Below are 72,089 nucleotides of genomic sequence, written 5' to 3'. Positions count from 1 at the left end.
ATTTCGTTAGTCCTATGAGTACTACCCGAAACTCTCAAAAGACTCTAATGGTAAAAATGTTGACTCAAAACTTTATCGAGTATGATTGGTAGTTTGTTATATTTAATCGCTAGTAGACCGATATTTCTCTAAGTGTTGGTATTTGCGCAAGATATCAATTTGATCCAAAAGAATCTTACTTGATTGTCCAGCGAATTATTAGATATGTCGCAATTGTAAATCTTGATCTCTGGTATCCTCATGAGACCGGTGTCCAATTAGCTGCTCGGATGCTGATTGGGTTGGTAATCTAGATGATAGAAAATCAACCAGGTGGTGGTTGTTTTTACATTGGAAATTATCTAGTTTCTGGTTTAGTAAGAAAAAAATTTCTAAATCACTGTCAACAGCTGAAGCTCAGTATATCGCAGCTGGTAATGCTGTACACAGCTTGTTTGGATGCAACGAATGCTAAGTGATTATGGAATTAAACAGATTCTATGTTATTACATTGTGATAATTCCGGTCGATAAATATTTCAAAAATCCTATTCAGCCATTCTCGTACTAAGCACATTGACATTAGATTTCATTATATAAGGGAATTAGTAGAAGAAAAAGTTATATCTCTAGAATATATTCCTACTGAAGATCAACGTGCTGACATTTTCACAAAACCTCTCGATAAAAGCTGGTTCAAAAAGATGAAATTTGATCTTGGCATGTGCATTTTAAAATGATTATTTATGCCTTCTTGTATTATAGTGTATATATTTGCTAGATTGAATTCTAATTTTTGTATAATTTGCAAGAAATATGAATTTTTGGTCATTCTTTGACCTGTCGTGAGTATACTCGACCAGTCGACCTACGACCAGTCGTAGATATCCACGACCAGTCGTAGAACTCGGGATTCACTTAAATTTGGGGATTTTTGCTTTCTTCCTCATTTCGATTTTCTTCTCTAAGAAGCCGTGCTTCGACTTGTCGAACCCATCTTTCATGTTCTTCAAGGTTAGTGTTCCAAATCACTTTTTTCTTGCAAATTTGTGTCTAGATTGTTTTCTTTTCAAGCTTTAAGTCTATTTTGAATTTCATTGAGATTTGGGGTTTGGATCTTGAAAAATCTATTTTGTGTAAACCCACTTCTCAATCTTTTGCAACTTCTTAATTCCTTGATATCCTTGTTGCAAATGGCTTCTAGAGGTAGAAAAACTACTTCCCGTGGTCCTTCTTCTTCCTCCAGATCGACCGCTATCTCTAAATGTCATCTTCTTGCTCCCAATGATGATCCATCATATGTTAGGGACATTAGATTACGTAATGTTATTGTTGAACATCCTGTTGATGTTAATCATATTGTACCTTTTGACATCCTTCCTATGCTTGAAGCTGTAGGTTGGGTTAACTTATTACATTGGGGTGGGCCTGCATACCGGTCCATTGCCCAATCCATGTTTACATGTATTAGTGCTTTCTCACAGGATAATTTAACTTTTAAAATATCTACTAGAGAAGGGCCTTTTGACATTGATCGTCATTTAATTTCAGCCCTTATGGACATTCCTGTGAATGATGAGGGTATTCCTATCCATACTTTATATAAATCCTCAATGTCCGAAAAACGCATGCTCACTAGAGACTTGTGCAACATGGATATTCAATGGACACAAAAGGAATGCGCTTCCCGCAAGGTATTTGTTACCCAAATACGAATTCTCCACAAAATCTTTGTGTCTAATCGTATCCTCGTTCGGGTAATAAACCGACTTGACTTATTTTATGGATCGTGTTATCCATGCTATTTCCAATTGTACTGATTTGTTTACCATCTTTAATCTGTCATTTCATTCTTCAGTTTAGACTCCATCCTGGTCATAGTGACATTCCTTTTGCCTATTTTATGACTGTATTGGCTACACATATGTTAGTCGATATGCCGGTTGATGAGGCACCAATCCATCATCTGATCTTCAACAATACTAATATCAATAAGATGAAGTTGGATCTACTTCCTGAATAAGGTGGTGGTGGCGGTGGTCATGAAGAAGCTGGTGATGACATTAATATGGATGACATTTTTGAGGAACTGGATTCTGACTTAATAAATGATCCAGATTTTGAACCATCTGATGTTGATGCTCGTCTGAGTGCATTAGAGGATAAAGTTGAGAATATAAATGTAAAGATGGAAAACATGTCTGTTGCTCATGATTTACAATTCAAGTACATGCGCAAATATCTTAGGCGATTGAACAAAGGCATGCACCAACTTGATCCCTCTATTCCTACTCCGTCATCTGGTTCTGGTTCTGACTAGTTTATATGAGACTTCTGGTCTGTAATAACTTTATAACTTAGCACTTGGTTGACTGATTTTGAGTTGGATACTATCTATGTTTTATGCTGGATATTTATTCTATGTGAAGTTATGCTGACTGTTTTGCTATACTCTCATAACTCCTCATGTTTACTCTCATATATCCCTTTATTTAGTTCTCCTTTATTGTTGTTTCCTTTGTCATATTGTGACAAAAAGGGGGAGAATGGTTTGTTCTTAACGATGTGATTGTGAGAGGAGTAGCATTGGTTATGTTACTCAGGGGGAGTATGTTTGAACTAGTTGAATGAAATTGGTTGAATGTTGAATATTGAATATTGAATATTGAATATTGATTTGCAGTAAGCCAATTTATATGACCTGTTCATAACTCTTTAACCGTTGTTTTACTTTATGTTTATCTTGGTTATGTGTTTTGTCACTAATTTGATAAAGGGGGAGATTGTAAGTGCTATAGTTTATATCCCTATCTGTTGTCAAATTTGTGGTGCCAAAATCACTGTTATATATAACTTGCATAAGTGAAGCTCTCTCAAGGATCAACATTCATAAACAAGCTAAGCTCACAACAAGCACAGCTCACAAGTACAAGGATCAATCTTGTCCTAATTCGTACTGTTCCGTTAGTTTCCGCGGTCCTTCCGGTCAAATTCCGGCAACCTTCGCACCGTATTCGGTGTTTGCGCACGATCCTAAGCCAGGTCCCGCGCACCGACGTCGGCTTGGTCTGAAAGTTATATCATAGCGACCGCGTCGTCGCCGCGGTTCCAACGCCGTGACTTGCGCACCGAACCGATACCTAGGTAAGAAGATGCCGATCAGCGTTTATTCCGAAGAAACACCGCGCGTTGCGGATTTCGAGGGAATCTCTACTATTAGTCCCATCAATCAACCATTAAAGCATCCCATACCTCAAGTACATCAACCCATCCCCACCTTTTTCAAAAGTCCACCATTCTTTCCACCTCACCACTCCTCTTTTCCAAATTTCAACAACAACCATACACCTTTTCACAATTTTCAACCCAAACCATCCCCCATCACTCCATCACCCATCTCTTTCTCTCTCTCTCCCTCCCTTTACAACTATCTCTCTTATTCTTTTTTTCAAAAAAAAATCCAAATCCAAGAGAGAGCACCATGAGTCCCCCATGGTGAGAAAACTTCATATGTGAGGTCCACCTTTCCCACCCCTTCATCTCTCATCTCAACCATCCATTTCCCATCTTCCTCCATCAAAGAGTAGCACAAGGAGCTAAGGAAGCCAAGGGAGCAAGAAGATCAAGTGGTGGGTGTTTGGATAGGATAGTTTTTGATGTTTTTAAGATGGGCCAAGTGAGGCCAACCGATCAATGGTTTGGATCTCGCTTTGGACCCTAAGGTGTGGCCGATGGCCCACTTGGATCATCATGATCATTCCATGACGGGGCCATCCTCCATGGACCCCATCATGATGTTTATCTTCTTGAATATTTAGGGTCATCTAGACCGTTTAATTTGGTGGAGAAGGGATCTCCACCGTTGGATTTAATTTTAATGGGCCACATAAAATGGGACCCACTTGATGTATGATTTAGTGCAAGGGAGGGCCCATAGTGCCGGGGTCCCTCCATCACACGGTCTCACTCTTTATCTCTCTCCCTTTTTATTTTTTTAATTGTTTTATTTTTATTTTTATTTTTATTTTTATGTTAATGAGGTTATGTGGCCCACTTGAATGGACCCCACCATAGGGTATGTATTCCATCCAACTCACCTACGAGTGGGGCCCACCTTGTGTGTAGTATACACACCATCCTCCATGAGGTGGCCCACATAAGCAAGGCCCACCTCTAGTATATTTGCAGAGTCCAGCGTCCAGGGACGCTGGACGTTTCATGGAAAATGTAAAAAAAAAAAAATATTTGCTTGGTTTGGGGATGGCCCACTTGTGTAGGCTCCACCTTGATGTATGTATTAAATCCATGCCGTCCATTCCTTTCCCAAATCTGTTTTAGGCGTTGAGCCAAAAGATGGGGTTAATCAGACCTTCGGGCGGGCCGTACCATACCAAACGGTGGTTTTCACCGTTGAAACCTTCCCTGATTTCTTATCCGCCAAAATACATCCAATATTGGACTCGTTTTGCTCGCGCTGAGCCATGGAGAGCCATTGGACGGAGTGGATTTACAAGATGTGGACCCCACCTGCAAAATCCTTAAGAAACCCCAAAAATCAAAAAAAAAATTAAAACAGCAGCCGCAGCTGCTGCTGCTGTGTCAGTAGCGCAGCAGCGCTGCCTGCGCATTTCAGCGGGCGGACCGCCTGGCGCCCCACGTTGATGTTTATATGTCATCTAATCCGTTCAACAGGTGGCCCACTCTCTGAAGTGGGCCCATCTCAAAAATCAGCCTGCTCCAAGACTCAGGTGGCCCACACCGCGTGAAACAGTGGAATTGAACATTTACCTTTGAAACCCTTTTTGGGGTCCACAGAAGTTTTGGATCAGGGTGAAAAATTTTGTCCCCCTTCATCTAAGTCTGCTTGACCTTATCAGTGGTTTGGATGAAATATAAACATTATGGTGGACCCCACATAGAGACCACAATGATGTATGTGCTTCACCGTCCGCTGGACAGTGGATGTGGAGCCCACTGGACGGTGGAGCCCAATGTGACAGTGGACGTGGAGCCCACTGTGATAATTGTGTGGGCCCACTGTGATAATTGTGTGGGCCCACTGTGCTGCGTGCGTGTGTGTATGTGTATATATATATATAGATATATGTATATATATATATAGGTATATATAATATTATAGTTCATGTAATATTATATGTATATTATATACTATATTATATATATACATATATATATATATGTATATAAATATTGTACTTATTTATGTTGAGGCCCATGATTGAGGCCCACTTTGACATATAGGTGAGGCCCATTTCAATTACTTATGGCCCATGACTGAGGCCCACTTTGATGTATTATGGGCCCATGGGTCAAGGCCCATTTGAGGTATTAAGGGCCCATGGTTTAAGGCCCATTAAGACATATTGGGGCCTATGGGTTGAGGCCCATTTGATGTGCATTTGGGGCCCATTGGTGTGGCCCATTTGATACACATAAGGCCCATAAGATTAGGCCCATTTGATACGTTCTAAAGCCCACAATTTATAGTCCATTGCAATGCACATAAGGCCCATTGGTGCGGTCCAATGATGTGGCCCACTTGATGAATACAAGGCCCATATGATATGGCCCATTTGACGTATTTAAGGCCCAATGGGACGTGCCTAAGGTCCATTGCAATGTACGATCCCAGCATGATTTATGTAATGATGTTTACGTCGCTATGCCTTGGGAGCAATGGTGGTTCGACGTCCACATTGCAAGTATAGTGTTGGTTAAATGTCCGCATTATGACTTCTCCTAGGGCCCATTGTTAGGCTCGTACGTGTAATGTGTAGGCCGTCTAGGCCCATCTTCGTTATGAACATCATCCATCCTATATAACATGTTTAGTTCCATGATTCATGATCATATGCATCATACGTTATGAGAAATGACTGATCATAGTATATGCCTTCGGGCAGATTGTTTAAGGGCTCCCGTACAGGGGGTTTTGCTCTAAATGAGCGCAAGGTACGCGCAAGATTGCTGTATGACTAGATAGTGTGATTCATGCATTCGCATTGTGTGATATGGTTACTATACGCCCTAGCGACATCAGGGTCGTAGCCTCCACAGACGTATCGTGGTTGGCAGGATTGGATACCGAAAATATTGTTGTACATGGGGTGCTATAGATATCCCTGAGTGAAAGTCCCTAAACCCTTATGGTACCAAGAGGTTGCTCCAACGTCTAGACCGAGTGGGTGCATGAGCGCCGACTGCCGATTACCAGACGGTTGCGCTTTCCACTGTGTCGTGGTCGGTTAGAAGGGGGTGCGGCCTTACCCGCCCGAGAGTAGGGGCAATGCTAGGCTGAGTCAGCTCGAGGAATGGGTCCGCTATTGACGAGCCGAGCCCGATATTGGCGGGCGGATAGTGAGGTCTTTTCCACTCACCTTATTGCGCGCGATGGGGCGGCAATCGGCTTGGAGTGTACTAGACCCCAGTGATATTCCCGATTTGAGCCGTATTGACATGTGGACTTAGATGAGGATTTGTATGCTTGACTTGCATTTTGCATGGCCTTGGTATGGCCGACATCGTCTTTGCACCGCATGGCCTTGTACGGCTAATGGGATTCTTAGCATTCATCAACATGTTCTGCTACTCTGATACCGCATAACTACATTATCACCTTGAGCATACACTTTCACCACCCTCCAAGCTTTATAAGCTTATGCACGACCGTTGCGTGCGGTGACGTTGGATCAGCAGGTCCGAGGCTTGACGCGTGGCGATCTTCTTTTGGAGTTTTGGTTTATCATCATTGTATTTTCCCTTTATGCTCATTGTACTTGTAAAGTTTTTTATCATAGTGGAAATGTGATGGAGTTTTTGGTTGTTGTTTGTGGGTTATGCCTTTGGTTATGCTTATTACGAATCAAACTGATGTACAAAATCCTCCTTGTAGCATCCCAGGATCGACTTGGCGAATGGGCGCTGGGAGCCGAGAATGGGGTTCTACGGAGGCTGTCGGCGTCGATTCGGCGATCGGGAATTTTGTGAACCCGGTTTCTGAGTTTGGGGCGTAACATATACAAGGATCAATCTTGAATACAAGAACCGCTCACAAGACAAGACTCAAGCCGCAAGACTTCAAAAAGAGTACAAGGCACTTTGTAAAGAACTCAAGACTCTTTCAAGAATCGAGCTACATCAAGATTTCAACTACATCAAGACTTCAAGGCTCATACTTCAAGGTCACTAGTTCCTAATATTTCAATGTCCTTACTTCATGGTTGAGGTTTGATGACCTTAGGTTGACCTTAAAAGTAGGTCATTTTGGATACATAAATCGAATGTTTATTTTACATAAGTTTGGTCTGTTTCTTCGACTAGTCCTAGGCCTTCTTCGACTAGTCCTAGAGTTGCTTCGACCCGTCTAAGAAACCTCGATCAATCGTGAGTTTGTTACAAATTTCGGATAAAATCATTAGGCTTCGACTAGTCCAGAACTGCTTCGACCATCGAAGGAACAGTGTCAATCGCATCTTCGATCGATCAAAAATCTTCGACTCAAAATCCAGTTATGCTTTTCAGGTTCTTCGACCCGAAGGGGACCTTCGACCAGTCGTAGAACGGCCAAAGCTTATCGCGCCGGATTTTTCAAATATTTGTTATTGCTTCGACTAGTCGAAGAGCTCCCTGGACAGTCGAAGACGCGATCCGCTCACCTATAAATAGTGCACTAATCTCAAGAAATTATCGAATTAATTAATCCATTCAAGCCAATCTTCGTCAAACTTGAGAGATAATTTCGTGCTCCATCTAAGCTTAGTGTGCTTATTTAATATTTTCTTTCCTTAGCTTTATTTAATTGATTTTGTTTCTGCTATTCCAATCTAATTTGATAAGAGGAATTGTTATTTCCTTTCTTTGGAATCAAAATCAATTAAGGCAAGCCCAATTTGGTTTAATTTAAAATCTATTAGAATTAGAACCATTGTAATTGAGTACTGGACATTGAACTTGGACATTCAATCATCTACTCTGATTTGGTTCTACCGGGCTACTACAACGAAGGAGATAATCAGGTATTTTACATTTAATTGAAAATTCCTTTCTATTTTGGTTTCTTTCAAGATTTGCTAGAAAAATCTTGTTGTATTGGTTATCTGAGGAGAGCCAGGAAAACTCAGAAGTGGAGTTTTTTAATTGTGTAAGCCCACAGACAAAGACACAATTGTAAAGGTTTTGGGTGAACACAGGAAAACCTATTTTGTTAGTGAATGCTAATATCCCGTGTGAGGATATTAGGAGTGGAGTAAAATTCTGTGTGGCCATTGTTTAACAGTTGGTGAACACACAAACGCGAACCACTATAATCCCTTATATTGTGGTTGAATGATTTATACTTGATCTTTAATTATTCTTTTGTGGGATGTATGTATGGTGGTGAATGTTGTAATCATTTAATTCAAGCATTGTGAGAATTTTGTAATAGTTTAGAATTTATTTTTTACTATTCCTTTATCAGCTTGATATTCAATTTCCTTTAAAAGTTGTTCCAGCAAGGTTACCCTTCCATTTTTATGGTGTATGGCTTTCCCTAGAATAATACATTTGTGATTACAATCTATTTCAATTCAGTTTGTATTTATTTCTGTATTCCTTTTCGATTTGAGATTTGATACAAAGATCTTTCTAGAAATAAGGTTGTCCTACCATAAACTCTGGTTTTTGGTGTAAGGTTGTCTTTAGAACAACATCTGTATCAACCTCTCAAGATCTGAATTTTGAGGTTATTTTACTTTTTACATTGTGATTTATTTTCGCTATCATATTCTTTTTAATTCATTGTTATAAGTTTTATTTGGCATTGTCCTATTCACCCCCTCTAGGACATATAGCTAGGCCTTTTCAAGTGGTATCACATGGGGCCCAAATCTAGCCAACCTATCATTAACCAATCGAGATAATTATAACAAAATAAAGACCTACCTAAAGCTGAGATAACTATGGGTCGGATCTTGATTAATAAACCAAATTAACCCGGTCAATCATTTAGCCTAAGAACCAACGATTTAGAGTGATCATGATTGAATCATCATTTTTCCTAATTTCAAATAGGTCACATTGTGAACTTAATTAATTCAGATATTAAACATTACGCACAAAAAATCTTCTTACCCAATTTATTCTAGAAATGCCCTATTATCTGAACAAGCTCTAAGTTGGTCGTTAGGGGGTCACTAGTTTCAAAACTATAGAATAATATTCATCTCATTGGGCTTGATGTCCATCACGGATGGCGAATCAAGATATTACCCAGAACTGCACAACTTGGGTTAGAGGCCGAGTGCTTGAGATGCGCAAATACTCAAGGCTGAAACCTGAAACTTAAGTGAAATGAATCTCTCACTATTTCGCGAAGTTGTGGCTTTCCAACCATTACATCGCGATCGAACTCGAGGTATGAGTTAAGGATATTTCCCTGCTCATATCTGTATAACTATGGCTCAATCGATCACTGACGACCGTCATCGCAAGTAAGGCCCCCTTGGCCGATCGGGTCATTCGTTTACCGTCAAATTCGAATCAACCACTCATTCGACAATGAGGCACCTGCCCCATAGCACAGATGGGTTAGGGGGCCCTATAGGCCAAGATCCAACACATCAGGGGCATGCATATTAGAAAAAGAACTCACAGGGCCATAAAAACACAAATTTCAGACTATATAAGCCTGGAATTTATACTCCCTCACTCTCATACGAATTTTTCTATTGCAAGGGAGAGAGGGAGTGGAGAGAGTAGATGAAGGGACCCCCAAGGAGCTGGATTTAGAGAAAATTTTCCTCCTATCATAGCCCGCATCGGAGCCCACGACTCCACCGTAAAAGCGACTCACTGGCATAGAGAGGTAATCAATCCAGCCCCTTTCCAGATTTTGCTAATTTAGGCCCCTTGCATGCACTCTAACATGCAAATTTTATCGGCGTAGGGCTCTGATACGCCAACTCGTGGAACCAAAACCTTAGGAGCGGCTCCACGAACTCTCAGATTATTCCTAAGTGAGGACATTACCTCTAGGTTGCTAATTATCGAACCTATGTCACAAATAATGATTGTGTAGTGAAAATTATGAATTGCATGCTAACTATTTTTAATACTTAGGCCTTTTATCCTCTATGAAGTGAAATTTTGGTTTATGGTTGCTGATTATTGATTGCATACTAGAATAGACCAGACACACTAAAATTTCATGTCCACATGGTCCATATTTTTCCTTGATACATTCGCCTAAGTAGTTGATTGTGGTAAATTGTGCGAAGATTGAATAATGCATTTGAATGCTAATTAGTTTGTCCATATTAGCTAGAATATCCTAAAATATTGTTTAGCTGGTTGCCTATTCCTGAATAGAATTGATTGTGGCATACTGTAAAATATTAGTCTAGTGGTAATTGAGTTGGCCAGCAAATCGAAAAAATTCATAATGGCAACCCTACTGGATCGACTGCCCTAGGCCAATCCAACCGATTTAAGCCGAAAACGGACAACCAACAGTAGTTGGATTACATGGGATGCTTACACCCAGTGTCGGTTGCACCGTAGTTCACTTAAGTCGGCCGAATTAGTCTACTAGTTAGCCAACCATATATGTTCACCATGTATGGTCACACCTGCCTGAATTTGAAGCATTCGATACCTTTAAGAGTCCTACTGATAACCGTTAGTGATACGATCTCACTAAAACTCATTAGTCAGGTATGGTGGAATAAGATATTGTGTCCGAGCTATTAGCCTACGCTGGGGTGACGAGCTTCCTCGTAGTGACCAATGAGCAACCAAGTCTCGGGAGCTGAGCATGGTGGAATGAGAAACTATATTCGTGCTGTCAGCCTATGCTGGGGTGACGAGCCTCCCTATAATGACTAGCGAGCATAAGAGGTGACAGGTCCTTGGTCCAATGGACCCCATCAAATTACCTGGCCGATGGTTCCGTGCTAGAGTACCGTTCGAACGACCTTGGCATGAATGGAATTGGGTGACAAGCCCTTCCCTATTATGATTTGGTTATGTGACAAGTCCGCACCTCAGAATTGAGTGATCATACTCGGTGTTTGGGTGACGACCCATACCGAGTTGATCCTCATACCTTTGGGTATCACGCTTTACCTTTGGAATTATCAATTTGTCAAACAGATGGATGATACCTAAATTTAGATCATGGATCACAGGCTCAGATCCGCTATGGCTGCTCTGAGCCAAGTGATCTGGATGAAGTCATTGATTAAATGGAGGTGTTTCCGATTCCCTAATCTTCCTGGATGAACGGTCTTAATTAAATAATCGGCTCATATGAATATTCATGGCATTGCATTAGCATAGGTTGGCGACTCGGCAGTCGAGGTCGCATTGAGGGAGTGTTGGTCATATGTAAACCTATAGATAGTGTCGCTTGAAGGAGTGTTGGATGGCGAGAGCATGCATCATATCATAATACCATGCATGTGCATTAACAAGAATGTCTAAGAACTGTATGCTTACTTTTCTTTTCATTAATTATATGTGTGGATTTAATAACCTGTGTAACTTAATGTTAATTGAACCACTGAGTTGATCACTCACTCCTACTCTGGGACGGTGTTCTAAAACACCAACCAAACTCTATCTTAAATACAGGTATCATGAAGCTTGACGCGCTGGATGAGGCCACCATTGCATAGTCTATTTTAATTTCAGGAATTGTTCAATGTCAGATAAAATGAACTATAGAATCCCTCTTTCGCAAAGCATAAGTAGCACCTAGGATATCAGGAGTCGAATATCTACTCGGCCCACAAAATCTGGGGTATTACACAAGCCTAACCCATTTACTTAAATGGGTCACATTTCTATCCAGGGCCCAACTCTTTAGCTTGGTCCGAACCCACCTTGAAATCCGGTCGGGCTAGTTGAACTGCAGGTCAACCCAACCCATTGCCACATCTAACAGCACGTATGGCTTGTGGAATGTGGATGGTTGCTCCAACCCTTCATTTTTCAGGCCACTGACCAGACGGCTAACACACTCTAAACTCTTGCACTTGCAATATGGCCTACAATGCCATGGCCCACCAGATTATTCACCACATGTAAGCTGGGCCCCTAAACTTGTCCTGAGAGAAGGAATTGGGTTTGATATCTAGGCCTGATGACCAGGCAGGGCTGGACCAGGTCGAAATATTGATACTCTGGCCCAGTGCGAGTAGAAGGCCTGACTTTTGGACTTGGCCACTTTACACATGTGTCCCATGATCTGGACGGCTTAAAACAAGTTATATGTATTGCAATAGAACAATTTCTAAGCAACCATAGACAATTAATTCCTCTTGAGTTATGAGTTACCCTGGGCCCACTAATGTGTGAGTGCCATCGGATCCGTCCGGCCCCGGCCATGTAAGTCTAGATACCGAGTTTCAGCCTGATATATAAGTGGTCCCCACCAAATGGATCAATGAGGACATTGGTGAGGATGTGACTCACACCATAGAAACTTTAAGATAGACCATGAGATCCACCATGTTATTCTGTTGCTATGTAATTCCATCATCTAGCGCCCTGATCAGCCTGACCTTATAGGACCTGGGCTAAGGCCGAGGGCTTTTTAGCCTGTTAGGGCACATTTATGGCTTGCATATGTAAATAGATTCCCATATAATGGTAAAGCCTTTAAGTAGAAAGGCTGGGTCAGGTCACAGTAGAGTAGGGCCGTGAGATGGCCCTGGCCCAGCCCATAGTCATCCATAACTACTTCCCTCAGTTTGGATGAATCACAGAGGAAAAATTACAACTATAGATTATTCGAATATGGGACTTGTGGTTAAAAATGGAAAATATCCAAAAGTCCTATTTTAACAAATGTCCACACCAATCAGAGGTTATGATTGTTGGGGTCTTTACTCATGTCTCAGCCGGTAAACTACATGAGTTTCAACACTGAGGTTTTGGGTTTGATTGCCCATTGTAGGTGTGTGTGTGTAGAGAGAGGGAGAGAGAGAGAGAGAGGTTATGATTGTTCATGTTTTCTTAATTTGCCTCTATGACTTAGTGACATAGGTTTGGGTTTAGGGCTTCTTCTTTTTTTTTTTTTACCAATTATCCCATTAATATTTTTTTTTAAGTGTAATTATTACATATTACTTTAAGGGGGTGTTTGGATCATAACTTATTTATAAGCTACTTATTCCTCAAGTAACTCATATTAGTTTCAACTTATTAAGAAATAAATGTCTCGTCTTTCCTAATGCATCTCTTCAGTAAGTAATGAAAAGTAGAAAAGTTATAAAAATTAACCAAACTAATTACTCCTTGATCCGGAGCTCAAGTGGTAGACTGAGTGAAAGATACCCCGTTTCAACACTGAGGTCTTGGCATCATCCCTAGTGGGGGTGGCTAACAGTCAAGTGTGAATTGACAGTGAGTGTACTCACATAAACCAAATTTACCTGAATTAAGTTACTTCTCTACTGTTGTAAGTAGAAAAGTCAACTTATTTGGTGTTATCCATGCAGGCCCTACATGTCTCCTCACAACATCTACATTTGACTACTTTGAATGCCATTTTTTATATTTGGTTCAATGGTAGTAAAATCATCATAATAATATCTTTACATTACTATTAAATTATCACTAAAATATACTAATTTTGTTATTTGGATTTGAGCTTTTTATGACAATGCCATAAAAATTGTAATAATTACAAATTTTTTAACTCATCTTTTCAATATATTTAAATTTGACTAACAATTCTCATGTTTGGTTTGACAATAATAAAATCATAATAATTACATATTTCCATTACATCACCATGAAACAAAGAAACCTAAATTGAGATAATGTATGCCAGACATACAGTATCTAAGTACCTACGTATCAAGATCATATGATAACCTGCTTATCAAGTAACAACTCAATTGATGTAACTTAATATCCTTGCCCATTCTGCCCAATTTTCAGATAATCTAGACCACTTATTTGAGAATATTTTGCACTAGATGGGTATAAGGGGAAAATGACAATCATTACACAATTTCCACTATCATATGTTGTTGTCTGCAACTCCGAAATCCCCCCTTCATATCTGATTTGTTCATCTAGATCTGTTACCTAGAAACCCACTAAATCATTTCTATAACATCCAGAGACCAGATTTGCTCTCTCAAGACAACTCCAAAATGAAATCCCAACCACCAAAAGTATATTTTTATCATCAAAGTAAAGGTCAAAATTATAATTATGAAAAGTATATATCATTAAAGCATTCTTCAGTCATTGAAAGTGTCAATGATTCACAACCCAAAAGTCATCTAAAGTTTCTACCTAGCTTAAATCATCGCTATGTCGGCAGTGATTTTTTCTTCTATTTTTGAATTAGTGCGCCACTTTGAGTTTGAAGGGGTATAAGAGTAGAGAATATTTAAGCACAACTATATGTATTATAAATAGCTATGCGGATGAATAAAGATGTATTTATAAAAATCTCCCTTTCTAATCTTTTATATATTGTCGTTACTCTCATCAATGAAAATACATAATAATATCTTACAAACTATAGTACTTGAGATAATGGGTTGAGCCGTTAATAGGCAAAAATCCACCACCAGGATCATAAACGGATTGGCTCCTCCCCTGCCACTAGCCCGGTGGCTACTGGTTGGTACTCTGCGGGCCCCACTATCAAGTATGTCTTTTATCCATGCCGTTCATCCGTTTTTACAGATTATTTTAGGGCTTGATCCCAAAAATGAGAGGGATATAAATCTCATGTGGACCACACCACAGGAAAACAATATTGATTGGATATCCACCATTAAAATCCTCCTAAGGCCCACTGTATTGTTTATTTGACCTCCAATCTGTTGATTAGGTCATACAGACCTAGATGAAGGTTAAAAAAAAAAAAAAAAAAAAAAAAAAAAAAAAAAAAAAAAGATCAGCTTGATCCAAAACTTTTATGGCCCCCAAAAAGTTTTTAATGGTCGAGGTTCAATCAACACTGTTTCCTGTAATGTGGTCAACTTGAGATTGGGATATACAACATTTTTGGGCTTTAACATAAAATGATCTATAAAATTAGATGGACGGCATGGATGAACCACATACATCATGGTGGGGCCCACAGAGCACCGACCACTAGGCATTGGCTATTGGCAGGGGAGTAGCTAATGCGTTTCCCTAGGATCATCTACCCGTCATGATTTTTTCCCAGTTCAATTCATACCTTTAACTGTAATTTTCTTCTTTAACCGTCTAACTATAGGACATAAATTAAAAGGTTAAGATTATCCCACAACATGATTTCTGAGGCACGGTCAATCCACATTTGAAGACAGGAGATCAATGGTCTGGATTACCGAAGCATTGGCCACACTTTTCAAAATCGAAAATCGGTTTGTAACGTACAAAGTTGCGAGCATGTATCATGTTAGCCTTTTCAGTTGAGTATTGTCGTGCAACATACAAACGACGGGCGCTCACACGGTATCGGTACAGTGGCTGTTAATGGTGGTGGCGAGCTGTTGTAGGGCCTACCGTGATGTATGTGTTTTATCCACACTGTCCATCCCTTTTGCCAGATCATTTTAGGGCATGGTGCTAAAATGAGGTAGATCCAAAGCTCAAGTGGACCATAACCCAGGAAGCAGTGAAGATAATGACACACACCGTTGAAACTTTCATAAGGCCCACCTTGATGTTTATTGCCATCCAACGTGTTCATAAGGTAAAATAAACCAGGATGAAATGAAAACACACACATCAGCTTGATCCAAAACTTATGTGTCCCCCAAGAAGTTGTCAACGGTAAGCGTTTAATCCTCACTGTTTCCTGTGGTGTGGTCCACTTGAGCTTAGAATAGTTTGGGTTCATAAATTAAAATGATCTTACAAAATAGATGGATGGCATGGATAAAACATATAGATCACAGTGGACCCCACAGAATCTGCTCACAAGGGATATTCTCCCGGCAATCTACGTCCCTCTATCAGGTGCGCCCTTCAATGTGAGGCCATGGCCAAAAAATCAGTTTGATTGAAAACTCAAGTGGGCATACTACATGCAATATTTGTGGGAGGTGATGTTTAACTTATTAAAATCTTCCATATTTATTGTGGGGCCCACCTATGGGTATATATGCATATATACCATCGGATTCATGCATCAAAGAATGGGTGCGGATCATTACTAGAGCTGTGCAAAAATGATCTGATCCGGTGGATCCGATCCAATTAGACCCGATTTGACCTGATCCTAACCGAATCGACGGTCTGGATCGATGTGGATCGAATCAGGTGTTTCGAATCCATTTGATTTTCGGATCGGGGTCGGGTTGTCATTAATCCGGACCGATCTGGTCCGAAAACCCAATCTGAATGGATCCAATCCGATCAGATCCGACCCGATCCGGGGCTTTAGGAGGATTTTAACAGAGGATATCCCATCATTATTGTTTTCCTGTGGTGTGGTTCACTTGAGATTTTTATCCCTCTAATATTTTGTATCAAGCATTAAAATGATTTATAAAAATGAATGAAGGGCATCGATGAAATACATACATCATGGTGGGGCCCATAGATCACCGAACAAAGGAACTGGAGGAGTAGTCAATTTGTTTCCATTAGAGGGAAAATTATTGATACTCGGTCCTAGGGCGGTGTATAATAAGTAGGCCATATAAATTATTTAAGAATTGTCGGCTACTGCTATAGCATAGGCTAGCTTTAGCTGGACGCGGATTGCGTCCTACCCACGCCCGGATGGATTACTATCCGGGCAGGGCTCTGTGGGGCCCACTGTGATGTAAATGTATTATCCACACCATTAATCATTTTTATCAGATCATTTTAAAGTATAAAAGAAAAAATGAAATAGGTACAGAGCTTAAGTGGACCACAAAGTGGGGATTGGACGTCCACCATTAAAAACTTCTTAGGAGCTGGAGAAGTTTCGGATCAAGATTATATTTGTTATTTCACTTCATCCACGTCTACATGACCATATTCATCCGTTGGATGGTAAAAAATTAAAAAAAAAAAAAATCACAATGGCCCTTGGAAAGGCTTCAAGGGTCGGTGTCATTATCACTGCAACTTCCTTTGGTGTGGTCCATTTAAGCCCTGTACCAGCTTCATTTTTATCATCTTACTTTAAAATGATCTTTGAAAAGCGATTAACAGCGTGGATAAAGCACTTAAATCACGTGGGCCCGACAGAGCCCTGCTCGAACGGTAATCCGTCTGGGCAGGGTTAGGACACAATCCGCATCCGCTGTAGCTGGCTTAGGCGTGGTAACGTGTCGTGCGAAGGCGAGATTGACGCTCCTCGAGCTCCGAGTTGTATGAACGGTTCAAAGGAGATGAAAGTTATATGGGCCCCACAGTGATGTATTTATTATATCGACACCGTTCATATATTTTTAGAGATAATTGGAGAGAATTATCCAAAAAATAAATAATATTCAAAGATCACCTGGACCACACCACAAATAGCAGCAGAAAATGATTTTTGCCGTTAAAAATTTCGTGTGGTCCACTTGCTAGTTATATCTGTCTTATTTTTTGTCTCAAGCCTTATGACGAGCTCGCCAAAAGGATGGACGGTTTGGATATAACACATACCCCATGATCACACCTACAGAATTGCTAATGTCGCTACAGCAAGTACGTGGTAACGTGGCGTGCGAAGACGAGACTGACGCTCAAGCTCCAAGTTGTACGAACGGTTCAAAGGAGATCAAAGTTATATGGGCCCCACAGTGATGTATTTATTATATCTACACCGTTCATATATTTTTAGAGATCATTGGAGAGCATTATCCAAAAAACGAATAATATCCAAAGATCATCTGGACTACACCACAAATAGCAGCAGAGAATGATTTTCACCGTTAAACATTTCATGTGGTCCACTTGATAGTTAGATCTATCATATTTTTCATCTCAAGCCTTATGACGAGCTCGCCAAAAAGATGGACGGTTTGGATATAACACGTACCCCATGATCTGACCCACAGAACTTGCTAACGTGGTTACAACAAGTATACTGTTGTAAAACGTATTCACTGGACTTTCGTGCTGTGCACGTAAATACATATCCTGTAAAAATATGTATACCATAATGGAGAATTCTTTCAGAGCCATGTGGGGCCCACCTTGATGTATATGTTTTATCTAAGCCGTTCATCCATTTTGACATATCATTTTAGGCCCTGAACACAAAAAAGAAGCATATTAAAGGTTGAAGTAGACCACACCACATGAAATAGTTGGATTAAATTCAAGCAATCCAAAACCTACCGAACCCGATCCGACTCGATTTCACTGACTGAGTCGGACTTGGTTTGGGTCAGGTCAACCACGCATCGGATCCGTCCGAGTCAGGTGACCTGGACTCGGTCCTGGATCGGATCGAGTTCAGATCAGGCCATTGAAACTTCAGATTGGGTCGAGTTGGACTCAATTCGATCCAATCTGGACCGATGCCCAGCTCTAATCATTACGTACTACCCAGTAGGACCTAACTAGAGATGGCAGGTACTGTCAAGGGAGTTGTGGGGCCACCATAATTTATATATTTTATCCACATGTTCCATCCATTTGGACATATCTATTTAGGCCATGAGCCCAAAATACAGGCAGATAGGGCTCAAGTAAACCACACCATAGGAAGCTGGGGATTGAAAGCTTAATGTGGAAAAGTCCTGGGTGAGTGGAAGTTTTGGATCAAGCTGATATTTATGTTTTCCCTTCATACATATCTATGCGACCTCACAATGATGGGCCTTAGGAAAGTTTTAACTATAGGAATTCAATCCTTACTATTCGTGTGTGTAGATACCCCACCCCAAGTCATCAAGCTCATCAAGTTAAATGGAAACCCTAATGCAAACCCTAACCCTAATCCAAGCTCCAAACTCTAACCCTGGCCTAAATCTGAAACCTAATGCAAACCATGAATCTCATCTAAACCCAAAACCTAGTTAAACCCAATTAACTCACCAATTCAACTTGTCAAGCCAACCCACCGAGTTGACTCACCCAATTAGCTCACATAGTCAACCTACCCAACTAACTCACCTTACTAGAAAACCCCAAAATCAACACCAAATCAAGCTCATATGTCTAAGCCCATCTAAAAATCCTACAGATATAACAGTTGGTGCCAGCTAGGGAAGAGCCTCCACACATTTGAGAGAGCTCATCAGTGAGCCCAATACATGTGCCTATTCCCCCTTTCCAACCTCATCCATGTGCCTGGGTAAAGGGACTCTTATGCCCCTCTATTACACCCCAAATTACAGGCTTACAGCCCATGCCACCAATCCAACCATTGAGATCTAGCTATGTAGCAATCTCAAATTCTAACCATCCAACTCCTCTTTAACCCTGTACTTTAAAAGAATTACAAGAAAATTGGGTTGAAACCCCCAATTCACATTTCAACCATCCAATAATCTTTAACATCCTCAATCTATCCCAGAAACATCAACACCCTCTTCAAATCCCGAGCCAAGATCGAATCCAATCAGACAAGAGTCTAAGAAGCCCCTTAAGCCTAGCCATTTCATCCCTCCACCAATGAAAGCAAAGAGCCGTAAGAAAGAGTCCAACTCAATCTATAGACTCCTAAGCCATCAAGACCTCGATCATGGCCTTTTACCCAGTCCTTGTGACACGACTGTCCATCCAGCCATCCAATTCGCTATCAGCTTCATTTAGTCTCAGTATTAGTACTGTGTAACATTTATTCCCTTCTCAACCTCCTTGCTCATCAAGTTCATCATTATATTGCATCTCACACCTAGTCAGTATAAACGTATGCTCAGTGGCTTACAAACATAGTCGGATCCTGCCATCAAAAACTTGTGTTGATTGACTAATCACTTTGGAAAATTGAAGAGTTAGGGCAGATTTATCTAGCCAAAACCAAAGCTATCATAGGCGTTGCATCTAACACATCATCACACGCTGCATCCTAGACATTGCATCACATACGTAACACTCGGCACCTGACCAATTCAAACGTATGCTCTGTGACTCGCCAAGTTAATCGGATCTTGTCTATTAAAAACTTGGAGTGGTAGGTTTACTGCTTCAGCAAGTGAGTAGTCCAAGCGGATTCATCCAGCCAAAACTACAGTTCGTTGTAGGCATTGCATCTAACATAATATTACACACACTTCTACACATCATCAGTATGAAAGAACTAATCCAATCATCAAAAGTTGAAGAGATTTCGTGAAGTAGAGATTGTACGTTTGTATACGGGCAGAGTGGGTGTTTAATACATTCCCTCTTTATAACTGTAGCTCCTTACTTAGAGTCTCAATCGAAGATCATGGAGTCATCTTGTAGTGAGAAATCCTTGGATTCTCTATCATAATGTTTCTACATGGTCTAACTAACTATGAAATCCGATCCTAAAGGATCCGACTCGAATAGACCTGACCCGACCCGTATATATTAGTATATATATAAAATTTTAACTTTTTTTATCCGACTGTTTTTTTACCCTACCCCAACCGCATCTCCCCTCTCGCCGCCCAAACCCTAAAAATCCCCAAATCATCTTCTCTACCCTACCTGCACCCGAAGATCTCTACAACCCTACCCGACTGACGACTGTCTTCTCTACCCTACCTACTTGTCTTCTCTACCCTACCTACTTGTCTTCTCTGCGACTCTACCCTACCCGCACCTGAAAATTCGATGAATCCCCAAATCATCCCGTCCCAATCCCCAAATCAATAAATCTCGCCGGAAAGAGAAGAATGTTGGAGAGGTTTTCGTCTCTGCGAGGAAGCTCGCTGCAGCTCTCTGCCATTTGCAGCTTCGGGAAGGTTCCACTGGAGGCGACAGTGGTCGAGTGGTGTTGAAGAGGGCAGACGATCAGTTAGGGTTGGAGGTAGCTTTTCTTTTCCCAATATTTATGATTTCTGGGGTTTTTTTCTTTCAAAAATTCAATCTCAATGTTCTATCTTTTAAGCTTTTTTAGTTGCTTGGTTGCTTTAGTGTTTGGAAATTAGTACAGATTTGATTTTTTATTTTTATTTCCTCCTCTCGATAGTATGGGATCTTTGATTTTAAAGGTTTGTTGAGAAATTTGATGAATGCATGGCTCTATACTACCGGGAAAGTGGGATTTGATTTTTCAGCTTCTGTATATTATGTGTTTTAGGGTTAGCATGGTGGAATTCGTTGTTAATGTTTGATCTTGAGGTAGTATAGGGTCAGCCTCAGTAGATGTCGTGGCTACTGAGATGAGGAGTCCGTAAATGCATATATGCACTGCGACTCTACCCTAACCGACTGTTTTCATTTTTGTTAGGCATAAGAAAACATCTTGATCTTGTTTTTTCTTTTCTTCTCTGTGGGAAAAAACCCGATCCGAACTTGGGCCAATCCGATCCGACTCGGTTTTCCTAACCGAGTCGGACTCAGATCGGTCCAGGTCAGCAGGGTTTAGGATCGGATTGGGTCAGAGGACCCAGAGTCGGTCCCGGTTCTGACCGAGTTCGGGCGTACGTTTGTATACGGGCAGAGTGGGTGTTTAATACCTTCCCTCTGTATAACTGTAACTCCCTACTCAGAGTCTCAATCGAAGATCATAGAATCATCTTATAGTGAGAAATCCTTGGATTCTCTGTCATAATGTTTCCACATGGTCTAACCAACTATGAAATAAGATGAATTAACTAGTGGGTACCTCTAGTCAAATAGAGTATATTTATAATCACACCCACAAGCGCCTCCAAATATCATCACTAGCATGAGCATGCTTTGCCCAGGGTCCAGTGTCCACATTGTGGTGTGGTCCATTTAAACCTTCGATATGTCTCCTTTTTAGGCTCATAGCCTAAAATGATCTATAAAAATAGACGGACTGTGGATAAAAACATATAGGTTACAATGGGCCCCATAGATCCCCTGATAGGACCATGCCGCCAAACAACCACAGAGAGAAAAGGAGACAGATTGAAAAACACACCATTGCAAGATTGAAGTGGGCTGCATGACACGATGGCAGGGGTTTCATGCAAGAGCGAGAGCGGATTGCATGTGCCCGGCATAGAGATATATAGCTGTGCCTGGGCTGTGTGGGGACTACAGATATGTCCGTGACAAATCCACTCTATCCTTCTGTTTTTAAATACCATAATAGTATGGAATCCAAAATTCACGTGTGACATATCACTTGAAACAGTGAGGATTGAACACCTGGGGTGACAGAAGTTTTGTGTCAGGATAATATTTGTTCCTACAGTTTATCTTAGTGGTGATAACCATATGAACGGTTAGGATGACATATAAACATTATGGTCATCTCAGGAAGGTTTCAACGGTGGACGTTTCCGTTCCCACTGGTCCACCTGAGTCTTAAATCTGCCTGATTTTTCAAATTCCATCCTATTGCGGTCTTTAAAAACAGATGGACGGAGTGGATTTGTCACAGACATCTCTGCGGGACCCACACAGCCCTGGGCGCAGGTATATCTCTATGCCAGGTGGCACATGCAACCCGCTCTATTTTCATACATGATTTTACATTCTTCTGTGGCCTGTTAGATATTTTTACAGTGGGAACTATGATTTCAGTCTCCTTCATCTACATTTTCTAACATGGCCCACCTGAATTTTATATGATCCTAATTTAAGAATCTACGGTGAACACGAGGGACAAATGAAGGGCTGGATCTGATGCACACACATCACGTACCAGATGTAACACAACACACATCATAATCTTTGCTTTGAGCCGCTCAGTTCCGTTACAAACGGAGCTCATCATCTGTTTTCTTCTCAGATCGACAACATTCTATCGGCACTCGCTCCCAGAGTACCAGTCATAAATGTCATCTGTACACTTCCCAATGCACTTATGTGCTTCCCATCCAAACCGTCCAAATATTGGGACTATTTCTAGATCATTAGTATAAACAATTAGATTTTGATTGGACGGTCCTAATCTCTGGTTTTAATGGACTCTCAATTGTTGAATTTAGACCGTCAATTTCATTAAGCGGGAAATTTGATGTCCGACAATTAGATAGTTATGATCATTAGTTTTGGTTTTTATATATAGGTCATCTACAATGGGGGCCTACCGTTTGGACGGATTTGATGGAAGTATCTCAATATGCCACACGTGTTGTGCCATGCATATATGTCGCTAGAGCTTTACACGAGTTGAGGTCAGCATGCTCGACTCCCCTCAGCCTCGAAAATGGATTGGATCGAATCAAGTTGGTTCTTGGAGCTGGAAAAAATTTCAAGCCAAGTTCGAGCTTGCCTGATGTTGACTCGGCCGACTTGGATTGAACCTCAACTCGAATTGATTCGGATCGAATCAGCTCGGTGATTCAATTATTTTGATATTGATGTTGTTTGCTGAGTGTCAGATGAGATGACTCAATGAAGTGTTGTTCTAAGGCATTCTTGGCGGGATTATTTTGATATTGATGTCACTTGTTAAGTATTGGATGAAATGACTAAACGAAGTATTGTTTTATGGTATGCACATTCTTGGCAGGATTAGTTGGTGTAAGGAGTGGATACAAAACAAATCACTAAATAAAATAAAAAAATAAAAAAATAAAAAAAATTATATTATAAAATTATCTTAATATCTTGATTTTGATTTTGTTCACCGAGTGTATGATGAAATATCCAAAAAGAGTTGTTACTATTTTGTATTTAATGATAAAATGAAGAAATATTTTATGTGTTTTAGAAAATGTCACACAAGCTCGAACTTCAGCTCACTAGCCCGAGCTACCAAATAGACTCAAGGACCAAGCTGAGCCCAGTTCGAGCTGGGGTTAGCTTCTGTCCGAGCTGTGCCAAGCTCAACTCAGTTTGAGTCGTGTACGGTACGTCCCCATCACCTGCCGGTGTATCAAATAGTTCCTCTTCCTGCTGCCGTAGACGACCAAGGCATCGTAATTTTCCATGTTGAGAAGAACTCCATAGTTCTCTAGCATCTTATGGTGGACTGTAATCATGCAGACATCGATTATACAAATGACACCAAAGTACTTTAATCCACACCATGTAACCTGTGGGACCAACTATGGATACCCCAAAATCGCACTTATCGGAGTACTGTAGCACCATCCTATCCATCCAATTTCAACCATTGAATTTGGACTGTTGAAATTTTTCCAAAAGGTCAATCAGATGGTCGAGACTGTACAGTCAGTGCTAATTCCACTTATATCACATAAAACGTATGAAACATGATTTGGACGGTCTCGATTAAAGCATACTTGCATATGCATGACTATGCCCCACCGTGCTCGGCTAGAGTCAGCAGTGAATAATAACATCATCTTTTTTAACATGAATTTGATTATGAACATCGATTTTTCAGTCTTTAAGTGTGTTTGGCTAACTACTTAATCAATTTTAAAAAATAATTTTCAAAATCACACAAAGCCTAGCAAAGCTAGCACCCACTTCTTGCACGTGAGGATAGAGATATGCACCTCCACACATGTGCCATCGTAGCATATAAGTATGATATCAAATCCATTCACCCGTTGATTTAATCATTTTTTTTTCACTAAAATTAATTTGGTCCATTGAAAAAGTAGGCCCCAATATCGAAAACAGATGGGCGGATTAGAAAACTTCAATTAAGGGTTTTAGAGCCACACATTTGTTGTGCAAATTGCGTCTCACCTAAGTAATGGATCAACTTACTCATTGAACTTGGCTATTAATATAATGATGCCTGATGTCTTTCTATGGATGAATTGGATCTTAAACCTGCGTTCCATTATGGTAAACGTGGGGTGCGTATGAGTTGCATTGCGCATGATTGTGGGCATAGAAAATCTCATCTCTATAGGAACTAGATGGAGGCCACTTCCCTTTAACCCTGCCTGTAATGCAGTGGGGCCGATCGTAATGACATGTTAAAATTTTTGGTTTTAAAAATAAATAATATATTTGAAAATTTTTGTTTTCCTTTTTAAGATGATTTTGAAATTTTCAAATAAACAGTTGTATTTTGTTTATTCTTTCACTGGAAAGAGTGGGAGAAAATTTGTGGTTTATAAGTTGTTGAGTAGGTAATATTCTTATTCAGAGAAATAGATGATGAAATACTCAGTTTGCATTGTTTTAGTGCTACGCACTGGAACTCATACATGCTAGGGCACGGGCATGGGCAATGAGGCTGTAATGGCACACCTTGCACTTCATTTCTTAGGTGTAGATGAGAGGTTTAAGATGAGCCTGGGTTTTAAAGGTTGCTAGAAATGGTCAGATGTATGGATCCAAACAATCATAAATGTTTTACAAATGTTCTGAATCATTGATGATAACCTAACAATGGTCCACTCCTTTTTAACAATTGCCAGGTAGCTCAAACATTGTTTGAGTTACTGAGTTCGACCAATCATCAAATTTGTCAGACGATCAGTTGTGTTTACCAAGTTCCTAAGTAGATCCCCTTGTGATTGTTGTAGGCAGGATTTAAGAGAGAAGGCTTATCTTATCCTGAAAAGGAATTCACCTTTAATCCATCACCAATCGATAAAAGGGTGAATCAAGCTTTAAGGATAGCATATTTATACGTGATTTAGCTTGATGATAAATTTTAAAATAATTTTTATTTTTATTTTTCAATATATTTTTTCCAACATGATAGTACGATAGTCACTCTGTCCATGCATTTCACTATATCATATTAGGGTTTAAGGACGCAGATTTCCCGCGAAAGCCTTTCACATGAAGTTCCTGCACTAGAAACCTAGATGGATCCTACCGTGATATTTGTGAGGAATCCATCTATCCATCTGTTTTGTGAGATCATTTTAGGACATGAGACCAAAATTGAGTTGGATCCAAGACTCAAGTGGACCGCACTGAAGGAAAAGGTGGGTAGGGAAATTCCTACCACTGAAACCTCTATGGGGTCGACGGTAATGTTTACTTGCCATCTATACCGTTCATATTGTCATTCCTACTGGGATGAACTGAAAATACAAATATTAGCCTGATTGAAAACTTTTGTGGCCTCATGAATATTTCAACTGTGAAAGTTTAATCCTTACATTTTTCAGCCCACTTGAGCATTGGATTTGTCTCATTTTCGGTCTCATGTCCTAAAATGAGCTCACAAAACTGATGGACGGGTGGATTTCTCACAAACATCACAGTAGGCCTCACCTACGTTCCAGTGCAAGAACTTCCTATGAAAAGCTTTGGCAGGATATTCAAGTCCAGGGTGTAACTCCAAAAATGAGATAGATGCAAGACTAAAGTAGTCCATGCCTCTAGAAACACTGCGAATTCAATGGTAACTATTAACTTTGGTAGAAGTGGATTGGTTGGTACACCACCCACTTGACTGGTGTGTTGATGTCACCAAGTATTGTGAGTCCCATCATGAGGTATGTATAATCCAAACTGTCAATCCATTTGGCAAGCTAGTCGTGATGCTTGAGTTGAAAAATAAAATAGATACAATGATCAAGTGGACCACACTGCACAAATCAGTAGAGGATTGAATGTCTACCATTGAAACACTTTTGAGGTCACAAAATTTTTAGATCAATATGATATTTATTTTTCCTCTTCATCGGTTTGTGTGAACTTATGAATAGATCAAATGGAAAATAAACATTATGGTAAGCCCTAGGAATGTTTTAATGTGAGAATCATTATCCCTATTATTATTTATACAATGATCCACTTAAGATTTTGATATGAATCATTTTTGGGAGTATCTTTTGAACCATTATACGTCAGCTCTTGTCTTTGTACGATGCGTACCCACACTAGTCACATTGGTGGTATGTGTTACATCAGCCAATCCACTTTCAGGGAATTTGGTTTTTTTTTTTTTCTGTTTAAATGCATGTTTGCCAAACAATGTGAAGAACAACTACCAAGAGGATTGGCACCGGTGATCTAGCTGGTGTGTTGATGTCACTAAGTTCCGTGGATCCCATCATGATCAGGTATGTGTTATAGCTCTACTGTCCTTTCATTTGGAGTCTCGTACTAAGGCTAGAACCGAAAAATAAGACGGACCTAAGGATCAAGTGTGTTGGGGATTTATGCTGCGGAATCACACAGATCTAGATGTAGGATAGCAATTCAATAATAACAAGCAATCACAGAAGAACACAATGTTTTTAATGTGGAAAACCCTTGCGGGAAAAAACCACGGCACAAAGCGACAAAAATCCACTATGAAATAGAAATTACAAGAGAAAGGACTTACCCGATTCGAACAACCTCGAATCTCACCCTTGCTACACCCTTTGATAACCTTAGAACCCTTTAGAAAGCTTTTTGAATCCTTTATAATAGCTCTAGGGACCCTTATTTATATTTTAGGAAACTTCCCTTTCGTACCCTTGCGAAAGGCGACATAGAATCGGCAATTCGAAAATGAATTTGCATAACCATGACTGGTTGAGGGATGGCCACGACTAGTCGAGGGACCCCCTCGACCTGTTGTGATATCCCCTCGACCGGTCGAGCATCTCGGACACCAAAAAATTAAGCTCGCTGGACTTTGAGTCGAGCAGGCCACGACCGGTTGTGCAACTCCCACGACCGGTAGAGCAATCCCTACGACCGGTCGAAGGCGGTGAAGACTTTTTTGACAACAATCTCCACCAAGTCTTCAACATTCAACCGTGTAGCTCCTTAATCTCTTCTCTTATCTCTTCATCACATCATAGTTTCAATCAATGCTTCTCGTGCACACTCCGTCCTTCTTTTACGCCATCGCCAAGCCCAGAGAAGTTTCACAGAACTTGAACTTCTCTATAAGAACGACCTTGGTGAGCATATCTGCTAGATTCACACAGGTGTGAATCTTTTCTAGTGTAACGCTTCCTTCCTCATGTACTTGTCGGATAAAGTGGTGACGAACATCAATGTGTTTAGTACGTGAGTGATAAACAGAATTTTTAATTAAATTGATAGCGCTCTCACTATCACAGTTAACCGGCATGACCTCCTAATGAAGTCACAACTAATTTATCATGCCTCTAAGTCAAACACCTTCTTTAAACGCTTCCGTTACTGCCATATATTCTGCTTCAGTTGTAGAAAGAGCTACCACGGACTAAAGTTTCGACATCCAACTGATTGCTCCACCCACTAGTACAAACGAGTATCCTGAAGTAGACTTCTTAGAATCTCTATTGCCTGCATAGTCGGAATCCACATACCCAACTAACTTTGTCCCTATTTTTTCAAAAGTTAAGACGTAGTCTTTTGTACCTCGAATGTATCGAAGTAGTCATTTCACTACTTCCCAATGTTGCTTACTGGGGTTTGACATGTATCTACTCACAACACCAACTGCCTGTGAAATATCCGATCTCGTATAAACTATGGCATACATTAAACTATCAACCGCATTCGAATAGGGCACATGAGACATAACTTGCTTTTCCTCATTGGATTTAGGACATTATTCTGAGGAAAGCTTGAATTGAGCCGCGTGGGAAACGCACATGAGACATAACCTACTTGATCAATACCTTTTCAAGGTATTCTGCCTGTGATAACCAAAGCCTGCTCCTCTTCCTGTCTCTATGAATATCTATGCCGAGAACCCTCTTTGCAGCCCCCAGATCTTTTATCTCGAATGTCCCTGATAACTGAGTCTTCAGTACGTTGATTTCAGACATATCATGACAAGCGATCAACATATCATCAAAATACAGTACTAGGATGATAAATTTTCCATCACTAAGTGTCTTGTAATAGACACAGTGATTGTATTCACTCTAAGTAAATATCTGACTTACCATGAAAGAATCAAATTTTTTATACCACCGCTTAAGCAATTGTTTCAGGCTGTACAATGACCTTATTAACTTTGTAGTCCTCTGGTTGCTTCATGTAGATCTGCTCTTCCAATTTCTCGTGTAGGAATGCAGTCTTCACATCCATCTGTTCAAGCTCGAGATCATATTGGGCAACCAGCGCTAACACAAATTTGATAGATACTTGCTTAACTACTGACACGAATATCTCTGCGAAGTTGATTCCTTCTCTCTGAGCATAACCCTTCGCTATCAATGTTACTTTATATCTATCATGTTTTCTTTTAAATAACCAATTGTATCCGATCACTTTTCGGCCCACAGGAAGCTCCACCAGCTCCCATGTGTGATTTTTGTGCAACGAGTCCATCTCATCGTTCATAGTCGCCGCCTTTCACTTTTCTGCATCAGGCTCGTCAAGAGCCTCCTGAATAGTAGACGGGTCCCCCTCATCTATAATGAGGGCATATGTAATATTAGAGTCGTCCCTATATCTTGCCAGTAACCTGCGATCACGCGATGGATTCCTTCTTACAGGTGGCTGCTCCACCTGATCATGTACCTCTATCTTTACATCTGTCTCTGTCTAAGTATCATCTGAGTCAATCTAGACGTCTACGATCACCTTTTCTGGTTCCTCTTGCTCATTTTGATCATTCTTGCGAAATAGAGAGCTTTCATCGAATCTGACGTCACGGCTAGTGATGACCTTGCGTGTGACCTTGTCAAATAACTTATAACCTTTCATACCAATGTCATAACCAACAAAAATATACTTTTTGGCCCTATGGTCTAGCTTATCTCTCTCAACTGACGGTACATGAGAGTAAGCCTCACAACCAAATATGCATAAAACTGAGTAATCGATTTTCTGACCGCTCCATACTTCCTCTGAAATTTTATATTCAATTACCGTTGAAAGAGACCGGTTTACCAAATGACAAGCCGTGTTAACGGCCTCAGTCCATAGGTCCTTGCCCAACACAGCATTACTTAACATGCATCTGGCCCTCTCCACTAGAGTCCGATTCATTCGCTCAGCCACACCGTTTTGCTCGGGGGTGTAGCGCACTGTGTTGCGCCTGATGATCCATTCATCCTTACAATACTCGTTAAACTCACTTGAAGTAAATTCTTCACCATGGTCAGTCCTTAAAACCTTTATTTTTCGCCTTGACTGTTTTTCCACAATTACCTTCCATTGCTTGAATATGGTGAAAACTTCGAATTTACGCTTCATGAAGTAAACCCAGACTTTCCTAAAGTAGTCGTCAATGAATGAAACAAACCATAACGACCTCTCAATGGAAACTTCTAGCAATGACCCCCATACGTCAGAGTGCACATAATCAAGCATTCCCTTACAAAAATATTTTTCAGATTTAAAAGACAGTCTAGATTGTTTACCATATATACAATGTTCATATATATCTAAATCAAAATTTTTTATGTGGCCAAACGAGCATGCCACATACGTGCAGACGCATATGGCCCAGACGAGCATGCCACATACGTAGAGACGTGGAGTTTACAATAGCTGTTGTCGCTCCACCTACTGAAGTACTCTCAATCAACCTGTAAAGGTTTCCGTGTCTCTACGCTCTCATAACCACGAGTGCCCCTTTTGAAACTTTAAGGACACCATCAATACCGGTGAACTTGCACCCTATAGCATCAAGTGCACCGAGAGAAATCAAACTTTTCTTCATATCAGGAACGTGTCTGATGTCAGTCAAGGTACACTCCATCCCATTAAACATCTTGATGCTCACAGTGCTAATAGCCACAACATTACAGGCATTGTCGTTGCCCATAAAAATCTGTCCATCATTGCATTCCTTGTAACTAATAAACCAACTCCGATGAGAAGTCATGTGATAAGATGCTCATGTGTCAAGTATCCACTCGTCTTTATGATTGTCGTGTAAGTGACCAATCATAGAAACAAACAGAACATCACCACCACTTGATTCTTCATCAGATGTGACTACATTGGCCTCCTTAGAAAAAGCCGCTAAATTTTCTTTCTTCATTTTAGGATTTCTACAATCCTTCTTCATGTGTCCAGACAACCCACACTTCCAACACTTTAATTTTCTTTTACCCTTGCCCTTGGATTTGGATCTACGCCTTGAGGATCTTGTACCTCGCTTAGAATCTCTGCCCCTCGTAATCAGTGTATCGGAAGATGCCCCCATGTCGTCGTTTAACTTTCTCATAGCCTTCCCTTGAAGGCTGAGATAACAGTGTCAACACTTAGGGTTTTATTTGTGGTGCACATCGTGTCTCTAAAAGAATCATATGATGCAGAAAAAGAATTCAATACTATACATGCATGTTCCTCATCTTTGACCACTTCTTCCATATCCAACAATTTGCACATCAATTTATTAAAGTTGCTGATATGGGCTTCTAGATCTTCACCCTCTGCCATCTTGAAGGTATAACACTGTAGCTTCAAGTGTAGGCGATTTTCAGAGGACTTTTTTACATAGATGTTCTCTAACTTCGCCCACAAACTAGCCGCAGTTTTCTCCCTCAAAACATTATAGAGATCCTCATCCGTGAGACATAAGCAGATCGAGGCTAAAGCATTACTATCAAGGTTTTCCCATTCATCATCTTTCATGATAAATTTTCGCTCCTCAAGAAGAGCCTTAATCTCGCCTTACTTGGTTAATAAGCTAATCATCTTAACCTTCCATAACTTAAAATTATTTTTACCCGAGTACTTCTTAATATCAAACTTGTCGTTTCCCATTATTACTAATCTTGTAGATTTAGATCTGTGCCCCAACGATTGCTCTGATACCATTTGTTGGGGATTTATGCTACGGAATCACACAGATCTAGATTTAGGATAACAATTCAATGGTAACAAGTAATCACAAAAGAACATAATGTTTTTAACGTGGAAAACCCTTGCGGGAAAAAACCACGGCACAAAGCGACAGAAATCTACTATGAAATAGAAATTATAAGAGAAAGGACTTACCCGATTCGAACAACTTCAAATCTCACCCTTGCTACACCCTTTAATAACCCTAGAACCCTTTAGAAAGCTTTTTGAATCCTTTAGAATAGCTCTAGGGACCTTTATTTATAGTTTAGGAAACTTCCCTTTCACACCTTTGCGAAAGGCGACACAAAATCGGCAGTCCGCATCAAATTCGGAAACGAATTTGCGTAACCACGACTGGTCGAGGGATGGCCACGACTGGTTGATGGACCCCTTCGATCGGTTGTGACATCCCCTCGACCGGTCGAGCATCCCGGACACCAAAAAACTAAGCTCGCTGGACTTTGAGTCGAGCAGGCCACGACTGGTTGTGGAACTCCCACGACCAGTCGAGCAATCCCTACAACAAGTCGAAGGCGGTGAAGACTTTTCTGACAACAAAGTGGACCACACTGCAAAAAGCTGTGGGGTATTGAACATCTACTATTGAAACTCTTTTGGTGATCATAGAAGTTTTCGATGGATATGATATTTGTTTTCCTCTTCATCCACGTCTGTGTGACATTATGAATAGATTAGATGGAAAAATAAACACTATGGTGGGCCCTACGAATGTTTTAACAGTAACGATCATTGTCCCACTACTATTTCTATTTCTGGTGTGGTCCACTTAAGCTTTGGATATAAATCATTTTCGATATAATGCTCTAAAATGATCTCACAAAATGGATGAACAGTGTGGATATAATAAATACATCATTTCGGAACATGTAACTTTGATCTCCTTTGAACCGTTGTACAACTCGGACCTCGAGCGGCTGCAACGCTCGTCTTCGCACGACAAGTACTCACACCAGCGATATCGCTGGTGTCCGGTACATCAGCCAATCCGCTTCCAATTTCTACAGGAATTAATTCTGCCGACGAGATCACCCAACACGGTGTGGCCTGGCCTCACCCAACACGGTGCGGCCCTGAATGTGAGGCCCACCTTGATGTATGTATTGTATATCCACACTGTATATCCATTTTTCCAGCTTATTCTATGGTATGAGAAGCATATCCAAATCTCAGGTGGACCACATCATAGGAAACAGAGGTGATTGAACGCCTACCATTAAAAATTCTCAAGTCCAACCGTGACGCCCACCATAATGTTTATTTTCCATCAAACCTGTTGTTAAGGTAACACAGACCTGGATGAAGGCAAAAATAATAATATCATCTTGATCCAAAACTATCGTAGCCCATAATTAGTTTTTAATGGTCAATCACCACAGTTTCCTATGGTGTGGTCCACCTGATATTTGGATATGCCTCATTTTTGGTATTATGCACTAAACTGATCTTAAAAAACGGATTAACGGCGTGGATATACAATATATACATCAAATTGGTCCCCACATTCAGTGCCGCACCTAATCCGCTCCCGTTAATTAGACCCTGATAATCTCCACTAACCAACGAAAATGAGCACATCATGTCACCAGAACTACTTTCTTCTTTCGATGTTTACTCAAATGATAGTTCACCACCATTTAAAAATGGTGGTGAATCTTCAACATTACACCTGGCATATTTGTACACCAATCTAGACCGTCCGAATTACTGATTCAATTGTAGGTGAGGCATAGTAACAAAACTATACTGAGAAGATGACACCTAACCACCTAATTTTCCCTTTAAAACTGACAATTTTACTATTTTAACTTTAACCATTCATCATTTGAATGGTTAGGATTTCTTGATCAATGCCATTTTAGAGATTAATTTGGTTAATCCACAGTAGTTCCAGTGTGAATTGTCATTTTTTAAACGGTGCAAAACCAACAACGCATCTTGCCCATTACAGACTTTTGCAACAGCCTGTCATAGGTTTTGGAGTTTCTTTAAAGTGGACCATCATGAGGCCAGAATGTTTTCCACCGTAAAAGATTCTAATAGGATTTCAAAATCTATAAAGTATCACATGTTCCTTTGTTGCATGCATTTCTTTTCATTGTAACATTATTATCATTTTTCACAATTCTTTTCTACTCTGCACTGCTCCCATCATGCTCCAGCTTAAAACTTACCTCATGACCTTCATATCCTACTCCCTACTCATACCATTGCTAGCTACTGCAGACTGTGAATGCGAGTCGGATCCTGAAGATCGTAACAGGACTGACGCCCTCCATTTGAAGCTGGCCGCGCTCGCTTCAATCCTTGCAACCGGTGCAATTGGTGTATGTATCCCTATCTTGGGGAAGTCGATTTCGGCACTTCAGCCCGAGAAAGATATCTTCTTCATGATCAAAGCTTTCGCGGCTGGTGTGATACTAGCCACTGGCATGATACATGTGCTACCAGATGCATTCAATAGCCTAACATCGCCTTGCCTGAAGGAAAACCCATGGGGTGATTTCCCATTTGCGGGGTTTGTTGCCATGTTATCGGCGATCGCGACGTTGATGGTGGACACTTTCGCCACTGGTTATTTTAAGCGGTTGCACTCCGAAAAGGCTCAGTCGATGAATGATGGTGATATGGATGTGGAGAAGATGAGCCCTTACGTGGGTCATATTCATACACATGCTACACATGGGCAGGTGCATGGTGGGGCTTCAAAGTCAGTTGATTCAAATTCAACTGATCTTATTCGACACCGGGTGGCATCACAGGTATTTTAATTGAAGAATTTTGATTAAATTCTAATGAGTTTTTATATGGAATTTAGAACATTTTGGTGATTAAGATTGTTAATCTTTAAGGTCCCATCCAAAATGGACCACCAACAAGAACATATCATTGATATTAGTTAGGACTAATGCTGGGAAGCAATTTCCAACTCACCTTTCTATAGTCGTCCACATCTCACTTGGATACAAACAAGGTGCGGAAAGGGGAATTGTAATGATTATTCCCATCTTTGGGAGAAGAAGGTAGGACTTCAAAATTAGAAAAATGCTGCTATGGAAAAGTGTAATGATTGTGTCTTGTAATCTATGATTTTGAGTCTACCCATGTATAGAGCCTTTTAGCTCTGTTTGGTGCTACTATAGCAGCTGCAAAGAGAATAATTTTACTAGCGTTGTTAGGTGAAAAAGTGCATATTTGGTGAAGAAGTAGTGCTTATTAAAATTGATTTGTCTTAAAAGATTTTAATGGTGAGCATTGAATCCCCATTATTTATTACGGTGTGGCCCACTTAATAAGAATCATATCCTAATATAGTATAGAAAATAGATAAATAAAATATATGTTACAAAGTCATCATGATAGACCTTACAACACTATAAGTGGATTATTATTAGAAAGTCGTGCGCTAGGCTTCTTCAAGTAACAACTAATATATAAGCCATATGCTTTGCCATCATGGCATGTCTAAGATCTAATCCATCATGTAGAAAAGCATTATGTTGATGCTCTAGCCTAAGAATTAGATTGATACACTTAGGGGGGCCAGGTATGCAAAACAAATGTACTTAGGCCTGTCAATGGGCCGGGTTAGGGCCAGGCCGAGCTTTATCCAAGCTCGCTCTACAATTCTGAACCTAAGCCCAAATCAAACCCGAGCTCATAATGGGTTGAAATAGTCCAGCTCGAGTCTAACCCAGGACATTTACACAAAGCCTGACCTAAGTTCACCCGAGCCCTGAATATCTCTATGGATAAATGATATTTTGGTGTCTCATGTGTGAAAGAAGGAGAGAATGAAAGAAAATGGGAAAAATTAGGTTTAGAAGAGACCTATTGGGCGGGCTGGATTATGGGCTTTTTTAGGTGCTAAGCTTGAGTCCGACCCGATTTACAATCGGACTCTTAATTTAAGCCTGAGCCCAACCGTCAGGCCTAATAGACTACCCCAAACTCAGCACAATACGGGCCAAGCCCGAAGGCCCGTCGGTACTACCTAGCCATTGACAGCCCTAAATGCACTGTTCTAAAAACACTTGGTTTAAATTCAACCTATCAAACTCTTTTTAAAGACCCTCCTTTCAAGTGGACCAAATTAATTTTAGGAAAATCATGGTCAGACTAACCAGTTAAAGGATTTGCTCTCAGACTCTTTTCAGTAACTCACCATCCAAGTAGACCTAATTAACTTTGGGAAAAAAAATATGATTGGACCAACCATGTGTGGAGGTGTAAGGTTGACTAGTGTGTAAAGGTATTTGCTTTTGAGTTTTTTTATAGAAATTCTTCAACACTTTTACAAAGAATATTGTATTTCTAATCTTACCTTCTTTTTATGATGTAGGTTTTGGAATTAGGCATAGTGGTTCATTCCGTAATTATTGGAATTTCCTTGGGTGCTTCGCAAAGCCCATCAACAATAAGGCCTCTTCTAGTGGCCTTGAGCTTTCATCAGTTTTTTGAGGGCATGGGACTTGGTGGATGCATTGTTCAGGTACGATCATTTCAGCATTTATAGGGCTAATATTAATATCAACGTATCAAAATAAATGTTGATTAAGGGCAAATAAGTTATTTTTTCTACTTACAGTAGTAAATAAGTAACTTATTTGAGATAAATAAGTTTGATTTATGATCAATTATAAGTATCTTAAGCTAATTAAGATAAGCTATTTATGTCTCCTGGAGTTTATCTTGGTTTCTACTTATTAAACTAAAGTGATTAACTACCTCCAAGTAAAAAAAAAGTTACTTATCTAAAATAAGTTACTTATCTACTGTTGTAAGTAGAAAAAGTAATTTATTTGGTGGTATCCAAACGGGCCCTTAATGAAAATTCATCTTTATTATAGACTGAGTTAACTTGACTCAATCAAATTTCATTAAGACTTGGAGGAAATAAAAAGCTTAAATTAGTCAAAACTCAGTTGACTCAACTCACTTCCACCCAAGAAAAAACTAAATTGTGGGTGCAGATAGTTACATCTTCACATGTAATTGAGCTAGTGTACTTTTTTTTCTTTTCTTTTTATTCTTGCAGGCGAAATTCAAGGTTAGATTGATGGCGTTCATGGCCGTCTTTTTCTCCCTGACCACCCCAATTGGGATCGCCTTAGGCTTCGCCGTATCATCAGTTTACCATGAGAATAGCCCAACGGCTTTGATTGTTGAAGGAATTTTCAATTCAGCCTCGGCAGGGATCCTGATCTACATGTCACTGGTGGACCTACTCGCGGCAGATTTCATGAGCCCTAGGATTCAGAGCAATGGAATGCTTCAGTTGGGGGTAAATGCTTCCCTTCTTCTTGGGGCAGGGTGCATGTCCCTCATGGCCAAATGGGCCTAAGAGTTACAATAATCAAGGTTTAAGTTGTCCACAATGCCATGACAGTAAGGATTACTTGATACGTACTAATATCGGCCTAGATTGGACCACATTGGCATAAACCAGCCCAACAGTGGAGAAATACCAACCCATATCGTTATTCGTGGTGAATGATCCAATATATGCAAAACCAATTTCCCAACTATGTTTATAATCGCCCCCTTTTTACTGCATTCTTACATTGTTGTTCCCAGCCCTTTTTTTCTCCCTTACAGTATGTAAGGTCGTTGGTTGTTGGGTGGATCTGTTTTTTTTTTTTTTTGGTCAGCTTGTCAGTACACCTACACCTACTGTCAATTCACACTTCACGGTTAGCCACCCGCACTAGGGAATCGATATCAAGACTCCAGTGTTGAAACGAAGTATCTTTCACTCAGTCTACCACTTTGAGTTATGGATCTGTTACATGTATTGATATCTCATGTATGGAGATTTCTCTCTCTCTCTCTATATATATATATGATCATCGTATCTCAATTTCCAACTATCCTGATCAGGTACAGTGTGACGATATAGCTGAGATTTTGAAAATCTTACGATTAATTCCTTGGACGATATTATGACAATATATTCAAAAACTCCGCAGATTTTAAAATGTTGCAATAGTAACACGAAAATGATAAAATTTTAAGCACTTTATAATTCAAATATATATTTTAAATTATAAATTTATTTAATAATTTAAATAAATATATTTGATAATATCCTAGGGAAACCATCAAAATTTGAAAATCCCGGAAGAAGATTTTCTGGCTGAAAATTTGCCGAGAATGAGATTCGTCACTGTGACCACGTAGACGAATTATTTGATACGAGGGGTGGCAGAGTAGGACCATCAACCACAGGTAGGCCGCACACGTGGCAGACATACCTCAATCGAAACCTTTCAAATTGTGTGGCCGGTTATTGAATGGATATAAACTGCATTATGCTATTAGATAGTGGTAGAGGTGGGCATCGAGTCGAGGTGGACCCGGCCAATTGGCTAGTGGTGTATTGACGTAAGCAAGTTTTGTGGGTCAAACTATGAGGTATGTGTTATATCCAAACCATTCATCCATTTGGAGAACTCGTCTTAAGGCTTGAGCCGAAAAATAAGACAGATCTAAAGATAAGTTGGACTACACTACAAAAAACAAGGAGGGATTGAATATTTACCATTGGAACACCTTTGGAGATCATAGAAGTTTTCGAATCAATATGAAATTTGTTTTTCCTCTTCATCCATTTATTTTTAACCTTATTAACAGATTATATGGAAAATAAATGTTATGGTGGGCCCTACAAATTTTTTGATGATGAAAATCATTATCATTGCTGCTATTTTTGGTGTGGTCCATTTGAGCTTTTGATATGATTCAAATTTTATTTTTTTTTCAAATGCTCTAAAATGATCTCTAAAAATGGATAAACGGTATGGTATAATAAATACATCATTGTGGGCCCCATGTAACTTTGATCTCAATTGAGCCATTCGTACAACTCGCAACTCAAGGTGCAGTACGCTCTTATCGTACTGAGTAAACTCTGTTGGGGCCCACCACGAATGTATGTGGTTTATCCACACCGTCCATTCATTTTTTCATATCATTTTAGGGGTTGAACCCAAGATTGATGCATATCCAAAGCTCAAGTGGACCATACCACAGGAAAAAGTAAAAGTATTGACTTCCACCGTTGAAAACTTTATAAGGCCCCAGTGATATTTATTTGTCATCTAACCTGTTCATAAGATCAGAAAGACAGGGATGAAGGGAAAAAAACAAATATCAGCTTGATCTAAAACTTCTTTGGCTCCCAATAAATTTTCAACGGTAGATGTTCAATTCACATTGTTTCTGGTTATGTGCTCCATTGGAGGATTGGATACACTCCATTTTTCAGAGAAAGCCATAAAATTATCTATTAAAATAGATGGACAGAGTGGATAAATTGCATCAATGACATTTAGGCCCATAGAGTTTACTCATTAAGTGTAATAAGTTACTCCAATCCGCTTCCGTGTTACAGCAACCAATCTGCTTTTGAGTTTCAAGGTCCGGTAAACCTGCTCAATGCAACGTCATCAATGCACCACCCACTGGCTCACATTTCTTGGGAAATGGTTTAACCCTAGCCTTTTATTTCTCAACGGTTAAAGATGCAAACATTCAACAGCTCTATATTAACTTCATACGACCTTGCCGGATTGGATCAGATCGGTTCATATTGGCCATTGATCCGAACTCGATCCGATGTACAGTTGGATTTAAGTGGGCCTACTCGATCCGACCCAATCTTGACCTTCGGTTCTGATTGAATCAAGTTGGATCCGTCGGATCGGGTCAATTTCTGCCCAACTCTAGCTAGCGGTGACTATTAAATTTAAGAAAGAGTCAATGGTTCAATGTCAATGAATTAGAATTTATGTACATGCGTGGCATGTGTACAGCAGTATCTTTTTGTGTCTTGGATAAGAAAAACTCAACATTTTCAACCTTCTAGTTTGAAAATTTACGGGTTCAATTAGTGGAGATACGGTACCTCCAAGTGGAAGCATGGTACCGTGCATCTAGTATGGCTTGTAGAATGTGGACGGCTGCTCCTAATGGCCTACCATGTCATGGCCCACCAGATTAACAGTTCCGATCACTGTATATATTTGTTGCCTGTACCATTAGGAGGGAGATGTATAGACAGTCCATGAACTACGATGCATAGAAACAATTTTGTAGACTGTAGATGTTTGTATTCCAAACGGGCGAAGTGTGATGGATAATGCACTAGCACGTATAAATTGCTTAGAAATTGCATACCTAATATATAACTATATAATTCAAATTAAACTGTCCAAATTATGGTTTCTAGTTTAAATGTATCAGAAACCTATTACACTTAGATGATCTGATTAGCAGATTGGTGGACATTTTTTTGACGGCGTAAAAAATATCATTCCATCTAACAAGTGTCCACAAATTAGAGATTATAATTGTGCATCCAATCTTATTTTAGCCGACAGTGGGTTCCATAATTCAATTCAGTTTACTTTGGGTTAATGTATGACACGTGTGCAATTTTTTAATGCTCACGAATCAAGCATGGTACACACATTTAGATAGAGAGGAATGCTCACCAGCACACCTTCCATGAGCACTCATGCGCACCTTCGCACATGTGTCAGAGGCACAAAATTTGAACGGTCCACGTGATGCAGCACCCCTTGAAAATCTATCACCCGAATTTCAGTCCAATATAAAACTCTAGTGGGCCATGGCAAAAGGAAACACTGTCTTTTCTTGATTTGCACCTCTTTGCTATGTCCCACTAGAGTTTTTGATCAAGTTGAAAATTAGGCTAAGAGGCTTTTAAGGGATGCCACATTACATGGACTGTTCAGATTTTAAGCCTATGACACATGTGCAAAGGTGCGCACGGGTGCTCATGTAAGAAGGTATGTAGGTGAGCACTCCTTTATTATACACACACACACACTCACATACGTGGTCGGCCTCACCGGAACTACCCATGATCTTCATGTTGGCTGGATGATCAAGCAGGAGATAAGTCCATTTATTCTAGCTGTACATTTGCTTTATCAGGTTGATTACATATTTATAGTTTGCTACATGTAGTTCAGACATGCTCCTTCATTACACATGGTGGGATGCAGGGCTGGGTTAATCAAAACTGTCTACCTAGTAGTCCGTACCATTGATCTGTTGGGCCATGCATGGATCAAATGGACCATGACCCAAATGCATGGAAAATCTAAACGATGCGGAAGTTGAGCCCCATAAGGAACATATGAACATGTCCATTGCTTATGGACTGTCGTAAAGTTCCTTTAAAACTGCCCGCATTGATCATAACAGAGTTGTTATAATTTTTAAGAATGTCATCAACTATTTCTTATAAAAGTTGTTATTTGAACATTTCATAAAAATGTGCTTATTTTAAAGAAGAGTGTTTTTTTTTTTTTTTGAAAATAAAGTCATTTTACCAAACCAGCTTACTGTAAAACAAGAGTTAGAACAAAAAATCTTATTAAAGTAATTCTTATTTGAAAACTCTTATTGAATTAGCTAAGAGATGCCAATGGGCCCTTGTCTGATTAGATTTCTCTCACTCTCTTCGGTGAAGAAGGAAAAGGAGAAGGAGAAGAACATCGGTATTTATTATTATTTATTATTATTTAATTTTGTATCTCTTTTTTCCTTTCTTTTCACGTTGTTTTTTTTTTTTTTTTTGTTTTTATATAAAACATTGGTTCTCCCAATGTGTGTTGCACGTGCCTTGCACCGTAGTGACTAAAACAAAGGGGGAGAAAGGGATGCAGTTTGGTTAGTGACGCTGCACCAGCCACTAGTGGTCAGTGCTATGCAGACCCCATTATGATGTATGTGTTTTATCCATGCTGTCCATCTATTTTGAAATATAATTTTAGGGCTTGATCCCAAAAATGAGGTAGATCTAAATCTCAGGTGGACCACATCATGGGAAAACAATTGTGATTGAATGTCTACTGTTAAAAACCTCCTAGGGTCCAATGTAATACTTATTTGACATCTAACCTGTTGAATAGGTCATACAAACTTGGATGAAGGGAAAATATATATATCAACTTGATCCAAAATGTTTATGGCCCCCAATAAGTTTTTAATAGTGGGCGTTCAATCAACACTATGCAGTCCACTTGAGATTTAGATCAATCTCATTTTTAGTATCATACAATAAAATGATTTGGAAGAATGGGTGGACAATAAAACACACACATCATAGTGGGGCCCATAGAGCATCGACTTGGCCATTGGCTAGTGTCAAGGTGAGTAGCCGATTTGATTTGTCTCCGGGAGAAGAAAATGAGAGCTGCTACTCACTTTTCTTCTCCTAATCTCTATTTGAAACCTAGGAAATTTTCAAACCATCAATCAGCCTGCAACGAATCCTAAGGTGATCCCTGTTCAGTTCTCCTCTTATTCTTTGGCAGCGTGTTGTTGAGAAAATGCATGTATCTCAATGATTCTATTCACTCTTACCTTCAATTCTTAAAAAAATCTCGTGCTTACATTGTTTCTAAATGATAAGAATGTTACACGTAACTTACTTATAGGTAAAAGAAAGTTAAGGTAATTCTATTTGGATATAAGTTGAAACTTGCTTTTGGATAAATTTATTTTTGTGTTTGGATAACTTATAACTTTATTATAAGTAATGAGTTATATATTCATCATAACTAGAATTTGAAATATGAAATTGTTGAAAAATCATATTGACACATATAAAAAACTTTGAAAAAATTACTATATTTTATTATGCTCATATAAATGAATAATTTAATCAATTCTTAAGCTAAACTAATCAACAAATGAGTCATAACAATGTGCCCACGTTTTCAAAATGATTGTAATGTAGGAAAAAAACTCCAAGGTAACATATAAATCATAATATGGCCCACGTAGCACCATTAATAATAGCTAATTTTAGCTTACTACTATGGTTTAGCTACTGGCATGTTATGTGCCCCACTATAATATATTTGTTTTATCCACACCATTTATCCATCATTTCATATCATTTAAGTCATGAGCTTATAAAAATGAGTACATCCAAATCTCAAGTGGAACACATCACTAAAAAGAAAAAAGAATGTTAGATTGAATACCAACCATTAAAAACTTCTAGTGGGCCAACAATGTTTTGGATCAAACTGATATTTGTTTTTTCACTTCATCCGGTCTTTATGACCTGATCAACTGGTTGACTGTCAAATAAACATTTTAGTGGGCCCTATGAGTTTTTTAATGGTGGACTTTTAATTATTACCATTTTCTGTGGTGTGGTCCACCTGAGATTTAGATATGCCTCTTTTTTGGAATCAATCCTAAAACGGTCCCAAAGAATGGATGAAACGGTCCCAAAGAATGGATGAACGGCATGGATAAAACAAATACAAGATGGTGAGCCCCACGTACCACCAGCCATTGCCCACACATCTTAGCCAAAAGGAAAGGGAAAAAAAAGAAAAAGACAAAAGAAAAAAGAAGAAGAGGGTTTTCTAACCTTGCTGGAGCTCGACGGGAGAGGGAGACGGAGACTGAGGGAGGGAAACGGAAATTGATAGAGAGGGAGAAGGAGACTGAGAGAGGGAAACGGAGACTGAGAGAGAGGGAGATGGAGACATTGGAGGGGGATAAGGTGTTTTTATAGCAAAAGGGCCACCAACCGGCTTCAACACACAGATGCAAGTTCAAGCTGCGATTCTTCCCATAATTTTGTAGGTAGGCCTCTTCAATGCAAGCTGCGATTCTTCCCATAAATTTTGATTTCAAAAATTCCAACCGTTACCTGTATCAAAGATACAGATAACTTGAAAAACGACTCAAGTGGCTGTATCATTTTCGCCTCTTTCTCCTGTAAGAAAGTCACAGGCTGAGAGAAAGTTACCTGTGACTTTCCTCCCCCAAACACCAACTGTAACAATCTCACCTGTAACTTTGTTACATTTTAAAAATGTTACAGGCATCCAAACAGGCCCTAAGAAGAGAATCAGTCTGGCAATCTGTTGTCTACTGGTGGATATGGCTCTATTACTGGCAAGCTTCTATGCCCTTAGATAGGATTTCGAGAAAGGTATGTATACCCTCTGGAAGTAATTACAAATTTGCGAGCCCGGTTTCCATTTTGGCTTCATATTGTCTTCAAACAGAATGATACTGAACTTTAGGATAATCCCTTGCATCGCTATTCTCTTTACAACAACAGTGTTTTGTTGCAATTTGAGAACCTCAAGAAGCTTAGAGTCACATCACTGAGGTGAATCCATTACGCATCAAAAGCAATAGAAATTAATAGAATAAAGTGTATAGAGTACTATGATAGTACATCAATTTAGACAGTCAGTCCATAGTTCCCACGATATCTCTCATGGAGTTCGATGTGCATTTCATGGGACATGCATTTCCAGAATGGGAAAAACGCTTTTCCTGGAAAACAGTAAACCTGTTTATATATATATATATATATATATATATATATATATATATATATATATATATATATATATATATATATATAGACACACACACACGTTTCCTACTGATTTGACCAAATAGTAAGTCAGTTCCCTTAATAGGAAAACCATTTTATGTACTTGGCTAACCCCTTTCTTGTAAAGTAGGTAACATGTTCCTTGTATTTAGGAAACACATTTCTTGGTTTATAACACATTTCCCATCTGATTTCACCAACTAAAGATTAATGTGTTTCACAGGGGTCCACACATAAAAGGTTGGGAATCAGTCACATCTTAACAGTTCCCTGTGGCATGGCCCACCTCAGTGTTGGATTGGCCTGATTCTTTGGCTCAGGCCCCCCAACATAGAAGGGCAGACTTACTAGATGGATTGCATGTCATGCACACATAATGTGGGCACCACAGCTCGAGTTCACCAGAGGCTTTGGTGGAGTGAACTCCCATGTGATCATTCCCCTAAGTGGGTGGGTGGTGTCACTGGTGTGGAGGTGTTTTGGGGTTGTGTGGGTGGGCGGTGGGTTGTGTGTGAGGTTTACTCCTATGTTAGCTTTTAAAAAAAAGCAAAACAGAAAAGAAAAAGATTGTGGTGAGACTCATCCTCCTTGCATGTGGCACTCATGTACTATCTGGAACATCCAAAATTGTGGGTTCCACTGTGATGGAGCATATGACTAAAACCACAGTGGTCAACTAATGGCTATCAAATGATGGTTAAAAGTTAAATAGTAAGTGGTCCAAATTTGAAGGGAAAAATCAGATTGCTAATGTTATCTTCCTAGTTCAATTTTTAGGTTACGCTTCAACCATGTTGGGTTGGCGGTTTGGATAGTCCAGATTACTATAACTGTGCTGTGTGTATGGTTGAAGAGTCATCATCATCATCGAAGCCTTACCCCAATTAATTGGGTCAGCTGGTTGAAGAGTCTCCATCATTTTATTTTTTTAAAAACCAGTGTAAACTAATGAGTCTGGCCCATATATATGTATGTTAGTGTCTGTATATATTTATGCATGTATGTATATACATATAGGCTTTGTTCTTCACCAGTTGAGAAGTGTCTTAAACCTTCACCCAAACTCATCGTTGAATGTCCCCGTTAGTCCGCGCTGCTTGTTAGAGTTACTAGCTCTTAGATAGTCATTGGCCAAAAAATTAAAATTAAAATTCCAAGGTTGACTGGATGCTCTTAACCATGCCAAAGTACCCTACAGTATCCATCAAGTAGATTGTAGGGATGTCAATGTGCTAGGCCTAGGCTGGGTTAGGAACAACCCAACCCTGACTTGAAAATGCAAGAAGCAAATTTCATTGAAGATGAAGCTTCCACATCTCAAAATGACCACTTGACACACCTAACAGCAATGTTCATGTAGTCACCTTCAACAGTCATTGGGCCAGAGTAATTTTTGAAGATATACAATCCCTCTCTAAGAGCGTGCAATATCCACTAACTAGATTGTCAATATGCTGGGCCTAGGCTGGGTTAGGAACAACCCAATATTGACCTGAAAATACATGGAGCAAATCTCATTGTAGATGAAAGAAAGCTTACACATCTCAAAGTGATCACTTGACAAGCAACAAACAACATTCATATAGTCACTTTGACAATCAGTGGATCAATTTTGAAGATCCACAATCCCTCTTTAAAAGCCAAACCCTCCACCCTTGTTGCATCCTCCTCACCAATTGGCTAGGAGAACAGGAAAGACTTCTTTGTTGTCATTTCTTAAAGCACACCAATCCCACCATGACCCACCCAGATTAGCTTGGGAGGAACTGTCAAGTTTAGTTTCCACCAATTGGCAATGTGAAGAACATGTGAATATTTAATTAAAAACAAAGAAGAAGAAGAACAACAACAAGAGAATGGTTTTTGCACACTGCAATCACACACTTAAAAGAAAAAAAAAATTTTGTTTTTTTTAAAGGATTTCTCCCTTTGCAGGACATTATTTCCCCCCCTAACTCCATGTTTGTTTTTATTCAATCACTCCAAGCCATATGGCGTATTCAAATACTCACACATCATCATCATATCATTTGTCCGAACAATTTTGGGTGGGCTTCTAAATGGTGAAGCCGCAATTTTTCTACGATTGGCTGCCCACTAGATATTAACCACTTTTACACTATCTCTTAGTACTAGATATTAACCACTTTTACACTCTCTCTTAGTACTAGTAGCAAAGGTTTACATTGACCCAACTTGCCAAAATTGTCCCATCGGTATTGAACCCCAAGCGAACTATTACATGCATGGCCCTTCGGGTGAGCAAGTAATTAGGCTCAAGGAGGGGTAGTTTCCAGAAAATCACTTAAGCACAAAGCGCCAACATACATGAAGGGTCATGCTCAAATAGTTGGCTGCTCAAAATAGGAACCTACCAATACATGACTGCCAATGTGACTCAAATGCCAACATGGTTAAGCCCCAAACTGCACACAAACACAAACACTACTCACCAAAGGGGAATTTGCAAATGATAGCTGTCTAGAGCATGCATTGTTCGATAAGCCCATTGAGCACGAATGATTGTTCATCTTTTATTAATCAAAGCCCTTGTGTTGTATTTGCTTAGTTTTTTCTTTTTAATAAGTCCTATTTCAAGCTTCAAAAAAATTGTTTATAAACCCAAGATTTTCACCTTTGACTCGAAATATGTCTTTTGTAATCATTACTTTTGTCCTGAAGGCCAACATGACAATAGCAAAGTCTTGTGATGTTATCCTGTTTACTGAGGGAAAAATGAGATATAGAGCAATATAAAGAGATGATGCAACTAAATGGTTGCACAAGCTGATTGATCAATATTTGAAGAATCCAACTGTTCAATTGTCTTGATTGATGATCTGGACTAGATCTGAATCTAGTCCGATGATCAATATGATGAGATCAACAATCAGATTACATTGTGGAGCTAAGAGGATCAAGCGAATGGTTATAGTATTATTATGGTCTAGTTGAGTATTTAATAATTTTTTCCTTTTTGTATTTCTGCTAAATGAAGTTCGAACGATACGAAATCAGTCTGGTTTGTTAGTCTATGGAGTTGGATTTCCGAGTCCAAGATCGTGCAATTCTAACTCCATTGACTGAGTTATGGGTTATAGCCCATATACGCAAGGACTATATTGTAGCGATGGGCTTCAGGGGCAGTTTAGTCATTTTTTGTTATAAGGGCTTCCCTGGGCAGTTCGGTCATTTTTTGTTATATGGGCTTCTCTACTTAGTTTAAGTCAATATAAGGCTATGCCATGAAGGTGTAAGGGATTATTATTATTATTATTATGGAATAAAAATTCAGTTTTTGGGTATATTTCTTCAGTTTTATTTGGTAGAAGATTTAGAGAGGGGGTTTATTGCGATCTCGAGCATTTAGCTAGAGGATTGTTCGGTTCTATCCTACCATCTCTTTCTTCTCTTATTTGACCTATTTGCATTCCCTTTTGGGGTTTGCATCAATTGGTATCGGAGCAAGTTTTGTTCTTGGAAAACTAAAATAAGGTAATTTTCCATCTCAATCTTTTCCTTTCATCTTTCCCCCTTTTTTTAATCTTTTGTCTTCCCATTTATTTTCTTTCTTTCCCTTAAACCTTACCCAAAACCCATCAAACCCCAACCCTACCAAAAACCCTCACCCACCATATTTTGAACTCATTAAATCCTTTTTCTGTTTTCCTACGCAAAACCCATCTCAAAACCCTTAAGGTTTGTTTGTCATTGCTTTTAGCAATTGCAAATGTGTATGTGCAAAAGTGTATGTTTTATTAATCTCTCTAAAGGAAAAACTGCAAAATTGATTATCAATAAACAATTCTCTCAAATTGTTTCTTGAGAATTGCTTATGTGAAAAAGTGTTTGTTTGGTATGCATAAGAAAAACGATTTCCCTTGGAAGGTTTCAATGGTGAGCGTTGAATCCCAATTGTTTCTCGTGGCTTGGCTCACCTAAGTCTTGGATCAACCTAATGTTTGAGGTCATACCCCAATATGATATGGCGAAGCGGATGGACAGAGTGGATGTCGCACGGTCATCCTGGTGTGCCTCATTGCCTTGCAGGTGGGGGTTGGGTTACCAGAAAGTCGTGTCCGTTCGGCTTCTCTAGAGATGAGATTTATTAAGTCCCCGCGTATGTGCAAATTGCAATACAACTCACTTACAAAATACATGTTTGCCATCTTGGCACATAGGTTGGAGATCCAATCCATCCATTAGAATCACTATATTGATACCCTAGCCCAAGAATTAGGTTGATCCATTGGTTAGGTGGTGCCTGCCTTTTGAGTGGACTAGATTAATTTTAAGGAAAACATGGTCGGACCAAACAATGGACGAATTTGATCTCGGACCTACCTACGTGCCATGATGGCACATGTGTGGAGGTGTATGGCTCTACACATGTGCAATTAACAAGCCAACAATAGAGATAGATTAGATTTTATGCGTGCTTTTTGCAACTTTGTAGAAGTGGAAATGACTATAGGAAACGAGGGGCTGGGCATTGCAAAGGAAGTGCAATTTTGGATATATATATTTTTTCTAAAATTGATTAAGTGGCTAACCAAACACCCTTAAAGTTTAAAAAAGTGATTTTTAGAATCAAAATCTCAACAAACTTTTTTTTTTTAGCAAAGCCAAACAAGCCCTTAGATCTAAGCCCCAAGCCTAAAGCTTAGCCCATGCTCATTCTTAGAGATGTCGTGGATGGGAAGATGTTCATGTGCCGCGTACAATTATCCCTATTCTGACTCCCACACCTATCCATATGTGTCATGCTATTCTTATATGGGTCACTTCAGTGATCATGATTGTCCTTGATATCACTCTGAGTCATACCTATCTTCATTTGTACCTTATGGCGATACTTGTCAACACCCCCCATGTTATGAATGATGGTGGCTACATATCGGCTATTCAAAAGCATCCTATTGCATGGAAATGTTGGTGACGTCTAAGAATGTTCAAGAGTCGGGAGGAGAAATCCTTAAAAAAAAAGGTGGGAGGAGAATATATAGGAACTCAAGAAGGAGATTAGAGTGCTTAAGGAAGATATCACAAAAAGAATTCAATGAACTCAAGGAGGTTGAAAGAGCTTGCTTCAAGCTCTTTATTGGACATGAAAAACCCTATGGACTTCAATCCATTTTCTTTGGAGTTCTTAAGAATTGCATGTTTGAAGTGTGGCAACTCTAGAGGAATCCACTGTTGGCATGCTCAATGGATCCGTGGATGCACCTATTGATGGATCAATAGCTAGATTAAAGGCGGTGCCAATGAAAATGGATGATCAACCATCTAATGACACAATAGAAGAGATTGAAGGATTAACAAATATGGACGATTTGATGGGTAGTGTCACGATCACCATGGTACCATCTCAACGTCAATCAAGGCCCATGGATTAAAAGCCGGTAACAAAGAAGATGCGATGATCAATGTTCTAGATATCTTGGTCTATAAATCACCTCTTGCAAAAAAAGGGGAAGTTAGCTCCCTGAACATGGAGAATTGCAAATAAGTGAAGGAAGGATTTGTGTTACACAAGCACCATCTCAGGAGTGATGTGCCAATTCAACATGTAGGCCTTCATTGTCGAAGCCGAGAAAGACACACTATAAAGGCGGATTGTTACGTTGGACAACTATTGGCTTTAACTCGAGGGCTACACAAGCCGATTGTTTAAGATTTAAAAAAGCTAATTGTTCAAGTCTTGATCAAGGTGTTCTGTAACGGTAATGGTGGCCATAACAGCCACCGTCGCTACCTTACGATACTGGTCGTAATGGCTGTTATGGCCCCTGTAATGGCTGTTACAGTCTCTTTTTTATTTTTATTAATTATTAATTTTTTTTTTTAAAGATAACTGTAATTTATTGAAAGAAAAGGAAAGTGAAATAAGAAAAAGGAAAGAAACAACAAAGGAACAGACTGCTGAGATACAAGCGAGCACCTTAACCACCTAGAAACGACATATCAACCCCTTTTAAAACATTTACATTAATTGCCCATTCGATCACCCATTTTTTAGCCTTAGCCCCAACTACCCTGACTGAAGATGATCGATCGTTAAAACACCTTTCATTCCTTTCCTCCCAAACAGCCCACTAGATGGCAAGGATAGCCATGCGCCAGATTATTGTATTGGATTTTCCAAGCTTAAACCCATGCTAGTCAGACAACATCTTCACAACTGATTTAGGAGCACACCAATTTACCGAAAATTGCTGACAGAAATCATTGAGAATAGAGGTGATGAAGGGGCAGTGAACAAGTAAATGATTAACAGATTCGGCGTGGCGCATACAACATAAACAAATATTGACGAGCTGCATGTCTCTCTTCATCAGATTATCTATGGTTAAAATTCTATTTCGACTTGCCAACCACCCAAAACAGAGATACTTAGGAGGAGCCTGATATTTCTAAAGAAAAGGAGAGACGTCACTTCTGATTTGCATCACTGAATCAATTGCTGCGTAAAGAGATTTAACAGAAAAGAGGGCTGTTTTCTCCAATGGCCAAACAATACCATCAAGCTGGGAATTGATAGGCTTTAAATCGGAGATACAGTTCTGAAGCTCCATATATTCGTCCACTTCACTTTGGTTTAGATTTCCAATGCATCGGATGTCCCAAACAGGATGATCGGACGTGAAGTAGCAACACCTATTAATGAAAATATTCCTATTCGGGGCCAGCTTGTATATTTGAGGGAATATGACTTTGAGAGCTTTTTCCCCATGCCAAATGTCTTCCCAGAATCTAATTGAAGCACCATCTCCCAACCCATAATGGGTGTTGGAACAGACAAGGTCTTTTGATTTTAGAATACCCCTCCATATATAGGAAGCCTTGTAATCCGAAGAATATTTAGGCCACCAGCCTCCCTGGGACATGCCATATTTGCCCTTAACAATTGAATACCACAAGGCGTCTTTTTCAGAAGCAAATCTCCAGGACCATTTCCCTAGCAACGCTTGATTCATAAGCTTCAGATTCTTGACGTTTGCACCTCCCTCTCTAAACACTTTACGCACCTCTTTCCATTTGAGCAAGTGGAACTTCCTCTGATTCTCTTTTCCACACCATAAGAAATCCCTTCTGATCTTGTCAATGCACTTAAGAACCGATCCCGGACAGGCGAACAACAACATAAAATACATGGGAAGACTAGAAAGAGCGGCTTTAATCAGGGTCAACCTCCCACCAAGAGACAGATATCGACTTTTCCAAGAGGCTAGATACTTGTGGAATTTAGTAATTACCCTGTCCCACATATATTTCGGCGGGGGGCCGATGCAAAGGGGCAACCCAACAAAATATGTTGGAAAGGACTCTACGCTACAGCCAAGGGTGTCCGCATAGCTCTGTAAGGAGTGCTGAGAGACGTTTACTCCGAGTAATTTGGACTTGCTGAAATTGATCGTTAGACTCGACACTGCTTCGAAACAGCGGATAGCAATGAAAAGGTGTTCAATTTTTTCTTCCGTGGCCTCTGAGAAAATGAGGGTGTCATCAGGGAATTGGATATGCGTGAGAGGAGCCGGCAAACCTGGTAATGATATGCCTCAAAGAATACCTTAATCTTGCCCTTTATTCAGCATTTGGGATAACGCCTCTGCCATGATCAGGAAGAGATAGGGGGAAAGAGGATCTCCTTGCCGAAGACCCCTCGAACTTTTGAAGAAACCTAAGGGAGAGCCGTTGAGGATAACAGAAAAGTGAGCTGAAACAATACACTAGAGAGGCAAGAATATAGAACTTTTGCTAGGATTAGAGCTCCATTTGTAATCTGTCGACCTTTGATGAAAGCATTCTGATTGGTAGAGATGAGAACCCTAATGACATTAGAGAGGTGAGAAGATAGAACTTTTGCTAGGATTTTATAAGGGCTCCCAATCAGACTAATGGGCCTAAATTCAGCGAACGAAGCTGCCCCCGCCACCTTTGGGATGAGCGAAATGAAAGTAGTGCCTAGACCCTTCGATAGTCTGCTTCTGTCGTAAAATTCCTGAAGAAAGGAGAGGACATCAAGCCGAACCATTTCCCAGAAGTTCTGGTAGAAACTTATCGGGAAGCTATTTGGTCCAGGAGACTTATCAGCACCCAAGGCCTCAACTGCCGCCTTAACCTCCTCTTCCGAAAATGGAGATTCCAATCGATCAGCCTCAGCAGCCTGCAAGCGACTGAAAGAAATATTTTCTAATTTCGGTCTGACCAATGTATCACTGGACAGGAGATTCTTGAAATGAGCTATCGCAAGATCAACTGTCTCTTTTCTATCCTCTACTTTGCTTTATCGAAAATACTGAGAATGGCCTTCGATCGAGAATGCATATTGGCCATGGTATGAAAGAACTTGGTGTCTTTGCCCCCCTCAGTGATCCATTTAGCTCTGGATTTTATCCTCCACGAGGCTTCCTCTTCCTGGGCTATAATTGAAAGATCCTGAATAATAGATATGTGCCTTCGCAGCGTTTCTTTCGACATCGGGCCAGATTCGGCTTCTGCATCCAACAGCTGAAGATCTGCTTGAAGAGTTTCGATTTCTGCCTCCCTTTTCTGAAACACTTCCCGCCTCCATTCCTTGAAATTAGTCTTGAGGAGTCTGAGTTTGCAAAGTAATCGATGGCCAGCGTACCCTTCCACCTGGTAGGACTGCCACCAGTTGATGATCTTCTGCCGAAGACCCTCTGACTGGAGCCCAACAGAGTTAAATCTAAAAGGTTTCGGGCCCCAATTAAGATCTTCCTCACTTAAGATGAGAGGATAGTGATTCGAGCTAGTGCGAGGCATGGCGAATTGTTGGGCAGAAGGGAAGGAATTCAATCTATCCACTCCATGGAGACAAGAAATCTATCTAGCCGGGTTTGGGTAGAATTTGCCCGCCCATTGGACTAGGTAAATTTGGCGCCCAGGAGAGATAAGTCGATAAGCTGCTCCTTTTGGATGCAATCAGAGAAGCGCAACATTGCGGCGGTGGGCCTTCTTTTTCTTGAATGATCCTCCGCAAAGTGGGTAATATTGAAGTCGCCCACTACACACGAAGGCCCCGAAAAAGAAGCTCTAGCCTGTGAAAGTTCTTCCCAAAAAGCAGTCCCGAGAGAGTCATTGTTAGGCCCATAAACAACAGTTAGCAAGCATTGAAAAGAAGAAGACTTATCTTTAAGAATAATAGACAACGAGAATGTGGCAGCATTGGAATAGATGAGATCCCACTTGGAGGATTTCCAAGCAATGAGGATCTCGCCCGAGCTTCCCACCGCATCCAACGTCAAGAAGTTTGCAGCCCTTTCCTTCCACAACGAAGCCAGAAGGTAGTCCTTGAAGTTGGAGACCTTCGTTTCCTGAAAGCAAACGACGTTTGGATTTTTTCTGCTGATGGAATTTTTGATCAGGCTCCTTTTGTGCTTAGAGCCCACCCCCCTGACATTCCAAGAAATGATCTTCATTGACTAACCACACGTCCTCGATTACCCTGATGTCTTGGTGTTGACATAGAAGCGGAGATAAAACCCGGGCTTGCTTGTAGCCGTTGTAACTCTCTACTGCTTGAAATCTTGACTAACTGCTTTGAAGAAGGTTGGCTCGTCCCAATGGGTCTACCTCGATTTTCTATGCATTGGAACAAGGCAATGTAATACTCCAGCCTATCTCCAAAAGACAAACCAAGGGATCTTCCCACCTTACCGATGGCTTCTCTGATCCATCGTTTCTTTCGAATTTTGGTCAATAAATTTGCTCTGTTTGTATCAGGTGGTTGAATATCGGTCTGGGAGTCGACTCTCATTTGCAAGGGTTCCGCCATAAGAATTTGAGAGGGGTCGTTTTCTTGAAAAAGAGTGATTGGGCCCATCTCTAAGGCGTCAGCAGGAGGCGAAGAGCCTGAATGAGAGGTGGGCAATGATGACTGCGATTGGAGATCAGACTTGCTAGAGTTGATCAGGAAACGGCCGATCGATTCAGCGTCATCGGACCAAAGGTTGGAGTGAGGAGAAGAGAAGGGGTGGAAGGAGGGAGTGCAGGCTAAGGATCTAGAAGTAGGTATGAGCGGATCAATGAGAAAGCCTTCCATCGGGTCCGGGTTCAACTCATTTAGAAAGCCTTCCGTCGGGTCCAGGTTCGGATGGGATCCGCTACGCGTAAGACGCCAAGAGGGAGAAGAGTCCGGATATTCTGCCATTTGTCCCGCACGAGGACTCAAACGTCGTTCGAGACCATCCACGTGCTCCTCTAACAGCCCCTTGTCGAAAACGAAACCGTCCCGCTCGCTTTTAGATCCACGCGTCCCTCATCACGTGTCTCGGCGAGAGAAGCTGACAGTTCTTTATGAGAACCTGACTCAAGGCGGTGGAGTGAACGGGTAAAAGACGGACGCTGCAGGTTACTCGAAAGGGTCTGTGACTTATCTCCCGGATAAACGCCAGGCGAGATTACCATCGTACAAATGGAGTCAACATGATCGCCATGCGGCGTTTCTTCAGCTGAATTCGAGAGATCTCGTGACGGACAAGGAGGCGAGGGAGCTGGAGGATGCTGCCTGGACGTCTGGATTGCTCCACGTGTCGTCGAAGGGAGAGTCGATGGGATCTCTCGTCTAGAGTCGTCAGAGCAGTTGACAGGTTCCTGAACAGGTACTCCGCTAGAGCTTGGAGTATGTACACCCGCAGCCGAAAATGGTCGGATCGTCGTCTGCTCTGGCGAGAGATCTTCTCTGATACGCCATAGATCACCCTAGCGAGGGAGCGGATCATCATTCGCTTCCATGATGAGCGGAAACTCGAGGCAGCGATCATCAACAATCACTTTCACCGATGGAGGCAGAGGAGACCCTTTCCTTCTTCTTACCCTTACTCTTATCACACCAATCTCCTCTCCCAACTTCGTCTTCTCATCCAACTCAAGATATGAGCCAAGATACGCAACAACGGAGATAAAAAATTCATCGAACCAGAGTTCAAGGGGAATACCCCAAACTTGAATCCATACATTTTCCATACCGAATATGGAGAAGTCGTCCCATCGTATAACTCTAGCCACTGGCCCGCCGGAGTGAAGATGACCAGCCATCATCAACATTTCCGAGTTAATCCCTGGACAAACCTTAATCCACAATTCATTATATCCCATTGGCTTAATGATGTAATTCCCTGGACAAAATCCTGTAGTTTCTGAGATCCAGTCCTTCACCTGAGATCTTGACGCACCCTCCTTACACTAGATGACCATCGACTCCTTTAGATCTTGCTTTGCCCTTCGAAAGTGCACCAAATCGACGGATATAGGGACCCCCATCTTCGAGCAGAGGGGGTCGGTCATGGCAGGGAAAGCTGAGGGAGCATTAGGCGAGGCTTGTGGGGGTGGTCAGTCAATCTCTTTTTTAATTGAAAAAAAAAAAAAAAACTCAAAATACCTATATCTACCTCATAACTTTGAAAAAAAATAATAATTTGAAAAACTGTATCTACCCCGTAAGTTACAAACCAATACAAGGCTATTATGACCTTTACATGGGGCGTAATGGTTCATTAATGGCGGTTACTAGTCATTTTTTCCATAATGGTTGTTACGGCTGTTATGACCCCATAACATGTAACAGATGCCACTGTTACCTTTATGTAGAGGCCTTTATGGCACACCATGGTCTTGATAACTGATTTGGATCAAATTCGTGGTCTGATTATCAATCTCATGAGATCAACAATCATATTACATCATGGGGCTAAGAGGATTAATTGAATGTTCATTATATTTCTAGGATTTATTTGTTTTAGTTAATCATTAGGGTTTGATTGAGTATTTGATAATTTTTCCCTTTTTGTATTTTCATCAGGACCATTTTAGGGCACCAAATGATGTTCGAATGACACGAAATTCGTCCTATTTGATAGCCCATTGAGTTAGCTTTCAAATGAGCCCAATATCAAGCAATTCTAACTCCATTTGAGTGAGTTATGGTCTATTTACATAAGATCCATGTGGTAGTGATGATATCCAGGAGTAGTTTAGTCATTTTTTTATTAGAAGGGCTGCTCTAGTTAGTTTAAATCTATATAAGGCTATGCTAAAGATAACAAAAATGCTCTCCTGTGAACCGGTTTTCATGGGAACTTTAGACACGTGATGTGGGCACAAAATCCGGACGGTCCATTGGATGAGTCACCTCATGAAACCTCCCTAGGCCCTAGCTAACTTTTTTTTTGCCCGATCTAAAAACCTACTGGGCCATAGCAAAGTGAAAACCCCTAGGCCCTTGATTTGCCTCTCACTTTGCTATGGCCCACTAGATTTTTGGATCAGGACAAAAGATTAGGCCTAGTGGTTTCATGAGGTGACTCATCTAGTGGACCGTCTAGATTTTGTGCCACATCATGTGTCAAAAGTTCTCGTGAGAACTGGTTCTCAGGAGAGCATTACTCGCTAAAGATCATGCAATTCAACTCCATTTGAGTGAGTTATGGTCCATTTACATTAGGCCCATGTGGTAGTGATGGTATCCAGGGGTAGTTTGGTTATTTTCTGTTACAAGGGCTTCTCTAGTTGGTTTAAATCTATATAAGGCTATGCTATGAACGTGTAAGGGATTATTATTATGATTTTCGAATAAAAATTCTGTTTTCGGGTTAATTCCTTTGGTTCTATTTGGTAGAAGATTTGGAAAGGGGCGATCGCGATCTCTAGCATTTGGTTGGAGCCTAGAGGATTGTTGGGTTCTTTCCTGCAATCTCTTTTTTCTTTTCTTTGATATATTTGCATCCCCTAGAGGTTTGCATTAAGAGACCTAATAAAGTGTTTAGACCTTTGGTAAACTCTCAAACTATATGTTGGGAATCTCCATCCCGTCAAGCACATTGCAATTGATCGCTGTGGCAGCCTTGAGGATATGGTTAGCAGTTAGCACAGTCCTTTTATTGCCGCAATCTGTTCCTTGTGTCATCCGGGAACCCTTTCGATGGGACCATCAGGCATGGGAGCCACCACTTGTCTTCTTGCATCACCGAAGGCCTCCTAGAAGACTGTCATGTTCTTTGCCTAAAGAAGGAGACAACCATATCCCCTGTTCAAGGAATAGTCTTCGAACACTAGACATCATTCACACAGTCAAATGATCCTGCCTTTGGACAAGGTTTGGAGAAGTATTTGAGGCAACTCATTTTTTATATATTATTATCTGGTGCACCTTCACCATTCCTATATTGGAACACCAAAATGGCCAGAGAGTTGAAGAAGTAATGGAAGACCAAAAAGCTTGTGGCATGTCAAAACCAGGAATGCTTTGTCTCACCAAACCAACAGAGATTCCCGCAAAAATGGAAATTGAGGACTGGTTTTCTTGATGCATTTTCCACATATTTGTGATTATAATTGATTGATTACATGTTTAGGACATGTTTTCTTGATGCGTTTTCCCCCCAAAAGGAGGAATGCAACTTACAAGCACCCATTTGTAAACACCAAGCACAGGTGCCCCAGAAGTGCCAAGAGCACGTGTGAGATCCTGGTTGCATGTGGACCCCACAGTGTGACACAGCCAAAATCTCAGTCAATCAACTCATCAGGTGCAATACATGTTTGTTGAATGTGTACCATTTTTAAAAATCTTTTTTATAAATGCCCATTTTTCTGGTATGTCTGGCCAACCTAAACGAGTGGACCGGAGTGTTTTTTTTTTTTTTTTAATTTTATTTATTATTATTATTTTAAAGAGTTGGAGCACATTCACTATTGTGGCTTACTGGTGGATGGCACGGATCTTTCAGATGTGTGCCACATTGGAACACATTGGGCATATGCTTTTGGAATTTTCACAGGGCTGCAATTAGAATTCTACTTCTTAAAATGATCTTCCCTTAGAAAAACTTGCATAACATGTGCAACTTGTCATATGACATTTATGCTGGAAGCTTTATAAGAACAGTTCAAAGATTTTCCTAGAATAGCATAATAGAAGTTACATGAGTCAATGAGAGTTGTATTCAACCAAACAAGTTCTAATTGCCCCCTGCTTTAACCTATTGATATAAGTTAAGCCAAGCAGCCCCATCCAATATCAAATTGTTTGCCTTATTTGTTTCTACAAATATGAGATCTGGTCTGAGAATGTTATGGAAATGTAGCCAATTTGGGTTTATATCATATGCTTTTCTGGTCTAAGAAAAGGAAACAAAGTTTTGTTTCCCCTTCACAGCAATTATTCTTTGATCTTGTATTTATTCATTTGCATCCTTAACACACATCGAACTAAAGTAAATTAATGTTTTAGACATAGTTCAATCATGCTCATGCATGATTTAATAACAAGTCATTTGCCACCCTGCTATTGCTTTTCATTGAAACTAGGTATGAGGAATTCTTGTATCATGCATGATTGTCACATTTCCTCCATGGGACACATGTACATGTGAACGAGATCTGGACTGCTTGTCCAGCGGGCCCAATGTGGATAGCCATAGTTGAACAGAGATGAGATTTCAGGGAAAATTTGGGATGGTTAAAAGAAAAGCAGATGGAAGGTATGCATTCAGTGTTAATGAATGCCCTCCATTGATTTGGTTAGGATTATTCAATCAATTTTATTTTTGGCCGACTGCACATCCATGGGGTGTCCTATCTGACGAGCAGTCTAGATGTTTTTCATCTATGCTAGTGCATCAGAGGTGCATTTGATAGTAGCTCGTGAAAGTTTGTATCAGGATTCTTCAGTCGACTTATATATATATATATATATATATATATATATATATATATATATATATATATATTTGAAAGGTGACGATTTCATTAGAAGAGAAAAAACAGAAAAAACAGAAACAAAGAAGATCTGCTGAGATAATAGATGGAACTAAAAACCTAGAAAAAGATAATCTCTATCCTTGAGAGAAGCAACATGAGCGGCTCATTCAATTAAGGCTCTTTTAGCCTTTGACAGCACAAAGTCAGCAGAATTAGCCAAGTCCCGAAAACAACGATTGTTTCGCTCTTCCCAAATGTACCACCAGACTGCGAGAAGCGCCATCCTCCATAGCTTAGTTTTAGATTTTCCTATTTGCACGCCATGCCACGATAAAAGCAGAGAGTTGGTCTTCTCCGGCATGCACCAACTGACATGGAAAGAGCGAAATAGACCCGCCCAAACAGATTGGATGAAAGGGCAGTTGACAAGAAGATGATCGACTGTTTCTTCTTCCCGCATGCAGCAAAGACAGATGTTTGGGATGACCATCCCTCTTCGCCTAAGGTTATCAGTGGTGAGGATCTTCTTTCTTCCTGCGAGCCAACCGAAAGCCACTCTCCTAGGAGGAGCAGCATATTTCCACAGAAATGGGGTGTGGCTGGGCTGAGATGGGGGGCTGATGGCCATAAGGAAACTGTACAAAGATCCAACAGAAAAAGATCCAGTCTTATCAGGTTTCCATATCAATTTGTCAGAAGCAGAAGTAGAAGGCAGGATGGCTGAAAGGCATTCCAACAATTTGGCAAATTCGGCAATTTCCTAGTCGTGAAGGTTTCTTCTGCTACCAACGCTCCAAACAAGCTTGCCACTAATAACCTTGTAACAGTCAGATACAAAGGCAGATTTATCTGAGGCGAGAGAGAAGATGTTTGGGAAACAAGCTCTGAGAGGATTGTCCCCAATCCAAATATCTTCCCAGAAACGAATGTTTGCCCCATTGCCAAGATCGAAGCCAATACCTCTAAGCACCTCATTTTTCAACTTAAGGATGTCCTTCCAAATGGGGGACGCCTTGTATGAGGAAGACTCCCTGGTCCACCAACCGCCAACACATTCCTCGTATTTGGGCTTAATAACGGAGTTCCAAAAACTCCTGACTTCCGCTCCTAAACGCCAGATCCACGTTCCCATCAACGCGCGATTCATATCTTTGAGCATTCTAATCCCAGCCCCCCCATCAACCGTGCGAAAGCAGACCTCCTTCCACTTAAGCAAATGGAATTTCTGCTTAACCTCCCTTCCGTGCCATAGAAAATCACGCCTTAATCTTTCTAACGAGGCCAGCACCGCACTTTGGCATTTGAGAAGAGACATGAAATAAATCGGAAGGTTGGACAGGGAAGCTTTAATCAGGGTAATGCGCCCGCCTAATGATAGATATCGACATTTCCATCTAGCAAGGAACATCGAAGTGACTTTCTCCCACATCCTTAAGGGGGGCCTACCAACGCAGAGGGGGAGACCAACGAAGTAAGTAGGGAAAGCAGCCGCAGTGCAACCGACGGTGGATACCATGCCCGCAATCTCGTTGCTATCCATGTTGATACCGACTAGCTTGGATTTCGCCAGATCAACTCGCAGCCTTGAAACAACTTCAAAACATTGAATAGCGGTCCAAAGGTTTTCTACCTTTTCGGTACTAGCTTCTGAAAAAATTAGGGAATCGTCCGCATATTGGATGTGAGAAATCGGGTTGCGCATGCCTTGGATAGAGATCCCGCGGAGGACATCTTCAACCTGACCTTTTTGCAGCATTCTAGACAAGGCCTTCATCACAATGAGGAACAAAAATGGGGATAGCAGATCTCCTTGCCTAAGGCCCTTCGAACTCTTGAAGAAGCCTTTAGGGGATCCATTTAAAAGAACGGAAAAATGAGCAGACCTGATGCATTCCTCCATCCAGCCTATCCATTTCTTACCGAACCCCATCTGATTCAAGAGATACTGAAGCAAAGCCCAGTCCACGTGGTCATAAGCCTTTTTGATATCCAGCTTGTAGACGATGTGCTTCTTTCTTGATTTGGAAGCGGAGTCCAGACATTCGTTTGCAATAAGGGCTGCATCCACAATCTGCCTGCCAGCGATGCAGGCATTTTGGTTGCCAGACATTCGTTTGCGATAAGGGCTGCATCCACAATCTGCTTGCTAGTCGACTTATATTTGTTAATGGGAATGCTCACTATTATCATCGAGTTGATCTGACAAACTTCTAACTCCTTATAGAGGTCTACTGAATATCGTGCTTATGGATCTCATCATAACTCTGCCTCATAGCAATTGCACTGCCCTGTGCCTTGCCTAGGTGAAGGAGGCTTGATGTTAGGTAGGTTGTTGGTTGTCGAACTTTTGCCAAGCTACAATGACAATAAGCCAACACCAAATACCAATCTTCTTTCGTTAATGTTGCCTTTTGTTGTTTGCACCACATGGTCTCTCTCTCTCTCTCTCTCTCTCTCTCAAGGTGTCCCGTATCCGTTACGATACGGTCGTATCGGCCGATACGTAACGGTAACGGTTGACACCGTTATGCGATACGGGGTCGAAACGGCCATTACGAAATTCTGTGACCCGTAACGGCTGTTACGGGCCTTAAAAAAAAAAAAAACACAAAAAAAACACTTAGCTTTTTCTTTTCTTCTTCTTCTTCTTCCTTTTCTTCTTCTTCTCGGGTAGCTGCGGCCCTGCTGCGGTTGCGGCCTTCATCTTCTTCTTCTTCTTCTTCTCTCTCTCTCTCTCTCTCTCTCTCTCTCTCTCTCTCTCTCTTCTTTCCCTCTTTCCCTCTTTTTTCTTTTCTTTTTTCTTTTTGGTTTCCCTCTCGCTCCCTTTTTATTTATTTATTTGTAGCTGTACCACGCACCAGCTGCTGTAGGTACGTGTCACGCTAAGACGAGTGCTGACACTCCTCGAGCTTCGAGTTGTACGAACGGTTCAAAGGAGATCAAAGTTACATGGGCTCCACAGTGATGTATTTATTATATCTACACCGTTCATCTATTTTTAAATATCATTTTAGAGCATTAGTCAAAAAATGAATCACATCCAAAGATCGTCTGGACCACACCAAAAATAGCAGCGAGATGATGATTTTCACTGTTAAAAAACTCATAGGCCCACCATAACGTTTATTTTCCATCCAATCTGTTCAAAAGGTCAAAAAGACCTGAATGAAGAGGAAAAACAAATTTCATATTGATCCAAAAGTTTTGTGATCCCAAAAAGGGTTTCAATGGTCGACGTTCAATCCCCCATTGCTTTTTGCAATGTGGTCCACTTGATAATTAGATCTGTATTATTTTTTGTGTCAAGCCTTAAGACGAGCTCGTCAAATGAGTGGACGGTTTAGATATAACACATACCTCATGATCAGACCCACAGGACTTGCTTGCATCAAATGAATGGACTGCGTACGAGTTACGCAGCACGTCCCACAATTTAATAAAATGTACACATGCCACATGGGCCCCACCATGATGTATGTATTTTATCCATGCCATCCATCCATTTTGCCACATCATTTTAGGTTATGATTCAAAAAATCAGTAAGATCCAAATCTCAAGTGGACCACAGCATAGGAAACAGTGGTTATAGAATGCTCACCATTAAAAATTTCTTAGGGTCCACTGTAATGTTTATTTTCCATCTAACTTGTTAATAGGGTCACACTGACGTGGATGAAGGGAAAACACACATGTAAACTCTCAAACTATATGTTGGGAATCTCCATCCCGTCAAGCACATTGCAATTGATCGCTGTGGCAGCCTTGAGGATATGGTTAGCAGTTAGCACAGTCCTTTTATTGCCGCAATCTGTTCCTTGTGTCATCCGGGAACCCTTTCGATGGGACCATCAGGCATGGGAGCCACCACTTGTCTTCTTGCATCACCGAAGGCCTCCTAGAAGACTGTCATGTTCTTTGCCTAAAGAAGGAGACAACCATATCCCCTGTTCAAGGAATAGTCTTCGAACACTAGACATCATTCACACAGTCAAATGATCCTGCCTTTGGACAAGGTTTGGAGAAGTATTTGAGGCAACTCATTTTTTATATATTATTATCTGGTGCACCTTCACCATTCCTATATTGGAACACCAAAATGGCCAGAGAGTTGAAGAAGTAATGGAAGACCAAAAAGCTTGTGGCATGTCAAAACCAGGAATGCTTTGTCTCACCAAACCAACAGAGATTCCCCCAAAAATGGAAATTGAGGACTGGTTTTCTTGATGCATTTTCCACATATTTGTGATTATAATTGATTGATTACATGTTTAGGACATGTTTTCTTGATGCGTTTTCCCCCCAAAAGGAGGAATGCAACTTACAAGCACCCATTTGTAAACACCAAGCACAGGTGCCCCAGAAGTGCCAAGAGCACGTGTGAGATCCTGGTTGCATGTGGACCCCACAGTGTGACACAGCCAAAATCTCAGTCAATCAACTCATCAGGTGCAATACATGTTTGTTGAATGTGTACCATTTTTAAAAATCTTTTTTATAAATGCCCATTTTTCTGGTATGTCTGGCCAACCTAAACGAGTGGACCGGAGTGTTTTTTTTTTTTTTTTAGTTTTATTTATTATTATTATTTTAAAGAGTTGGAGCACATTCACTATTGTGGCTTACTGGTGGATGGCACGGATCTTTCAGATGTGTGCCACATTGGAACACATTGGGCATATGCTTTTGGAATTTTCACAGGGCTGCAATTAGAATTCTACTTCTTAAAATGATCTTCCCTTAGAAAAACTTGCATAACATGTGCAACTTGTCATATGACATTTATGCTGGAAGCTTTATAAGAACAGTTCAAAGATTTTCCTAGAATAGCATAATAGAAGTTACATGAGTCAATGAGAGTTGTATTCAACCAAACAAGTTCTAATTGCCCCCTGCTTTAACCTATTGATATAAGTTAAGCCAAGCAGCCCCATCCAATATCAAATTGTTTGCCTTATTTGTTTCTACAAATATGAGATCTGGTCTGAGAATGTTATGGAAATGTAGCCAATTTGGGTTTATATCATATGCTTTTCTGGTCTAAGAAAAGGAAACAAAGTTTTGTTTCCCCTTCACAGCAATTATTCTTTGATCTTGTATTTATTCATTTGCATCCTTAACACACATCGAACTAAAGTAAATTAATGTTTTAGACATAGTTCAATCATGCTCATGCATGATTTAATAACAAGTCATTTGCCACCCTGCGGTTGCTTTTCGTTGAAACTAGGTCTGAGGAATTCTTGTATCATGCATGATTGTCACATTTCCTCCATGGGACACATGGACACGTGAACGAGATCTGGACTGCTTGTCCACCAGGCCCAATGTGGATGGCCATAGTTGAACAGAGATGAGATTTCAGGGAAAAATTGGGATGGTCAAAAGAAAAGCAGATGGAAGGTTTGCATTCAGTGTTAATGAATGCCCTCCGTTGATGTGGTTAGGATTATTCAATCAATTTTATTTTTGGCCAACTGAACATCCATGGTGTGTCCTATCTGACGAGCAGTCCAAATGTTTTTCATCTATGCTGGGGCATCAGAGGTGCATTTGACAGTAGCTCGTGAAAGTTCGTATCAGGATTCTATGGCCAAATTCATAAGCAAGAGCGATTCTTTTGGAACAGGTTCGAGCCAACTGTCGTCTTCTTCACTGACACTATTGAGTGAATTTCTTGCTTATGGATCTCATCATAACTATGCCTCATACCAACTTGCACCACCCTGTGCCTTGCCTGGGTGAAGGAGGCTGGATGTTAGGTAGGCTGTTGGTCGTTGAACTTTTGCCAAGCTGCAATGACAATAAGCTGAACCCCAAATACTAATCCTCTTTCGTCGATGTCGCCTTCTGTTGTTTGCACCACATGGTCTCTCTCTCTCTCTCTCTCTCTCTCTCTCTCTCTCTCTCTCACACACACACACACACACACACACACACACACACACAACTTTTGAAAATGTCATACAACAATATTTGTGTTTTTATGATGTTATTTTGTTTCATCGTAGGTAGATAGTGGTCATGGCGGGAGTGGTAAGAAAGTTCTTCTTTGCATCTATGTTTATGTGGATAACCCCAATTGTGATCTTATATGGGTTTAACCATCATATGTTTCCTGGTAAGCTTTCTTGTTCTACTAACAGTGGTACACATTCATTATCTATACATCATGATGGCTACTTGTACTACTCTATGATGCTAATCTTTAAGCTCAACCCATTTTAGTTCAGGCCTTAAATGGATTTCAACAACCATTCATTTAAGCTAATTCAGATCTTAAAAAAGTATTAATTTGTCTTTTATGAACTGATGAGATAATTTCATTCTTCATCCAATAGCACAATACATGTACTGCAATTGACTTCTTTGTCAAAATTTCCCCTTATATGATCAACAAATCCAATATGAAGCCATGTAATAGATTTCTTCTTCCAGATGGAGGAAATGGTTGTGCCAATCCCCAAATAGCTGGCACATGGCTATGATATTATGATGGTGATGATGGTAGCAACTGTCTTCTAGATAATTGTGGTAGTTTACAAACTCATGCTTGTTACTTCAACTTGAAAGGAGAATCTTGTTATGCTTTTGAGCAATGAATAGGAGGTCATTGCAAAAATAAAATTAAAGATATTAGTGACAACACTGTCCATTAGATTAGGGATTTACCTTTTACATCGTTGTAGTTTCTTTGAGTATTCCTAGAATGTTATTCCACATTGGTAACAGTGTACTGTTACGATACAGGCCATAATGGTTGTTATGGCTCTTTTTTTTTTCTTTTGAAAAAACCCTGTATTGGTCTCTCATGACAAACCATTATGGGGCAGTTATGCCCGTTTCCGGTTTTTTTCCCCCCCCCCCCCCCATAATGTCAGTTACAGTCGTAATGCATAATGTTGTCCATTGTTACTATTACATGACAGCCATTATGTAATCATTTTGCGTACCTTGATTCATAGTTTAAAAACTAAAAAATACTTGCCCTGCTTGAGTCTACTCGAATCAACAAGTTTTCCCCAAGACCCTAAAAAATTTTGATCTAGTCATGACTCCAAAACTTGAGAAAACCCCTACCCAACTAAAACTCGGAAAAAAATTGAAGAAACTCGACTCTACTTGGCACAACTTGGTATTATTTGTACTTTCACATATTTAATAATTAATAATACTGAAAAAACTAGGAAAAACTCGCACGAGTTTCAGTTTTCGAGAAACTCACCCGAGTTTTGGACGACTCGACTCAGTTTTCAAATTGAGTTGAGTTTCATGTTTTTAAAGTATGGGTCTATTTGTTGTAGCACGTGCCAAGGGTCCTTATTGTGAGCTCCTCCATGTATCTATTGTAATGTTCTTTTGTTTTCTTGAAGAAAAATCTTTTGTTTTGCCTTCCATACAAATATATAGAGGATCCAAAAAAAATGCCAGTTTGTTAACTTGATGAGGGTCTCTATTCCTAGGCCTTTTTGTTTTGCGATGCTTTTGACATGAAATTCTCAGTAGGATCCGAGCTTGTTGGCCTACTCGGTAAAACATAGTAAAAGTAACAACATAATGTGGAATGCATCCACCAATTAAAGCATGGAAAGAATAAAACAGCTCACAGAAACAAAGGCTTACAGAACTAAACAAGGGCCATGCCTCTTTCTCTACGACTGAAAGTGTCTATTCCTTGTTTCATGAGTGTACTTTCTACCTGAACAATGCTATGCGTGAAAGCTTAATACTTTTCTTACTGTACTTCCAAAGTTGTTGAGCATTAAAGATTGGGAAGGTTTTTCTCTGAGGTTTGTTGGTTTGACCTCTTCAACTATTTCATTTTGAGGTACTTTGTATATTAGAAGATGTCACCATGATATTATGTGTTTTTGGGTTTAGGGTCCAACATCCTATACTATTTAGCAAATGGTATCAACCATACAAATCCTTCATTGGTGCCTTTTGGTGATGATTGTGGCCTATCCAATTAGTTGACCAATGCATGGATGAACCATACTTAAATGTGGTACTTTTTTTTTTTTTTGGTTTAAATTATTGTGGCCAACTTGAATGATTGTGGCCTCTATATTCTCCTTTAAAAAAAAATAAAAAAATAATATCTGTCATCTTTTGGAAACAAAAAAAGAAAAAAAAATAAGTCATGCTGATAGGAAGGTCAACTAGCCATAATGCCTTAAAAATAGTTCATAACTAAGCAAACCATCGCAGCTTTTCTTTGATGGTCCAGAAAAGTGTGATAGTCCAGAAAAATAGCATCTCTAGTTAAAGTGGTTAGAAACATTCCATTGGTGCAAGTTTTAATGTCCATCCATGTAATGGCAGTTGGATGGTCCGGATTGATTGGCATGTTTGGCAATTCTACATGTAATGCGGTTGATACCATATACTAACTGTTACTGCATGCACATTGGATTGGGTCTCATTTTTAACACAAGGCAATCTCCATGAAGACAAGATGTTCAAGTGCATCTTCAGAGTTCATCTATGCATCAAAGATGAAGGTTGGGACCTTCACTAAGCCTGCGTGCATTTCCATAGGTGACCTGGAATGCTTCTAGGACATCCGAGCCATGCATCAGGTCAGACCCACAGCGTCGGTGACTTGCCCAAAGATGAGGTTGGTCAATTCATTATGTGGGTCGCACATCGTCAAAAAAAAAAGGATGATCTAAACGGGATCAATTTTCCAAATTCAATGTACACGTGGGGCCCCGCCTGTTGAGTGGACTTTGGCACTGTCATCTACATGGACCCACCTTTTTACAGCGTGGATGTCCCAAATTCATACCAGCTTGGAATTTGTGGTTGCATTAGCGGTGAATGTAGGCTAACAGTTACATATGTAGCTGCAGTAGCTGACTGATTGCTGTGGTACACTGGTACTGGTACAGTGTATGACACAGGGGAGGACTTGTAGAGGTTGAGCACTGTCTTCCTTAGGGGTTAACTATTCTGAATCCATGGAACTTCTCTGGACTCCTCACTAAGATGCCTCGAATACACGAGGAGAGATAGAAAATAGAATATAATTCTAATAAAATTCGTAATAATTTGATTGATGATGAAAAACGAGCTTACAACCCCTTAAATAATAACATAAACCCTAGGAAGAAGTTTCGGAATTAAACTACAACTAAAACTCCTAGAAATCGTGACTTACCATAAATAGTAAACTTACTATTTATAGACGGCCGTGATTCCTACTAGACATCACGGTTTTCGGCCAAAAATAGTATCCTATTTGGCTCAACCATGCTATTCTCCTAATTATTCTAAGCACTTTTCATGTTGGGTGCAACTCCTAGAGCCCAACAGATGAAGAGTTATAATCAAACTAAAACTTATTATAAATAGTAAAAACGAAAATAAAATGGGAAATCGACTGTCAATCTGATGGTATTTTGCAAATTCGGCGTGCGCAACCTGGCATAGCAGGGTTGGGTGGCTAAAGTAGCTCGTCCTAACCCAAAATCATATATGGCACGTCGGATAACTCATTCCTGTTTGCAAGATACGTCCGTTTTAAGTTCTGACAGTCTGGATCACCTCCGTCTCCGATCGGGCCTTTTCTGGTCCATCTTAGCCATGAAATTATCCGCGACCTGCTCTACATCGGTGTACCACTCTATTTTTTCTTCCTGCCTTTTCTATTCTATTCTATTAATTTTCTTTTCTTTTCTTTACCTTCTTTCTTTTTTCAAGCTTTAGGTCTTGGCCATGACTTGGGACTTGTGGTTAACCATAAGATTGACTTGTTGAGAATTTTGGTTTATCTTGTAATTCAATTTTACTTCTCAAGGATTATATGATCCTCCACACAAGGATATTCATAGATAGTCAGCTTTTCAGTTTGTACAGGTGGGATCTATTGTTCTGGCATCCAGATCATTTATTTGTTGGTTCTGCCATGCATAGACCATGCCCTGAAGAGCTCCCAGATAGGAAGAATGGAGATATCCCATGTTTGTCCTTTCTAGTCCATTGAATACAGACCATTTCTGTATTTATTTTTCCTGTATATTTTCAGGCCTCAAATGGACGGTTTGGGATAAGCCATTGAGAAATTTCTGTCCATCAACTCTGGGGTCTGTCAGATCAAGCCATTGACCCCACCTGTACAAATTGACAAACTGAGGCAATCATGCTCATGCACAATACTCTTTCCAAGGATCATATAAGACAAATAGCAAAAAAATAGATATTTTTTTCATAAGCAAGAGCGATTCTTTTGGAACAGGTTCGAGCCAACTGTCGTCTTCTTCGCTGACGCTATTGAGTGGATTTCTTGCTGTCATATCAGTGAATTTAGTTATCGCGTTCTACATCATCATGGCAATGAAGGAGCCTTCGGACAAGGAGCATCGGCCGGATCCCACCTTCGTGGCTGATGCCAAGGCCAGCATTAGTCAATCTGCGGCAGAGAAAAGGGATGATCCTGCCGAAGCCCATGACAAAGAAGAGTAAGAGCTTATACAAATGTCGTCACGATTCATTGTTGCCTGTAGCTGAAATTAAAATTAGCTGCACCCATCTTGTCTGTTTGATTTGCAAAATGTCCATTTGGATTTCATTTAGCCGCACTATCTGAATGTTTTATCGTTCTCCAGATTGCATCACAAAATATTTGGGTGTGAGATAATGTTTTTGAGATTAATTTATTTTGGGACTTGGTTTTTGTTATTAGCCCACAGTCGGCCAACGGGCACGTGTTGGGCATCCAAGCATAGTTCAGAAACTTGACTAGTTGACTCGATGTCTAGCTGGGTTGGGTCAACTGGAAGACTCGGCTGATCAAAGAATCAACCCGACTCAATATTTTAATAATTCAAAATTTATTATTTAATTAATTTAAAATGGTAGAAAACGGCTATAGTAACTATAGTAATGATAATTAGCCAAACAGGTCTGTGCAATTTAGTGCTGTGGTGGCATCTGCCTGCGTTGATAGTTGAAGTTGCTTCAATTCTTGCATCATGCACTTTAGTTTAAAAAACAAAAACCCCACTGACTGGGCCAGCAATTCGGTGAGTCATGCCTAGTTGTATTGAGTCAGCGGAGTTTTGGGTGTCAATGCTTTTTTTTTTTGTCAATGCTTTTACCCTGTCACGCCAGGCAGCAACTTTCCATGGGACTATGGCTCAAAATTCCGTGGTGTCATGTTGGTTTGCTGTGTTTGGAATCAACCTACCAAAATTTATAAATATGCATCTAATTCCTTCATCAGTTGGGCCACTCTGGATGGATGCCGTGGTCCAACAAATTAGGCAGGTCCATGTATATGTAAGCCCCTTGTTTATGTTGAATGCAGACCCAGGCAAATTTTATATTATCTGTCATTCTCATGTTTGTGGCCCACCAGTCCGTTTTCTATATTTGTGTTGTCATCTACACTGGGGCTCGGCTTTCTCCTTCACGTCTGGCTGCGAGTGGATGTGCATGTGGGCTTTGCAAGCCTCTAGATTTCACTCTCAGCTTCTCCTTGTTCGATGCTGTGGATCCAAAAAAGTAAATAAAACTAGATGTCCTTTTCATCTACCTCCATACGGTGGGGCCCACTCTGTGACATGCATATGGTGGGACTCGCTGTGAAGATGACGAGAAAACTAGCGCAGTCGTCAGCAACTAAAGGCTAATTTGGCCAAAAGGGTTTTCCTTATCGGGCGAAGAAGGCGGCTTTATTTATTTATTTAAACCAGTGGCCTGTCCAACCCCGACGTCCATGGCCCCATATATGCTCATTGAATATGCCTGCACGCAGGACCTTACTATAGATGTTTGACTGCCAAATTCTCATATATTGGTCCACCTTAATCATCAAACCATTAGATTTTTGAGCACTTGATCTGGGGCCACTGGTGGTGCAGCTTTCGAACAGTCTCATCAGCGTGTTGCAATTTGCAAATGGATAAAACCAATTTAAAGGGATTCACGTTGGATAGGTGGTCCACTTAAAATTCCTGGGTTACATGTATTGCTGATTGATGCAATATTGCATCATTATCCATCCATGAGGTGGCCTAGCAAAATAAGCCAGCCCAATCCCAAATGATAAGCTTAGTGTGAAATGGACAATGAGCTGGACATTGCATGTGGTATGGTACTTGTTTTTACACCAATTGGATGATCCCGTCCACCCCATTATTAGGCCAATGTAATGGGCCATCAGCTTTGGGCAACGACGGATATTGGCTGGTATATATTGGAACCAAAAACCTTAAATGTATACTTGGAAAACATAGGAACCAATGTCATTTCCCTCTTTTAATTCCATTTGAGAACTCTTCCTCTTGTAGTTCCTTTGTGAGTGTTTCTACGGAGCAGGGATCATGTGGACCCCAAATCTCATTCATCATTGATCAATTATCTATATTGTCTGATCAAATGAGAGGGTGTCATCAGGCTCAGCTCAGTACCATTTGAAAAATGGTGGTGACTCTTCAACTGTACACTTGGCATAGTTGTATAGCAATCCAGACTGTCCAAATTGCTGACCCAATTGTCACTGGAGCATAAGTGAAAAATTGCACTGAGAAGATGATATTAACTATTTGACTTTTCCCTTCAAATTTGGACCACTCCATATTTTACTTTTAACCATCCATTTGATAGCCATTAATCAGTGATTATTGTAATTTAGAGATATGCTCCATCCACAATGGGACCTACAATTTGGGTGGTCTAGATGTACGTTAGTGCCACATTTGAAGAGGATGACTCAACACGTAGCCATAACCTATTTAAAACATTCGTAGCCAAAACCCTAGGAAATTGATAATAAAAAAGAGAATTAAAAATATTTGCTCTGTGCTTGAAGAAGGTGGATGGTTAATGAGAAAAACACAGCATTGAATGGTGTAAAAGGTGGGAGGGGTGGATTGGCCACCATAGAGAATCAACGAGGACGAGAAACAGTTAGTAATGCCCTTGTATTTCAAGAAATGTTTTGAATTTCGTATATTCATTGCATTGAATACTTTTGATTATGCACTTAAAAGATATTCTCAATCTTCAATTTAAACCTATGAAAAATACCATGTAAATCTACAAACATCATCAATGAAATGTATCTAATAGCGAAACTGAGTATTCCCCAGATATCAGAAAGCATTAATTCCAAAGGTTCATTGGCTACAAATATATCACAAAACGAAGTCTTTAAGACTTTTGCACATCATAACAGGAGTTCACAGATTTAATGGTGATATGAAATTAAAAGTGAGAAAGCACACGTTGAACCGTACACATTGTTGGATGACAAGACTCGCATGATAAGTGTGAGGAATTTGGGTTCCCTCTAGATGATATAAATCGCCCTTCCTTGAGCTACGCA

At 40.2% G+C, this 72,089-nt stretch overlaps 2 protein-coding genes across 11 annotated transcripts; both read left to right on the top strand.

The window, feature by feature from the left end:
* The first annotated feature begins 33,713 nt into the window (after positions 1 to 33,713).
* On the top strand, positions 33,714 to 37,184 carry LOC131241999 (zinc transporter 8-like). The gene is made up of 3 exons (XM_058240355.1): positions 33,714 to 34,387; positions 35,968 to 36,117; positions 36,664 to 37,184. Exons 1-3 carry the CDS (start codon positions 33,779 to 33,781, stop codon positions 36,967 to 36,969), a joined length of 1,065 nt encoding a protein of 354 aa, XP_058096338.1. The 5' UTR covers positions 33,714 to 33,778; the 3' UTR covers positions 36,970 to 37,184.
* A 6,109-nt stretch (positions 37,185 to 43,293) lies between these two features.
* LOC131241905 (uncharacterized) lies at positions 43,294 to 69,417 on the top strand. 10 transcript variants are annotated; one of them, XM_058240327.1, is made up of 3 exons: positions 43,294 to 43,617; positions 64,768 to 64,792; positions 69,060 to 69,417. In XM_058240327.1, the coding sequence occupies exons 1-3, from the start codon at positions 43,498 to 43,500 to the stop codon at positions 69,221 to 69,223; spliced, it is 309 nt and encodes a 102-aa protein (XP_058096310.1). In that variant the 5' UTR covers positions 43,294 to 43,497; the 3' UTR covers positions 69,224 to 69,417. The 10 variants fall into 10 exon arrangements, with proteins under 10 accessions (XP_058096310.1, XP_058096315.1, XP_058096300.1 ...); XM_058240332.1 differs by having other exon boundaries at positions 43,294 to 43,621; positions 64,772 to 64,792; XM_058240317.1 differs by having other exon boundaries at positions 43,330 to 43,621; positions 64,772 to 64,792; positions 68,997 to 69,417.
* The last annotated feature ends 2,672 nt before the right edge of the window (positions 69,418 to 72,089 follow it).

This window comes from Magnolia sinica, chromosome 1, assembly GCF_029962835.1.
Source record: "Magnolia sinica isolate HGM2019 chromosome 1, MsV1, whole genome shotgun sequence".
NCBI classification, from domain to species: domain Eukaryota; kingdom Viridiplantae; phylum Streptophyta; class Magnoliopsida; order Magnoliales; family Magnoliaceae; genus Magnolia; species Magnolia sinica.
The sequence above is the reverse complement of the archived record's forward strand: the minus strand, read 5'-3'. Positions and strand labels throughout refer to the sequence as shown.

Bases quoted from the DNA above. Each gene is read 5' to 3' on its own strand.
- LOC131241905 (XM_058240317.1), top strand. From the start codon at position 43,498: ATGTTACAGGCATCCAAACAGGCCCTAAGAAGAGAATCAGTCTGGCAA. The intron at 43,622-64,771 runs GTATACCCTCTG...CATCGTAGGTAG, and splicing joins TAGGATTTCGAGAAAGGTAT to ATAGTGGTCATGGCGGGAGT. The intron at 64,793-68,996 runs GTAAGAAAGTTC...CTTTTGGAACAG, and splicing joins TAGTGGTCATGGCGGGAGTG to GTTCGAGCCAACTGTCGTCT.
- LOC131241999 (XM_058240355.1), top strand. From the start codon at position 33,779: ATGCTCCAGCTTAAAACTTACCTCATGACCTTCATATCCTACTCCCTA. The intron at 34,388-35,967 runs GTATTTTAATTG...TTTATGATGTAG, and splicing joins GACACCGGGTGGCATCACAG to GTTTTGGAATTAGGCATAGT. The intron at 36,118-36,663 runs GTACGATCATTT...TTATTCTTGCAG, and splicing joins TTGGTGGATGCATTGTTCAG to GCGAAATTCAAGGTTAGATT.